Source organism: Mobula birostris, chromosome 21, assembly GCF_030028105.1.
Source record: "Mobula birostris isolate sMobBir1 chromosome 21, sMobBir1.hap1, whole genome shotgun sequence".
In the NCBI taxonomy this organism is placed as follows: domain Eukaryota; kingdom Metazoa; phylum Chordata; class Chondrichthyes; order Myliobatiformes; family Myliobatidae; genus Mobula; species Mobula birostris.
The window spans coordinates 17,369,735-17,441,823 of record NC_092390.1 but is presented as its reverse complement, the minus strand read 5'-3'; the positions used below and the strand labels follow the sequence as shown (position 1 = coordinate 17,441,823).

General features: G+C 47.5%; 1 protein-coding gene and 1 pseudogene across 1 annotated transcript; both read right to left on the bottom strand.

The window, feature by feature from the left end:
- Positions 1–12,495: 12,495 nt before the first annotated feature.
- LOC140185999 (RISC-loading complex subunit tarbp2-like) lies at positions 12,496–48,043 on the bottom strand (annotated as a pseudogene).
- Positions 48,044–65,982: 17,939 nt separating this feature from the next.
- Positions 65,983–67,418, bottom strand: LOC140185998 (transcription factor LBX1-like). Its single transcript, XM_072239823.1, has 2 exons — positions 67,073–67,418; positions 65,983–66,455 (listed from the first exon to the last, which is right to left on the bottom strand). The coding sequence occupies exons 1-2, from the start codon at positions 67,416–67,418 to the stop codon at positions 65,983–65,985; spliced, it is 819 nt and encodes a 272-aa protein (XP_072095924.1).
- Positions 67,419–72,089: the final 4,671 nt, after the last annotated feature.

Sequence of the window (72,089 nt, the reverse complement as noted above, 5' to 3'; positions counted from 1 at the left end):
GTACAGTCGACATTTCAGGCCAAGATCCTTCAGCCCGAAACATCAACTGTACCTCTTCTTAGAGATGCTGCCTGGCCTGCTGCATTTACCAGCAACTTTGATGTGTGTTGCTTGAATTTCCAGCATCTGCAGAATTCCTCATGTTTATGTGAAAAAAAGACTTCTCACTGCATCATTACAGAGAGTGTTTCCAATAGTGAGAGAGTCCAGGACCAGAGAGACCAACCTCAAAGTAGAAGGACCAAGATGAGGAGGAATTTCTTTAGCCAGATCATGGTGAATCTGTTGAATTAATTGCCACAGAGGGCTATTGAGGCCAAGTCATTGGGTATATTAAAAGTGTAGGTTGATGGGTATTTAATTAACCAGGGTGTCAAATGTTACGTGAAGAAGGCAGGAGAATGGGATTGAGAGAGAAAAACAAATTAGCTGTGATCAATGGGCTGAATGGCCTAAATCTGCTCCTATGTCTTATGGTCGAATGGTCTTACACGTGACAATAATAAAGCAATTCTAATTCCCATGGGGAAATAAAAATCAAGGATGGGAAGTTGGAATATGGACTTTAAAGTCTTTCAATAAAATGATATTTAAATGATTGTTAATGGCTTTATTAAAACTATTAATTGGAAATTGAATCTTGGCAGAATAATAAATCCCTAACTAGCTTTATAAATTTATCTGATCAAGGGGCCTGTCTCTTGGGTCCTTTTTTGGTACTCAGGTCAGTCATTCAGTAGGTTCACAATATTGAACAATACTGGGAAAACTGGCTTATCTTGGTCTAGTCATTTTAACCTTTTGTGATTAGCTTCTCCTATATTTAACTATTGTTTAGCAGTTCAGAAATGTCCTCATGGCATTGCTATTGTTTGCTATATTCAGCTGATGAAAAGAAATCTGGAAGATGTTTAAGTTGCCTTAAAAGTCATAAAGGATCTCTGATGTATTTCCAAGGTTACTGGTGTTTTTAAACTAGATGCTGTGTTAGATGTAATCATTTTACCTTAAAGGGATTTATGAGATTTATTAAAACTTCAGAGCCACAAGTGTTTACACATTCTTATACAACTCTTGAAAGATTTTCCAATTTTTACTTGCAAGATTTTCGTTCACGATAACGGATTATTTTGGACTCCAGGAAATGACTCTGGGGACAGGTCTTTTGGTTATAACCATTGCATTCTGTATACTTACTGCCCCTTACGCCTGCTAATGAAGGTCCTCCATCTGTTTTCAGAGCATCCTTCATGGGGCCAATAGCTTCCTCTCGGTTTTCACTGCTGTCCACCATGCAAGTCCTGTTTGGAGACTCGGGAATACCGTCGCACACAGATTAGGATTCTTCACTGCTATTTCCGTAACAATTTTGTTTGACCAATCAGGGTTGTTAGCCCTGAGCTGAACCCCGAACTTGGAGGACCAGTGGACCACTCTTAGTCTGGCCTCTACCCTTTGACCTGTTTGGCATGGGTGACCCCACCAAGAGCCAAAGCACAAGGTCCTGTCTCCAGCCAACATAGCTCTCCGGGTCATTGAAGCACGCAAGCCTCCAAGCCACAAGGTTGTGGTCCTCTTGGAAGACTGCATCCTGTATAATGACATGAATAAACGCCCGTCTGTTGTTGGACCTCTTACTGTTTGCTGTTCACCATAGTTTCTCCCGCTCACACTCTGACCCAATGCTGCTGAGTACTTTGTCGCGTATTGGTGCCGATGTTAAAACATTTGATTTAATCTTTATCATCTTGCTTCTTTGGCAAGTTCAGTTGCATATTGTCATTGCTCACTGGGCTGCAGCTTAAATGTCAGCTGCAACCCCTCCTTAGCTCTGTATTAGCACAGGCAGATTCAACGTACTTGCGTCCCAATCTACCCGCCTGCTTCCCACATCAGCCTTTCCAATCTGTCGCTTCCCGTTCAGTCAGCGCATTTTTATCATCCGCGGCAGTTGCTTTTGCCATTTGATTTAACAAAACATCAGACCCTCATTCATACTTTGTGTTTGTTTTGATGACTTTTGAGTTGATTTTTATCCTAACAACACCGTTACATTCGGGTTTCCTAAGGGTGTTATACCCGGGGCTGGTTGTGGGGATAAACTCCCATTAATTGCTGAATGCCCCCAATGACGTGCGTCTCAAATAGCCTTTGACAACCCAGTTCAGCTCCTGGCCCTCACGTGTGGCTTAGCTACCAAGCCCGTCGGAACATTTACTCCTGACCGGGCGAAAGGGCAAAGGCGGGTTATTGGCGCTTTAAAACCAGTCGTTTCGCGCAGATCGGGATCGTCAGCCGTGGTCGGCAGCTCATTAACGAGAAAGAAAATTCTGACCTCAAACCTCGGCTGCCTTTGAGCTATACCCCCTAATGGTGAAGGCTTCGGGAGTAAACCCCGAGGAGGCGACCGTAAGGCGACACTTTGAGTGTAGCGCTGTCTGGGCAACTCCTGCGATGCCGCTGGCGCCAAACTGGATCCGTCTCTGCCGTTCCTTTGGACCCCTCAGATGCGTGGAGATGGGGAGCTTGTTACATGGGCAACAGCTTGTTCTCCATGTCCAACTGCCCTGGCTTGCGTATCATGTGAACAGCTGGGTCGCAACATTCATAGACGACCCCGAGCAAACGGAGGACGTTAGGACTGCTGTCCTTGGTCTTGCTTGTTATATGTACCACGGCACAGCTGGGTTTAGACCGTCGTGAGGGTTAAATTCTCCCTGCTGATAATGTGTAACCTTGTTCAGTACGAGAAGAATCGCAGGTTCGGACACTGGTTGTACGTGCTTGGTTGAGGAGCTGTAGGACGGTGCGAATCTATGATCCGCGGGATATTTTAGCGCCAGCGATCACTGGTTGGTGTGCTTCATCAACAGGAAGAGTCGACATCGAAGGATCAAAAAGCAACGTCACTATGAGCACTTGGCCGCCGCAAGTCAGTTATCCTCATGATAACTTCTGATGCCTCCTGGTTAAAACCCAAAAGGTGTGAAGGGTCGTGTTCGTACTAAGAATCCAGATCAAGCGAGCTTTTTCTCTTCTGCTCTACGGGAGGTTTCTGGCCTCCCTGACCTCGCCGTACGACACCTGCATTACGGAGTGACAGGAGTACCGCTTACCGCTACAGTGGCATGTAAAAGGTCTGGGCACCCCGATCAAAATTTCTGTTACTGTGAATAGCTTAGCGAGTAAAAGATGAACTGGTTTCCAAAAGGCATAAAGTTAAAGATGACACATTATTTCTTTAATATTTTAAGCAAGAAAACTTTGTTTATTTCCATCGTTTACAGTTTCAAAATAACAAAAAAGGAAAAGGGTCCTAAGCAAAAGTTTGGGCACCCTGCACGGCAGTGCTTAGTAACACCCCCTTTGGCAGGTATCACAGTTTGTAAACGCTTTCTGTAGCCAGCTAAGAGTCTTTCAATACTTGTTTGGGAGATTTTCGCCCATTCTTCGTCGCAAAAGGCTTCTAGTTCTGTGAGATTCTTGGGCTGTCTTGCATGCACTGCTCTTTTGAGGTCTATCCACAGATTTTCAATGATGTTTAGGTCAGGGGACTGTGAGGGCCATAGCAAAACCTTCAGCTTGCGCCTCTTGAGGTAGTCCATTGTGGATTTTGACGTGTGTTTAGGATCATTATCCTGTTGTAGAAGCCATTCTCTTTTCATCTTCAGCTTTTTTACAGAGGGTGTGATGTTCGCTTCCAGAATTTTCTGGTATTTAATTGAGTTCATTCTTCCCTCTACCAGTGAAATGTTCCCCGTGCCACTGGCTGCAACACAAGCCCAAAGCATGATTGATCCACCCCCGTGCTTCACAGTTGGAGAGGTGTTCTTTTGATGAAATTCTGCACCCTTTTTTCTCCAAACATACCTTTGCCCATTGCGGCCAAGAAGTTCTATTTTAACTTCATCAGTGCTCAGGACTTGTTTCCAAAATGCATCAGGCTTGTTTAGATGTTTCTTCGAACTTTTTGAATAGAACTTAGTAATCCGTTCCATCCTGTCAAATACCTTCTGCTGTTTGAGGGAGAGAGGCGACTGCCAGACCAACCTCTCAGGACAGATGAATCAGATCCCGGACGAGATCCACGTTGTCACAAACGGACCGGCTCGGGATGGACCACTTGAGCCGGCACAGCATTTCATGCGGGGAAGTATCTCGTACTCCGCATTCAGGAGAGATTCCCCCTTCAGCAGCAGGGCGACGAACGCCCTGCGTCAAGAGAAGTGCATGTCACCCGTCTACAGTATTTCCCCAAGGACCATGGAGTAGTGTGCTCCCGGCACGGCCCAGAGGGCCCGAATTCCACCATTAGCGCTTACAGCTCCGGAACTTGCCTCTCTGGGGCTGGTCTAGGGCACCTGTCAGTTCTCCCAGCGATAGGGGATCGTCCAGTCATTCGACACTTTCAGGTCTAATGCTGCAAGTCTGTCTGCGCTTTCTTCCATCTGGTTCGCTCCGCAGTGGCCGCCCCCAACCGTACAGTGTTAACCCTTGACAGGATAGTCCGATACGAGCTTTTCCTACATCCCACAAAAGCTTCAGGAAGGGTGAACTCTACTGTTCCCCCCCCCCCCCCACTTTTCCAAGTCTCCCGGAGCAGAGGGAACGAATCCGGAATCGGCCGCCGTCCAACAGCCGGTTGTTGCAATGGCAGTACGCGGACCCGACCCGTATAAGACTCTGCCCGCACCAGCTGGTCGTCCGAGCATGCTACCGGCGCGATGGTGGCTGCCGACACGCGGGAGATGCATCCATGAAAACATACAGTAAACCGATCCGCGAACCTCTCCCGCCTCCAGACTTCCTTGAAAGATCACAGGAGTCACGATGAAGGTCCCGTCAGATGTCCAACCAGACAAAGGATCCGACGAGCACCTTCAGTTTCCACGCTGCCGCTCGCCCTGACAGGGGACCGAAGCCATACTTCTCCTTGAGGGTGCAAGATTGTTTTCGACAATTGTCGATTTATTTCGACAATTTATTTTTTAGAAAACTACATGTTTATTCACTCACGACATCACATACAATAACCAGGTGTTCATAATATTAGCGATTTCAAATAAAATACGATTACTATTATCTACAAAGTATTCAGTTTCCCGGGGGAACCACCGTACTCGGCACTCCCCTACTGTGCCCAGAGAGACTGCATACCGCTTGTCCAAGAACGCAACCCCGGAAGGAGGACAGACCGTCAGCTGGCGCAGAGCCCTCTGTCTGAAAATGTAGAGGAGGTTTGACCCAAAAGCAGTGCGGCGAGGACAATGCAGCGGTAAACGATAACTTTAATAATAAACTGCGAAATAGCAAGCCAAGAGAAAACAGAAACTAAACACAGCAGGCAACAAGGCGAGGACAGTGAGAGCTTGGAAGCAACGGGCTGACGCTGGCTAATTCCTGAGTGAACAAGGACTGTGGGTGACAACTGGGGTCAATAAGTCTGGATCTGTGTTGGGCGCGTGGCCAAGTGGTTGAGGCGCTCGTCTAGCGATCTGAAGGTCGCTAGTTCGAGCCTTGGCTGAGGCAGCGTGTTGTGTCCTTGAGCAAGGCACTTAACCACACATGGCTCTGCGACGACACCGATGCCAAGCTGTATGGGTCCTAGTGCCCTTCCCTTGGACAGCATCGGTGTCCTGGAGAGGGGAGACTTGCAGCATGGGCAACTGCCGGTCTTTCATACAACCTTGCCCAGGCCTGCGCCTCTGAGACCTTCCAAGGCGCAAATCCATGGTCTCATGAGACTAACAGATGCCTATAAAGTCTGGATCGAGAAGCAAGTGAATCCCGTTAGCTATGTGGAGACTGGGAGGTGCCCGCATGAGCCGGCTGGGAGGTGTCAGCGTAAACAGCCCTGACAGGAGCCCCCGCCTTCCCCACGGCCCGGCCCCGACGGCTCAGGACGACTCGGGTGGGTCCGATGGAACTACACCAATGAGGTGTCGGTCGTCGTCCAACAGCCGGTTGTCGCAATGGCAGTACGCGGACCCCACCGTATAAGACTCCGACCACACCAGCTGGTCGTCCGTGCATGCTACCGGCGCTATGGTGGCTGCCGACACGCGGAAGACCTTTCGCGAGGTACTGCACACCCCGTCCACTGCGCCGTGAATCTGGCAACCGGCGAGCCGTATACACCGGAGGTGCAAGCTCAGCTGAGATGAGTGATTCGCGACAGCAGACCGGGTTATTCGCGGGACAGGTGACTTGGTGAGGGACGTGAGGGGAGCGGCGACTTGGCTATAGTTCCCGACGAAACGGTGGTTGAAGCTGTTCGAGGCAGCGTGGGCCGAGTCATTCAACACGGACGCGCACTTTCTCTGGCTCCATGTTTATGTCTTGCGGCGAAAGCGCGTAACCTGGAAGGGGATGACTCGGAAGTGAAACAGGAGTTTTGTTCTAATTTGCAGTCGAGTTGGGTTTCAAGGAAAAGCTGAAAGGCTAAACGCATGTGAATGACGTGGTCCTGAGGGTCCTTGGAGAAGATGAGAATACACTCGAAGTAGCCGAACACATATATGTGTAGCACGTCTCGGAGGGTCCTGTTGGTGAAGGCTGGGAAAGCGGCTAGACTTGGAAAGTGTGAAAGGAATCACCAAATATTGCTCGAGGCCAGCGGGTGTTATGAACGCCGTTTCGCACTCCATGCCGTTCAGGTTGTAAGCACTCCGTGTATCCAGTTTGGTGAAGATCTGGGCGCGCCCGGGTGGGGGGTTTCCAATACGCCATCTATCAAAGGGAGTGGGTAGCGGTTCTTAATGGTGATTTTGCTGAGGCTACAGTACCCAACGCAGCAACGAAGAACCCCAACCTAGCTTTCCCTTTAACAAATTAGACCCCTGCACCGGTTGGGGATTGCGATGGGCGAATGACAGCATGCCAATACACTGCGGCGGTATAGTCACACATGACTTGGGTCTCGGGAGGTACAGGTAGACCGGGGAGGGGTGGAGACAGGGAGGAGGTCGATCGCGCAGTCGTGTGGTCTGCGAGGCGGTGGGGTGCTGGCTTCCACTTTACTGAAGCCGAGGGCTAAGTTATTGCATTTCGGTGGGTATCTGGTGAGGTCGCAGGTTTCCTCCGTCTCCACGCGGCGAAGCCAACTGGAGTTTCAGGCGGGTGGTCCCCAGGTGGGTCCCCAACTAAGCAGTCCACTGGGATGACCAGGTGAAATACGGGTCGTGAGTGGAAAGCCAGGAGTAACCCAGGATATTGGGTGGGTCGATCAGGAGGAATTGGACGGACTGGCGGTGCTCTCCGCCGCTCAGGTGCATAGGCCGTGTGCGCGCTCTGACTATGCCAAAATCCGGAGGGACGTCCGACCGAAAGTTTTCCGATTCAGACTGTTGTCTGCTGTGCTGGAATTCACTAGACAGAGCCTCCTCCTGTACGCGTAGAGCCCAGGAGGAGGACAGAGAGAGTGAGTCAGCCTATGGCGCTGGAGCGAGGAGGCTGGGAGAGCTTACCAGTTAGAAGGCCGCTCCTCTCTACCTGGTGGCGTCGTTTCCCAGGCAGTGGACAGTTGATGCGTTGGTGATCGGCTGCTCCGTATGTGCGCGCAAGTTGTTTCTTCACCGACCCTCGCGCTCTTGGGGGTTCAGGGAGCTCCCGGTAACTGCGTGGGTTCTGGCGGCTTCCGCTGATGAGGGTCCTGCAGTTTGAAGTGGACCTGCGAACGGAACTCGGGGACTGGCTGACGATGTGGACGGTCGTTCCGTAAGACGCTTGCCAATACGGGGAGCCAAAATGATAAAGCTTTCGAGGCCGATGGGCATCTGCCGGGTAGACAGGTCGTCTATCAAGCGCTTCGAGAGGTCGTGATGGTAGTGGGTCCAGCAGCGTTTCTGTATTCCAGCCGTACTACTCCGCGAGGGTCCTGAAGTTAACGGTGCCACCCAGCACAGAGCGTGAGACGTTTCGAGGGCGAAGTATCAGATCCATTGCCCCCCTTCCGGTGAAATCCTCATATCTGTCGCAAATTGTGGCTTTATTGTCCCAGTTAGCAGCGGCCCAGGCAGGAGCTCGTTCGCACCGTCAAGAGAATGATAAAGAAGGCAATCTTGGCCCGGTCGGTAAAATATAACGACGCCTGGAGCTCGAAGTGACAGGAAAATGCGCCATTGGTTTGGGGATCCGACGAAGCGTCCGGACACCGAAATTTGGAGCTCAGAGGGAGGAGGTTGATTGGCGCGAAGTAGGCGTACTGTGGAGGAAATTGCGTGAGAGTGGTAGTGGTTTCCTGATGCTTCTTGATCGAGTGATCGTGTCGGCGGGCGACTTCTTTTAGATTACAAACCAGAGAACATCTGCACACGCTGGAAGTCCAAGCAACACACACAAAGTGCTGGAAGAACTCAGCAGGTCAGGCAGCATCTTTGGCAAAGAGTACAGTCGACGTTTCCGCTGAGATCCTTCAGCAGGACTGGAGAAAAAAAAAAAGAGGAGTCACAGCGGGTGGGGGAGGGGAGGGAGAAACACAAGGTGGTATTTGAAACGGGGGGGGTGTAGGGTAAAGTAAAGAGTTGGGAAGTTGACTGGTGAAGGAGATACAGGGCTGGAGAAGGGGGATTCTAATCGGAGTGGACAGAAGGCCATGGAAGAAAGAAACGGGGGAGGAGCACCAAAGGGAGGGGATGGGCAGTTAAGGAGATAAAATGAGAGAGGGGAAGGGGGATGGGGAATAGAGAAAGAGGGCGGGGGGGGGGATTACCGAAAGTTTGAGAAATCGATGTTCATGCCATCAGGTTGAAGACTACCCAAACGGAATATAAGTTGTTATTCCTCCAACCTGAATGGGGCACCATTGCGATAGTAGAGAAGGCCATGGATGGACATGTTGGAATGGGAATGGGAAGTAGAGTTGAAATAAGTTGCCACTGGGAGATCCCGCTTTTCCTGGCGGACGGAACGTAAGTGCTCAGTGAAGCGGTCTTCCAATCTACACTGGGTCACACCGATGTACAAGAGGCCACACTGGGAGCACTGGACACAATAGATGACCCCAACAGACTCACAGGTAAAGTGTCGCATTTGATTACGGCAGCGGCTCCCGACTTGAAAAGAGCGGTGCCGAGCTCAATGGGACCGGCAGATGGGCGCCTGTAAATGCAGCTATTTGGTGCTGGAAGGGTTGGAGTATTTAGAAGAAGGCTCGTAGCCAGGTAGGGAAATTGGGAGTGGGGGATTTAAGATGATCCGTAAGGAAATGTTTTTGTCGTTGTTCAGAGCCGAAGTTCTGAAGATCAGTGGGGTTCCCACTCCCATCCTCATGCCATGTGGTCGGAGCACTGTCAGGGGGAAAAGGGTCAAAAAGCCGTTAAGGGGCAAGGTGAATCTTCTCGCCCTCTCCCGATTAGGGATCCTTCAGCCCTCTGCTGGATTCCTCGCCTTCCATTCGGGGTTCCCTAGATCCCCTGCTGGGCGCACGGCAAAAGGCACTGGCAGACCTTCTTTGGCAGCAGGGCTCCGGAGTCGGATGCCGCCTTCCTGCTCCAACCCCGTAGGGAGATGGGCTATTCGTCCTGCAGCCCCTCCCACAATAATGAAGTATGAATGGTATGAAAGGCATGCAGGAGCAGCCCCAACAAGAACTGCCTCGGCGCGGCGCAAAATGGCATGGTGGGCACCTCCGCAAAAAGGCTATGTGAGGTCATCTCCCAAGAGAAATGTCGGGGTCTCGGGTCCTATGGGAACTTACAACTGAGCAGGAACGTCATCACGCTCCTGAGCCTCCCTGAAACCCACCGCGACGGGATGGGGCCATTACTCTCTGAGCCAGAGTACCGGCCCCCGCTGACGCAGTAGCTCTGACTGAAGGAACCAAAACCGTAAACTCACAGTAACTCTCGATAAAACCGAGACAGACCGTCAGAGGGGCGCATCTGATATTCGCCGCTGGGAACCACGTACCCTCCTGAAGGTAATGCCTCCGGCGGAGAAAATGTGTCCCCAGCGTATGCCATCGCGGAGGGTGCTCGATGGACGGGCATCTGTGCAGGGTCCTGAGGCAGGGAGCCATCAGCTGGGTACTTGAGCACACCGGTGACTGACGCGCTCCGCAATCGGAAGACGCAGGGCCGCAGAAGAGATCCCGTTTCCTGTTGCCGTAGAAGTCCACCAACGTCCTCTGCATCCTGGTGACCAAGGCAGTAGGTAGGACCAAAATGACCAACCGGTACCAGAGCAGGAATTTATGACCAGCTCCCTACCCGGTATGGGATTGCACGTAGTAGCACTGGCCAGTGCCGGGTTTCCTCAGTGTACAGCTGTGTTCCAGGCCTGCAGGGACGTCCGTCGATTACTGTCATCCCTCTGATCACTGGAACATCATGGTTCCTTGGTAACATCTTGGCAGAAGCATTCTGTCTTGCCTGATCTTTTGACGTCCCACTTCCTACCCCCAAGAACCTCTCCACTGTACAAGTTATGGTGTAATCTTGCCTGTAGGCAGGACCCGATTCTTGAGTCAATATGTATCTGGAGTCTCCATACTTTCTGGTGCACTATCTCCTGTAGGGCCCCCACAGGGTTACGTTGTGCACAGCTGGAAGTTTGAGATTGGTCGCCAGAGATTTTGACTCCATTCAACGAATGTTTCCTCCCTTTACTAGTTCCACGGCAACCTCTACTGCCTTCTGTTGTGCTGCCTTCCTGCTAGCCCCTGACCTGTGCAGTGAACATCTCCGACTGCGACTCGGAAATTGAAATAAGGTTGGTGAGCTTGTCCCTCTGCTTTGAGCCGGTCATACACCGGCGGCTTTCCAGTCCGTTCCAAAACCTGTAGTAAACTAATAGGTATCTTTCCAGGGTTTGAGTCCAGCACTTAATCAATGCTGGGACAGCTAGAACAATTCCTCGCTGTAGCAGTGGCCCCATTTTGAACTGAGTGCAGTTCATTTATCAACAGTGTGAACAGCAGCAGGCTGAGAATGCAGTCCTGGGGGACACTTGTGGTCAGTGTGATGGAGCGCGACGGAGCTAGAGCATTTTATGAAACCACGGACTGACTAGGCCTTAAGACCATCAGATATAGGAGCAGAATTAGGCCATTTGGCCCATCGAGTGTACCGCCATTTCATCACGGCTGGTCCATTTCCCTCTCAGACCCAACGTCCGGCCTACTCCCTGTAACCCTTCCAATCAAGGATATATCCAACTCTGGCTTAAATATACCCAGTGACTTGGCCTTCACAGACACATGTGGCAACGAAGTTTTTAGATTCACCACCCTCTAGCTCAACAAATTCCTCCTCATCTCCGTTCTAAATGGACGCCCCTCTATTCTGAAGCTGTGCCTTATGGTTCAAGACTCCTTCACCATAGGAAACTGTCTCTCTGCATCCTCTCTATCGAGGCCTTTCAACATCCAGTGGGTTTCAATGAGATCACCCCTCATTTTTCCAAATTCCAGTGGGTACAGGTTCAGAATTATTGAACGCTCCTCATATGATGAATCGTTGAATCTCAGAATCATTTTCGTGGATGTCCTTTGAACTTTCTCCAATGCCAGCACATCTTTTCTTATATAAGCGGGGGCGGGGGGTGGGGGGGACTGCTCACAATACTCCAAAGGAGGCCTCACCATTGTCTTGATTTTATATTCTAGTCTTCTCGAAATAAATGCTAACATTGCAATTGCCTTCCTAATCACTGACAATCTGTAAAGTAACCTTTAAGGAATCCTGCACGAGGACTCCCAAGTCCCTTTGCAACTCAGATTTTTAAAAAGAAATATTCTCTCCATTTGGAAAGTAGTCTCAGCTTTTGCGTCTTCTACCAAAATGCATGACCATACACTTCTCGACACTGCATTCCATCTCCCACTTCTTTGCGCGTTCTCCTAATCAGTCTCCCTGCTTCCTCAGCTCTAACTGCCCCTCCACCTACCTTGTATTGTCCACAAACATGGACACGACGGCAAGGAATTGAAAACATCTAATCTAATCTAAACTCACCTCTGGTCGCTTGGCCTCCCCTCTCAATGTTCTGTATACACTCAGACAGCCTTCTTGCTGACACCTGGGAGACAAGACGCCATCCAGGAGTCTCGGCGGTTTACTCTCTCCTCCATTAAAGACGAACGTTAACGTCTGTCTGCCCTGACTTCCCTGCGGCGCCATAGAGCTGTCCACGGTGCTGAATATGTTGCTGCTGCGCACCAACTCCCCTCCCTGCCCCAAACAGTATCCAAAGAGGTATTCTTGAGGGGAATGACCTCAAGGTTCATGCATTGCCTCTCCACGCTGCCTTTCTTGGTGGTCACCCAACTGGCTGCAGCCTGCATCTGAAGTACGGCCACCTCAATAAAATTCTGATCTGTGAATCTCAGAGCCCAGTTCCTTAACACAGGCAGCCAGGAGCCTGTGGTTAGAATGAGGCGAGGCCTCTCTTGCCTCAATTACCCCATGAAATGTAGACGCTGTTGTGCTGTCGTGACTAAAGAGGTGGTGTTTTAGGAACCAGGTGAAACTGTCAGTATATGAACTCCTAGAAACATTAAAAACATTTAAACTTAAAAATAATATTCCTGTAAGTGTAAATTATTCCTGTAAGTAACTCAGTTTCATTCCCATCTGTCTGATACACTGGAACATCATGGATCTTGATAGCAGTATTGTAGTGTGCCAGCTTTTTGATGCCCAGCTTCCGATCTCCAAGAATCTCTCCTCTCTGCAGGTCATAGTGAACTCTTCCCAGTGGACAGGACCCAATTCCTGAATCACTATGTATTCTGGAATCTCCATTCTTTCTGGACTGCTCTCTTATGTAGAGCTCTCACGGGGTTACATCTGTCAGTTGCATAGAGCTGCAGCTTTGAGATTGGTTGCCAGAGATTTTGACTTCATCCAAAATGTTTCCTTCCTTTAGTAATTACATGCTAACATTTGTTGACTTGTGCTATGCTGTCTTTTTGCTAGGCATCTGACCTGTGCAGTTAATATCTCCAATTGTGACTCAGAAAATGAAATTATTTTGGTGGGCTTGGCCTTCTGCTTTCTGGAGGTCGTACATGGTGTCTTTCCTATCCTTGTTCTATAATCCTATAGTAATCTAATAGGCGTCCTTCCGAGATTTGAGGCCAGCAATATCAATAGTCTGACATAAATGCCTTTTCTGCCCAGCTGCTCCAGAGATGAGTGTACATTCAGGGAGATGACTCTGCCATAGACCTGATATTTTTCTTACCAAAAGTTCACTAACAAAAACACTATTCAATAATCAAGGAATTATAACTACTTACAGTTTCAAATTAAAATGTGATTATTAGTGTCTACAAGGCACTCAAGCCCCTGAGGGTCCCAGCTCACAGAACTCTTCAACTGTGTGCAGAGAGACCACTTGTTCCTTCTCCAGGAACACCTGGGCATGGATGTAACCCCGGAAGCGTGGCAGGCAGTCTGCTTAGCTTCTGCCCTCGACTGCTCACGAAGGGCTGGCTTGGTAAACTTGGCCAGGCTCAGGAGGAAAATGACCAGGTGAGTCCCCGCAACCCATTCACATTCGTACACCGTAACTGTAGGTAAGGAGCATGGGGCTGAAGTGTAGCCAGAACGTGGTCAGATTTTCAAATATAAGCTGCAAACTCTCACATTCTGTATACACATGGTACACTGACACCTTCCAATCATAAAAAGGAAAGGTGGCCAGTCATTCAGTGAACCAGCTCAGAAATGTAATGCACGGCACTGCCTTGTGTAACACCTAGGCACAGTGCTCAGGGGAAGGTCCCCTGCATAAAGAGCTCTTGAACAGGGACTTCCCTTACTGATGGGTGGTAAAACTATGTGTGCGGCATGTCTGGATGACAGATGAGGGCAAGGAATTGAAAAGAATCTAACCTAAACTCACCTCTGGTCGCTTGACCTTCTCTTTCAATGTCCTGTAGTCATTCAGGCAGCCTTCTTCCTGGTACTAGGGAGACAACACACCATTCACGAGTCTCACCGGTTTACTCACTCCTCCATTAAGTTTCTGTTATTGGTCTGCCTGTGCTGACTTCCCTACGGAGCCTCAGGGCTGACCGTAATTCTGAATATGCCACTGAGTCCCACCTACTCCCTCTCCCTCCCCAAACATTATCCAAGGATTTACTGGACTAAAGGGAAATGGCCTCAGGTTACATGCATTGCCTGCCCACACTGCCTTTCTTTGTAGTTGCCCAACTGTCTGCAGCCTGCACCTTAAGTAAGACCATCTCAATAAAATCCTGATCTATGTAGCTCTCGATGCCCTGGATGACAAGTGAGCCCAGTTCCTTAACACAGGTAGCCAGGAGTCTGTCGGTTAGAATGGGGCAGGGTAGGACCTCATTTGTCCCAGTCACTCCTGGAAATGTAGAAGCTGCTATGCTTCTGTGACCAATATTGAGGAATCAGGTGAGATGTTCAGTTACATATACTCTAAGGAACATGGTGCTCCAAACATAATATCTCCAAGAATCTCTCCATTCTGTGGGTCATAGTAAACTCTTTCCTGTGGACAGGGCCCGATTCCTGAGTCACTGTGTACCTGGAGTCTCCATCATTTCTGAACCACCATCTCCTGTAGGGCTCCCATGGGGTTATATTCTGCCAGTTGTGCACAGCTGGGAGGTTGAGATTAGTTGCCAGAGATTTTGACTCAGTTGAACAAGGACTCCAACACGTTTCCCCCTTTCCATAATTTCGGGGCAACCCCTGCTCCCTTTATGTTAGGCCCCCAACCTGTTGTTGGTGAGGTCAACCATTGTTGCATCATCATCTAACTTGGTGATTCAACTTGAACACGATTTGACAGTACAAGTCATGTATCATCAGTGTGAACAGTGGCTGCAAAGATGCAGCCCGGGGGTGGGGGGCACTATTGTTCAGTGTGACAGAGCTAGAGATGTTTCTGCCAACACAGACTGACTGATGTCTTTCTGTTAAAAAGTCCAAGATCCAGTTAAAGAGAGGTATAGAGACCCAATGAAGACAGTTTATCTATTAACTTCTGAGGGACCCTGTCTCTTAAGAATTCTCTCCAGTAATTTGTCCAGCGCTGGTGTAAGACTTGCTGGTCCATTTTTAACATGATTATTTCTATTACCTTTCTTGAACAAAGGAATAATGTTTCCCATCCTCCAATCTTCTGGTTCTACCACTGTGGCTAGTAAGGATGCAAAGGTCATTGCCAAGGGCACATCAATCCCTTCCCTTGATTTCCATAATACCCTGAAGGAGTGGGAGTGGGTGGTCTATCCCATCTGGTTCCGAGTACTTATCTACTTAGATATTGTATTGCCTGGAAGGACTGTCTGGGGCCCTGAATGGTGGTGAGGGAAGAGATGTAGGAGCAGGTGTAGTTTTTGTCATACTTGCAGGGATAATTGTCAGAAGGGAGAGACATATGGACGAGGGAGTCACATAGAGAGTAAATCTCAATGGAGGGTGTGGGAGGGGTGAAATGTGTTTAGCAGTAGGATCCCGTTGAAGTTGGCAAAAGTTATGGTGAATGATGTGTTAGATACTGAGGCATAAGTAAAGACAAAGGGAATCCTCTCCCTGTTACAATAGGGTGAGGGCAGATGGCTGGGAAATAGAGGAGGTGTGGATACATGCAGCATGGATGGTGGAATGGAAATACTGTTGCATGAAAAGAGGGCATCTCAGTGATCTAGAGTGGAAAGCCCTATCCTGAGAAAAGATGTGGCAGAGATGGAGAAACAGAAGAGAACAACATTTTTACAAGTGACAGGTGGCAAGTATAGTCAAGATAACTTTGAGCCAGTATGTTTGTAACAGATGTCAGTTAGAAATGGAGACAGATAAACTGAGGAAGTGGAGAGATGACAGAGGTGGACCAAATGAATTTAAAGGTAGAGTGGAATTGCAGCAAAGTTGATGAAATTGATGAGCTTAGCGTGGGTGCAGGAAGCAGCATCAATGCAGTGTCAATGTAGTGCAGAAAGAGTTGTGGAGCATCACCAGTGTAGGATTGGAACATGGGCTGTTCCATGTAATTGGTAAAAAGTCTGGCATAACTGGGGTCCATGCATGCACCCATGGTTATACCTTGGGTTTGGTGAAAGTGGACAAACCTTGCCGACAGTTTTTAAAGTAATGTAGGATTGGTGGATGAAAGCAATCCTCTCACCCTCCTTGACTGTCACTCTCCTGGTTTTCCTATTCATTTCCGGATGTTGATGTTGTCAAGCCCAACATTCTTTGCCCTTCCTGTTCTTGAACATGGTGAACCACAGCAGCCTTTTGGTGAAAATCCTCCCACAGTACCCTGGGAGGTGGAGTTCCTGGATAAAACCCAGTGACAATGAAAGACCAGTAATATGTCAGGATGGTGTGTGACGAGGAGGGAACCTATGGTGTTACCGTGCCATTAACTTTCCCTTACTTTATTGGCAGTCCTGAAATGTGATCAGCTGGGCTTTGTCATATATGGAGTTGCCCGACAACAACTGTTCCCAATTAACTCTTCCCAGCTCCTGCTTGGCATTGTAATTTGTCCTCTCCCCAAATATCGTACTGTCCCATAAGGTCTCAAAATGCTGGAGGAATGCAGCAGGTCAGGCAGCATCTGTAGAGAGGAATAGAGCCGATGTTTCAGGCCAGGACTTTTCATCAGCCCTGGAAAGGAAGTGGGAAGAAACCAGAATAAGAAGGTATGGGGAGGGGAAAATGTACAAATTAGGATGTGGAAGATGAAGCCAGGTGAGGGTGAAGGTAGGTGTGTGGAGGAGCAGGAATGAAGTTGGAAGCTGCAAGGTGATAGGTGGCAGAGGCAAAGGGCTGAAGGTGCAGGAATTTGATGGGAAAGGAGAATGGACCACAGGAGAAAGGGAAAGGGGATGAACTGCAGAGGATAGTGATTGGCAGGTGAGATGGAGGATTATTGGCTCTGTAGGAAGGAAGGGTTAGATTGATCATGGAGTATGTTTTTACAGGTCAGCATGACATTGTGGGCTGAAGGGTCTGCACTCTGCTATACTGCTTTACGTTGTTGCTGAGAACATCCATCATACTTATTTTCAGGAAACCATGTACTTCTGCTGATTATAAAACTATAGAACTCAACCTTAGCAAAATTAAAATTGCCCTTCAAGGTGTTTATATCATTGATCTTTTCCATGAAAGTGGTGCCCAGGGGATTGGAGTAATTTTTAAATATAACAGAAACATCCTCAACAGCTGCTCCTCTATCCTTCGAAACAATGCCTGAATCCAAGAACAGTCATCTTGATTGAGAAACCTATGGTCATTGGTAACGGTAAAATCAGCACGGCACCTTTAGACACACTCAGTGGCCACTTTATTAGGTACACCTATACACTGTTCATAAATGCAAATATCTAATTGCCAATTGTGTGACAGCAACTCAATGCATAAGAGCATGCCGATGTGGTCAAGAAGTTCATTTGCTGCTCAGCCCAAACATCAGAATGGGGAAAAATATGATCTAAGTGACTTTGACATGGAATGATTGTTGGTGCCGGACAGAGTGATTTGAGTATCTCAGAAACTACTGATCTCCTGTGATTTTCACACGCAAGTCTCTAGAGTTTACGGAGAATGGTGTGAAAAACAAAAAATCCAGTGAACAGCGGTTCTGTGGGTGAAAATGCCGTTAATGAGAGAGGTCAGGGGAGAATGGGCAGACTGGTTCAAGCTGACGGGAAGGTGGCAGTTACTCAAACCGCCAAGTGTTTCGAAAGTGATGTGCGGAAGAGCGTCTCTGAATGCACAACACACTGAAGTTTAAGGTGGATGGATCACACCGGGTTCCAATCCTGTGCCTGATGAGGTGGCCACTGAGTGTAAACCCAAGCTCCTGTTATGTTGGTGAGTTCATGGCTGCTTCACTGTGAGGCACAGGCCAGATCAATGACTTAGCCTCTCCCTGACTGACCCACACCTTCTGCACTTCTTTATCTCATTAGATTATCTCATCAGCTGGGAGAAAGATGCTTTGGATAGAAGAAGTTGGCACTGCATTGTCAAGAGGTCAGTCCCAGCTATCGAGGAGAAAAGGCAGAAGAGATGTGAAGCAGGTCGTGAACGGAGACATTTGGTGCTAGACCAGTCAACTCACAAATGCAACCGATGTGGGAGACAGTGCCGATCCAATGCTGGTCTTGTGGCCCATAAACGTGCCTGCAGAGACTAAACTCCCAGCACAGTCAACATCGAAATCGATGGATAGTCGAAGAAGAAGATCTCATTAGGTGTAGCTAACAGGTAAATTCCTAGCAGGATACAAGTTTGACTGGAATATCTAATCTGTGATATCATTGAGTCACGGAATACTACAGCACAGAAACAGGCTCATTGGCTCAACTAGTCCATTACCACACAATGAATTTGCCTAGTCCTTTCGAACTGTAACCAGACCATAGCCCTCCATACGCCTTCCATCCATGTACCTATCCAAATTTCTCTGAAACACTGAAATCGAACCCAGATCCACCACTTCCACTGGCAGCTCATTCCACATTCTAACCACCCTTAGAATGAAGAAGTTCCCCTTAGATTCCCTTTACACAATTCACCTTTCATGCTTATCCAATGACCTCTAGTTCTAGTGTTACCCAACCTCAGTGGAAAAGCCTCCTTGCCATTCCCCTATCTATATCCCTCATAGTCCTGCTCTCTGACCAGATGGAGGAAGCACAGCAGCTACTGACAAAGGTGGAAATTGAGTTCAATAAAGTTGGACTTCACCTAAACACTAAAAAGACAGAGTACATGGCGTTTAACTGCGATAAAAGTACTCTGAGGACCGTAAAGAATGATACCATTAAGAAAGTCTTCGACTACAAGTACCCCGGGTCAAGAATGTTGAGTTCGGAGAAGGACATAAAGATACGGAAGGCACTGGCATGGAGGGCTATGAACGACATGAAGGAAATCTGGAAGTCAAACCTGACCAGAGGGCTTAAAAAGAGGATTTTCATAGCAGTCATAGAGTCCATTCTCACATACGGATGCGAGGCGTGGACACTCACCAAAACTATGCGAAAGTCTCTAGATGGTTGCTATACATGAATGCTCCGGATGGCTCTTGATGAGAGTTGACAACAGCACATGACGAACATCGAGCTCTATAACAACCTACCGATGCTCACCACTAAAATCGAGGTGAGAAGACTGCAACTAGCAGGGCACTGTCTACGCCACCCCGAGCTACCTGCCAGCCTAGTCATCATATGGGAGCCCAGACTTGGGAGGATGAACCCTGGGTGCCCTCCCAAGACTATGGTCAACACGCTCCTAGAAGACAGCAGCACGGCTAATGTAGATGAACTGAACACACTGATCAGGGAGAGGGAGAAGTGGAGAGTCTGTCATCGTGCCCGACGCCGGCCCCCTAGGCCTGAGTTGATGTAGTAGTAGTAGTAGTATCCCTCATAATTTTGTACACCTCTATGAAATCAACCTCCATTGTCCCATGCTCTAGGGCAGGAGTTCCCAATCTGGGGTCTGCAGACCCTTTGCTTAATAGTATTGGTCCATGGCATAAAAAAAGCTGGGAATCCCTGTTCTAGGGAATAAATTCATAATCTATTCAACCTTTCCCTATAACTCAGGTCCTCGGTCTTGGGAACATCCTTGTACATTTCCTCTGCACTCTTTCAATCTTATTGATATCTTTCCTCCATGTAGGTGACAAAAACTGCACACAGTACTCCAAATTAGGCCTTACTAATTTCTTATACAACTTCAACATAAAAACCCAACTCCTGTACTCAGTATTTCAACTTGCGAAGGCCAATGCGCCAAAAGCTTTCTTTACAAACCTATCTACATGTGACACTACTGTGCAGGGTTTTTGGATCTGTATTTCCAGATCCCTTTGTTCCACGGCACTCCTCAGTGCCCCACTGCTCATCATGTCAAACCCTGCTTTATGCCCTCAACGCGCAACACCTCACACTTGTTTGCATTAAATTCCACCTCCCTTTCTCAGCCCATTTTTTTCCAGCTGGTCCAGGTCCTGCTGCAAGTTTTGACAGTCTTCCTCGCTGTCCACCACACCCCAAACCTAGGTGTTATTCACGAATGTGCTGATCCAGCTTACTACATTATCATCCAGATCATTGATGTAGACGACATACAACAACTTGCCCAGCATGGATTCCTGCCGCTCATCATTTGTCACAGGCAGGGGGCAACCATCTACTACCACTCTTGGACTTCCTCCATCAAAGCCAATGTCTAATCCAATTTACTACCTCATCCTGACTACCAAAGTATCTGAACGCCTTGACCAGCCTCCTATGTGGGACATCTCAAAGTCCTTGCCAAAGTTCCACTGCCTTGCCTTCATCAACTTTCACAGTAAATTCCTCAAAAACTCTATTTTGGTTAGACATTGACCTACCTTCTTCTTCTTAACCAAAGCCTCAATATCTCTTGAAAACCAAGGTTCCCAAAACCTTTTATCCTTGCTTTTTATTCTGACAGGACTATTTGACTGTCTCAGAGTTGTAAAACCTCTCATTCGGCCATTGGACTGGGGGTCATTTTTGTAGTGAACAACAATCCTCTGTGGCTTGGCCCCCTCCACCATTCAAACACAACATCCTCCTGTGTTTCCCGTGCACTGTTATCCTATCTATAACACCTCTAATAACATCAATAATATTGGTGGCATTGAGACAATCTAACGTATAATGTCTATTAATAATATCTGATATCATCCCAACAAAATTGGAAACTCCGATCAATCATTGTCTTTTGATTTCATAAAATCGTTATATATCTTAATGTTTGATAGGGAAATGGAGTTTCCAATTTGGGAATCGATAATTCCCCCATCCCTAATCTTGGAGTATAAAAATGCATCATTTGTACACTTAAGAAGGTGTAAAAGTTTCATTAATAAAGCTCCTTTTCATCCTGACAAGTTTGACTGAGACGTTCTGGAGAGCCTCATTTTAAATGAATGAATAACAGAGTTGGTGAGATGTTGTAGGTCTTAAATACTTCTACCTTTTTGGATAGGCTTCAGCCCATTACCCTCTCCCTTGAATCTATCATTCCAGTAATCACTAGAGGGGAAATCTGATGGAAGTTTATAAGATTATGCATGGCAATATATTTTTCGTAGGGTTGAGATATCTAATAGCAGAGGGCATGCATTTAAGATGAGAAGGGTTTATTTCAAAGGAGATGTGAGGGGCAAGTTTTTACACAGAGGGAGGTGGGTTCCTGGAATGCACAGGCTGGGGTGATGGTAGAGGCAGAAACATTAGGGACTTTTAAGAGGTGGTTAGGTAGGCAGATGAATGTGAGGAAAATGGAAGGATATGGACATTGTGTAGGCAGAGGAGATTAGTTTAGTTAGCTATTTGATTACTAATTTAATTTGTTCTGTCCAACACTGTGCCCAAAGAGCCTGTCCTATGCTGTACTGGTCTATGTTCTATGTTCAAACATTTTATCCAGGGGTCAATCCTATCTCCAGGGTATTTTCCCTACTCATCCAGGCAGTAAAATGTAACTTTCCATTGTTAAGTAGTTAACTAAAGATGAAGTTAAACAGGAATATTTTATTCTTGCATATCCTATGCAATCTTCCCTCTAATTTGTAATGACCAGCGTGCTCAAAAATCTTGCGCTGTCCAATTTTTTGCCCAGTGACAACAACCTATGCACACTGAATTTTATATATGGAGGTATTCATTTTAACAGCTAGCAAACTACTGTGGACAAGAATTTTGATCTGCTCTGGGTTTGATCAGTTTTACTCTCGTTCATCAGAACTCTTATAAAACATATGTAGTAGGCCTGTAGCAGGTAATGGAGGACTTCCTCGTTGGAGCTTTTGCACACCTTCCATATGTGATTTGCTTGCTAAATGACGCTTTAAAAAAGTCGAGTTCCCAAATATCACTCAACTTCTTCCCGCCTGTAAATTCTCCAGCAACTTCGGCATCGCAACAATACACGCAGGTAATACCAGTTTCTGTAATGTACAGTACATAAATATTTCTCTTAGCTGCACGTTCCTGACCTCATGAGATTTTGGTATAGGAGTTTCATTAAGCCATTCCACTTTAAGTGAACTAGCAGCTCTTTAACGCTTCATACCCTTTGCTTCTTTGGAATTCAATACAGTGAATCAATATTTTCTTCAATAGAAACAGTATAAATAAGCCAGTTCTAAAATCTGTAGTGACAGCTTTTTGTGTGCAACTTAAATTCCTTCGTGCACCAGTGGCAAAAGATGTGTGCAGGCACACACACACACACACACACACACGGACACCTTAGAGGGAATATTACTGGAATCCTTAAGTCTTGTCAAGATCCACCTTTTTACTAAAGATTAAGGATCTTGAGGTTTTTAGAGATGCTGTTTTGAGAGTCAGCCAAAGGCCATGCCCTCTAAGGCCAAAGAGAGCAGGATATACAATATATATTGCATCTAGAAGTAAACAAGACTGTCCCTATCTGATGAACATAAAATAATACTGAGTGATGTGGGGGAGAAAGTGGATTTCCCTGTTTAATCCATTTGCCTCCCCCTTCCCCCAAATTAGGCATGGGTCTGGTATTGGTCTTTCCAATCTCAATGAGTGCAGGAGCCTGTGATGGGCTCTCAGAACATTTATCCAGCCCAAAGCTTTAACAATAAGCTTACTGCGGTAATGCTCTAGTTAAGATTTTTACTGCTAATGCTATAGAGTATTTCATTTAGTAGCTTTCTGTAGAAGCAGTGTGTCCCGTTGATAGCATGTTTGGGGTTTTGGCTAAAGGTAAGAGGCTATGATGTTCAACTGAGAATCTTGTGTCTGCCAATCAGGATGGTGGAATTGGGAGAAGGTTCTGTTGAAAGCTGGGTGGAGAGAGATTTGCGACGGAGAGCGGTGGGGGCTTGTGGCCTTTTTGGCAGGAGTTGCGAAGGGGACAGCAGGGAAGATGGCTGAGGATGCCAAGGGAAGGAGCATCCCTGTTGCACAAGGTGCTTTGTGCAGGTGAATGGCTCCGAGGAGGAAAGGCCAGTAATCTGATAGAGAGAGCCCGTTTGTTCAAGATGGATGTGGAGTGAAGCTCAGAATGTGGCGTGTGCTTTCACGCAGACTGTCCGTTGGTCCAAATTGTGAGTAAAAATACAACTTCAAGATGAGATCCAACGATATGCACATTTGGACTGGGTTAATTGTAATGGGTGCTTTTATTTTTCCTACTCAATGTTCGATAAAGCTGAAGTTTGTACAAACGTAATTATACCTTCTTTATAATTTTATGCAGTGTACTAGCTGTTATTTCTTGCTGACTGACAATTGTGTATGGGCAGTATTTACCCAGCATTCACTTAAATCGAGGTTTCTTTAATTGGAACATCAGAACGTTCCTGTTTGGTTGAACCCCAAGTCGTACTGACCCTAGACGCCTATTGTTTATGAAAGGTGGCCTTCTTACTGCTGAGTCCTGTGGCTGTTAGCAGGGCCGGCTAACGAGGCAAGTTTCAATGTGAGCCCAGTGTGGGGGGCTGTATAGCCAACAGAATCAAAGGCCTTAGACAAATCAACTGATACAAATGCCAGGTCTGATTCTGCTTGGCCCCATTTATTAGATAATTTAGTATAATAATAGAATACTACAGCACAGAAGCAGGTCCTTCAGCCCATTTAGTCAATGCTATCCTGGTCAAATCCATCTACACCCAGATCATAGCCCTCCCTATCCTGTCTACTATTCTTCAGCCCATTTTCCCAGCTGGCCCAGATCATGTTGGAAACTTTGATAGTCTTCCTCACTGTCCACTATGCCCCCAGTCTTGGTGTCATCTGTAAATCTGCTGATCCAGTTTACCTCATCATCATCCAGATCATTGATATAGATAACAAACAACGGACTCAGCAGTGATCACTGTGGCACAGCACTGATTACAGGCCTCAAATCAGAGAGGCAACCATCTACTACCACTCTCTGGCTTCTCCCATGAAGCCAATGTTGAATCCAAATTACTACTTCATCTTGAATGCCAAGCAACTGAACATTCTGGACCAATCTTCCATATAGGACCTTGTCAAAGGCCTTGCTAAAGTCCACGTAGACAATGTACTCTGCCTTAATTAGCTTTCCTGGTAATATAGAATATAGAACATAGAACAGTACACCATAGGTACAAACCCTTTGGCTCACAACATTGTGCCATGGCCAACTAATCTCTTCTGCCTACACAATGTCCACATCCTTCCATTTCCCTCCCATTCATGTATCAATCTAAACATCTCTTAAAAGACATCAACCGCCCCACACACATGCATGCTTGTTCTCCCTAAATAGGCCATGGTTTTCCAAATGTTCATTAATCCAATTCCTAAAGTAACTTCCGTGCTACTGACGTGAGACCCTCTAGTCTATAGTTTCCAGGATGATCCCTGGTTTCCTTGAGTAATGGAACAACATTAGCTACTCACCAGACTGCTGTGACCTCGCCTGTGGCTAGAGAACATGGCGATATTGGTCAAGGCCCCAGCAATCTCTTCTTGCCTCTCTCAATATCCTGGGTATATCCCATCAGGCGCTGGGGATTTATGCATCCTAATGCTTAAGACCCAGCATTATCTCCTCCTTTACCTCAGTGTCCTAATTGGTACATTCAGCACTGTTCTCTTTATCCTCCACATCCTTCTCCTTATCAAATACTGATGTAAAGCACTCATTAAGGACCTCAAACATGAGGAAATCTGCAGATGCTGGAAATTCAAGCAACACACACAAAATGCTGGTGGAACACAGCAGGCCAGACAGCATCCATTGGAAGAAGCACAGTCGAGGTTTCGGGCTGAGACCCTTCGTCAGGACGTCAGTGCCCTGACGTAGGGTCTTGGCCTGAAACATCGCTTCTTCCTATGGATGCTGTCTGGCCTGCTGCGTTCCACCAGTATTAAGGACCTCACCCACATCCTGTGCATTCAAGAAAGTGTTCTGTCCTTTATCCCTGAGTGATCCTGCCCTCCCCATCATTACCCTCTTGCTCTTGACATATGTATAGAATGCCTTGGGATTCTCTTCAATCCAATTTTCCAAGAACTTTTCAATGTCTATCCACGGCCTCCTCTACTGTAAAAATGAAGCCACACTCAGGTTGGAGGAACAACACCTTATATTCCGTCTGGGTAGCCTCCAACCTGATGGCATGAACATCGACTTCTCTAACTTCCGCTAATGCCCCACCTCCCTCTCATACCCCATCTGTTACTTATTTTTATACACACATTCTTTCTCTCACTCTCCATTTTCTCCCTCTGTCCCTCTGAATATACCCCTTGCCCATCCTCTGGGTCCCCCCCCCCGTCTTTCTCCCCGGACCTCCTGTCCCATGATCCTCTCGTATCCTTTTTGCCTATCACCTGTCCAGCTCTTGGCTCCATCGCTCCCCCTCCTGTCTTCTCCTATCATTTCGGATCTCCCCCTCCCCATCCCACTTTCAAATCTCTTACTATCTCTTCCTTCAGTTAGTCTTGACGAAGGGTCTCGGCCTGAAACGTCGACTGTACCTCTTCCTAGAGATGCTGCCTGGCCTGCTGCGTTCACCAGCAACTTTGATGTGTGTTCCTTAAATTTCCAGTATCTGCAGTATTCCTGTTGTTTTCATGGTCCCTCCTGGTTTTCCTAACTCTCTTCTTGAGTTCATTTCTGGCTTCCTTATAATCCTCAAGGGCTCTGTTTGATTCTAGCTTCCTAAGTTTTACAAACTTTTCCTTTTTCTTCTTGTCTAAGTTCATCGGCTCTCTCGACGCCCAAGGTTCCCTTACCTTGCCATCCTTGTCCTTCCTGCTGACTGGAACATACCTGTCCTGTGCTCTGAGCAGTTGATCTTCAAACACCCACCATATGTTGGATGAAGGGTATATGGGGTATATAGGGAGGGGTAGCACCTCTGGTCAAGGGGTTTTGTCACTCCCATTCTGGGGTGGTGCAGTCACCTTTGGTCCCCACTGGACACTCAGCTCTCACCTGTGGCCACAAGTAGCTGTTTGCATGCGACAGGTACTCTGCTCCAACAGGCAGGCCAAGCCAGGTGAGAGTAGCCAGGGGGCTGATACCTCATACCTCAGAGAGGTAGGGACCTGCCTGCCCTAGAATGCAAACTCAGCTCTGGCAGACTGGGCGGGTGAGATCAATGTGAGAGGTAGGTGGTTCTGCAACGCTTTGCGGAGAGCAAAGGGCATGATGAGGACCAGAAGAAGTCACGATCGTCTACTACAACCAAGGAAACCCCCCATTGTCTCAACTACTCGCATCACTAGACCCAGTCATCTGAGGTCAAGACAATGGATCTCCCCTAGTGCAACAGCTTTTCCACTTAAAAACTCCCCCGCAGGGATACAACAGGCAACCACCACATATCGGATGTGGATATCAAAAACCAGCTGTTCCCAATGAACACTCTCTAGTTTCTGCCTAATCCTGTCGTAATTTGACCTGCTTCAATTTCATACTCCCCTGCAAGGTCCGTAATTATCCTTATCTATAGCTAGCTTAAAACCTAAGGAGTTATGCTCACTATTCCCTAACTGCTCGGCCACTGATAGGTCAGTCATCCAGCCGGGCTCATTGCTCAACACCAGATCCAGTACAGCCCCTCATCTTGTGGGATTATCCGCACGTCAATTTAAGAGACTCTTCCACATGCACCTAACAATCCTGATCCATCTAAACTTTTTGTACTAAGGAGGTCTCACTTTACTGTATATTAGGGAAGTTGAAGCCTCCCTATGATAACAACCCTTTTGTTTTAACACCTTTTCTTAAATTGCCAGATAGCTGCTCCACAATGTCCCAGTGGTATTTGAGGGGGTGGGCTTGAGGCACACTCTTATCAGAGTGATCCCACCCTTCCTATTTTTGACTTCTGCCCATATCGTCTCAGTAGACAAGCCCTCCATTAAAATGTCCCTCCTAAAAGCAGCTGTGATATGGTCCCTGATTAGTAAACCTCACCCCCCCCCCCCACCTTTTACTGTCCTCACTTTGTTCTAAAACATCAAAATCCTGGGACATTAAGCACCCATTCCTGCCCCTCTCTCAACCAAGTCTCTGTAATGGCCACAACATCATAGTTTCATGTACTGATCTATGCTCATCACCTTTACCCCTTAAACTTCATTATCTTTAACCGTTAATACTCCTAGTATAAACATACACACATTTCAAGCTACCCATCCTATTGTATCTATTACTTTGCTCCATCCTGTTTTTTACTGGCCCTGACATCTACACCCACACCCCTCCACTTTTTGACCCAGTGCTCTGGTTCCCATCCCCCTACCAAACTAGTTTAAACCATCCCAAGAAGCACCAGTGAAGCTCCCGGCCACGATAGTGGTTCCCCTTCAGTTTAGGTGCAAGCTGTCCCTCCAATACAGGTCAACCCTGCCCATGAAAAGGTTCCAATCATCCAAGAACCTGCCATCCTACCCTCCTGTCTGAGTTGCTCATGTCACAGTGGGGGCAGACCCAAATGCAAGACACAGACACTGAAGTACAAGGAACAGGACTAGACTAGAGTAGGGACATGACAGGATACAAACAAGGAGCAGGGACAAGAACACAGACTTGGGCTTGGACCCCGAGCCAGAGACTGGACAAAGACCCAGAACCTGGGTCTTGCCGTGGGCTCAGGCCCCAGAACCAGGTATGGACCATAACATGACTGCAGGACTGGAGGCTGGGGTCTTGAGGCTTGAGGCTTGGAGACAGGCTTGGGGTCTTGAGGCTTGAGGCTTGGAGACAGGCTTGGGGTCTTGAGGCTTGAGGCTTGGAGACAGGCTTGGGGTCTTGAGGCTTGAGGCTTGGAGACAGGCTTGGGGTCTTGAGGCTCGGAATGCAGAGGCTGGAGCTCGGAGACAGACTGGGAACTGTACATCAATCTGGAGCCGGGACTTATCCTTCAAAAAGCCGGGACTCATCTTTGACACGATTCCAACATGAGACAAGACAGTACATAGACATAGAGCCGGGACTTATACTTAGACAAGCCGGGACTCAACTTCATCCCCACACCAAGGTGGGACAGGACCATCCGTCGGGTAACGGCAGAACAGCCGGACTTACCCCACAGAGGCAAAGACAAGACAAGATAGGTCCCCCTCAGGGCAACGGCAGAACGGCCTGACTTACCCCACGGAGGCGAGGACAAGAAGAGACAAACACCGAAGAACAGCAGACAATTCCACCTCTGCACTGGCGATTGAACTCAACGGTGGCACAGGTGAGGTATCCAAGCAGAGAGTCAGGCAAGTGGGGAAAAGACAAGGAGGGGAACAGGACAGTCCAGCAGGGAATCCCTGGTTTGCAGAGGTATTTATGTCTCAGCCCCAAAACGAGAATCATGTGCTCACAACAGAAACTGGGGGAAACCAGAAACCCCGGAACAACGAACCATGGACGGGCCATGAACCGGAACACGGACTTCACGGACCGGACCATGACAGCTCAAACATTTGTACTCTCGTTTGTACAATCATTTGTACACTCGTTCATTTTGTACAATCATCCTATTCCTGCCTGATGAGCATGTGGTACTCGGAGTCCTGTTCTTCAGCCTCTTTCATAACTCCCTATACTCACTGCGCAGGACCTCTTCCTCCTTTCTACCTATGCCATTGGTCCCAATGTGCACCCCAGTCTCTGTCTGATCACTCTCCCCCTTAAGAATATCCTGCAGCCACTCCGATACATCATGGGCCCCGGCACCTGGCAGGCTACACACCATCCTGGTGTCTCTTTTGAGGCCACAGAATCCTCTGTCCGTTCCCCGAACTATTGAATGTCCAATGACTATCACTCTATCTGACTTGGAAAGGCGAAGTGTGAGCCTCAGATCTGGCCACAGTGCCACTTGCCTGATAGGTCATTTGCCCTCCAATCACTCCCCCCAGCAGTATGGTGAGGGGTGTGCTTGTTGCTGAGGGGAATGGCCACAGGGGGATCCAGCACTGACTGTTTACTCCCCTTATCTCTCCTGGTGGTCACCCATCTAGTGTCTGAAGCCAGTACTCTGGGTGTGATCACCTCAGTAAAAGTCGCATCTATGAGGTTTTCATCCTCCTGAATGGTCCTGAGTACATCCGGCTCCAGCTCCAGTTCCCTGACCTTGTCAGTCAAGAGCTGAAGTCGGGTGCACTTCCTGCAAATCTAATCATCAGGGAGATCCCACGTCTTGCAAGAGAAGCATTTCAGCACCTTAACTAACATCCTGGCTGAACTGCATTAAGGACCAAGAATTTACAGACAATAAAAAAGTATCTTTTCCAACAGTGCCTTCCCTCTTGAGTTTCGCATTCACCGTTGTCACTGACTCAGCCTCTTCTTGCCGAACTTGTTAAACTTAAGTTCTATAAACAAATAAATGATTGCAAATGACACAGTAGCCTCAGCCTCTGCCTGCTGAGCCAATGCCTCCTATTCGAACCCCAGCCCTCTCCAACAATGGCTGCTCCGTTTAAACCGAACTTCTCTTTCTTGGCCCTTAATATGTTAATAATAATCAAGAAGCTTCCTGCTCCGCAGACAAGTCCCGATATGCCCCACTCACAGTTTATAATCTTCTCGAAAAACTCTAAAAGTGGTTGGACCGAGCTACCACAAACTGTCATGTTTACGATCGATACGCTGTCTGTACAAGTAAATAGTTAATTGGGACACATCAAGATGAGTATGTTTTGATCCAAATAAGCAGCTGCCCCAGTTTGCTGGTTTCATGGAAATAGTTGAAAAGGTATAAAAAAAGATAAGCTGTTTAACTGAGTAGCAAATGTATTTAAATGAAATTCAGGACAAGTTAGAACATTGCTATAGCACTATAAAAGTGTGTATAAATTCCAATAGTTATCAAAAGAGGAATTCATCCAGTGTACGCTGCCATGTTCTTTTGATTGACTGTAAATGAACAAAGTCAGCGCAGACACTTAGTGCAGATAATGGACTGCCTTCATACAATGCTATGGGCGATTGCATCCTCCACATTTTCATTTTCATTGTAACATTCAAAATGATTTTCAACGCCTTCAAATTCTTTGCAGTTTCTAACTTGTTGAAGAAGTGAAATCATTTGTTTTTCACTCCCGTCTGTTTCTGGCATCTCCAAGCCTGAATGCTTGAAGCGGCAGTGAGCAAAAGAATTTTGAATTGTCTTACTGCTTATTCCTCGCCAACTATCAGTGGCAAAAATCACTGCTTTTTAAACGGAGGTGCACGCAACTGACACTATTTCAAAAACTGATCACTCTGAGCACAGTGTGGTATCTATCAGCAACGCAAGTACACGCGATTAACACTGGTGAGAAACACTAGTTCAGCAACAGCTTCCTGTCCCAATTAAGTTGCATAGTGTCCCAAATAAATGAAGAGAATCCTAGCTACTTTCATAATTAGTTTTTGTTCTTTAAGAGTTGTCCCAAATAAGCAGCTGCCCCGATTAAATGATGTCCCAATGAACCGAAATCCACTGTATATCAGGTCTCTTAGAATACCTTCCAGTAACTTACTACTAACGCCAGGCTGACCTGCCTATAATTTCCTGGCTTGATCTTTGCAGTTTTTCCTAAATAACAGAGAAAATTAGCTGTCCTCCAATCCTCTGGCAACTCACCAGTGGCTAATGGGGTTTTAAATATCTCTGCAGAACCTCTACAATTTACTGTATGCACTAACCCCCCCCCCCACCCACCACCACCACCACCATGACCAAGGGTACACCTTGTCTGGTCTTGGGGATTTATGCACCCTAACTTGTCTCAAGGCTCCCAGTAGCTCCTCTTCCATAATCCGGATATGGTCCATGACCTCAGTGCTGTTTTACCTCCCTTCTTTTTGTGTCCTGAGTAAATATGCAAAAATAATTCAAGATAAATTAAGTGAGGCATAGATAGCGTAGACAGACAATATCTTTTTCCAAGACACAAAATACTCTGCAGATGCTGGGGTCAAAGCAACGCTCACAACACGCTGGAGGAACTCAGCAGGTCAGGCAGCATCTGTGGAAATGATGAGTCGATGTTTCGGGCTGGAACCCTTCGTCAGGACTGTAGAGGGAAGGGGCAGAGGCCCTATAAAGAAGGTGGGGGGAGGCTGGGCAGGAGAAGGCTGGTAGGCTCCAGGTGAAAAACCAGTCAGGGGAAAGATCAAGGGGTGGGGGAGGGGAGGCAGGGAGGGGATAGGCAGGAAAGGTGAAGAAGGAATAGGGGAAAACACAATGGGTAGTAGAAGGAGGCAGGACCATGAGGGAGGTGATAGGCAGCTGGGGGAGGGGGCAGAGTGACATAGGGATAGAGGAAGGGAGGGGGAGGGAACTACCGGAAGTTGGAGAATTCAGTGTTCATACCAAGGGGCTGGAGACTACCCAGACGGTATATGAGGTGTTGCTCCTCCAGCCTGAGTTTAGCCTCATCATGGCAACAGAGGCGGCCATTTTTTCCCAAAGGTTGAACTGGCCAGTACCAGAGGGCATGTATTTAAGGTGAGAGGGAGTAATTTCAAAGGAGAAGTGAGGGGCACGGTTTTTTTTTGCACAGGGTGCTGGAATGCACAGCCTGGGGTGGTAGAGGCAGAAACATCAGAGATTTTTAACAGCCGTTTAGATAGGCACATGAATGTAAGGGAAATGGAAGGATACAGGCGTTGTGTAGGCAAAAGAGCTCAGTTGACGATTTGATTGTTAACTTAATTAGTTATCACAACATTGTGGGCCAAGGGGCCTATTCCTGTGCTGTACCATTCTCTGTTCTCAGATGTCCCTTATCTCTCATGGCTGACCTCCTAGAGAACCCCCTTTGTCCCTTGCTCTCCCTTTGCTCTTAACATAGCTACAGAAGTCCTTGGGGTTCTTTTCCACTTTGTCTGCCAGAGCAACCTCATGTTGCCCTTAGCCCTCCTGATTTCTCTCAACTGCTTACTTGCATTTCTTATACTTAAGTTCCTCATGTGATCCTTTCTCCCTGTACACAGTATGAGTTTTCATTTTAACGAGGGCCTCGGTCCCTCAGAAAAGAAGGTTTCCTAAACCTGTTCACCTTGCCTTTCATATAGGAATATACAAACTCTGTACAGTACTCTCAATATTTCACTTCAGAAGGTCTCCCACTTACCAACCATCCCATTGCCGGAACACAAGCCATCCCAATCCACGTTCGGCAGATCCCCTCTGGTGCCATCAGAATTGGCCTTTCTCCAATTTAGAATCTTAACCTGAGAACCACAGCATGCCCTTAACTTACAAACCTTCCCGGCAGGTCTTTGCAATGTGAGAAGAAACCCACATGGTTGCGGATCATGTACATGCTTGTGGGAATTGAACCTGGGTTTCTGCACTGTAACAGTCTTAGACTAACCACCATACAACCGTGTTGCCCTTAAAACCACCTCCTTCTTCTCCTTCATGTGCGTTGCGCGTTACTCTTGGGCGATCATGGCTCTCCACATTGAACGATCCCTCGCAGCGTCAATGATATCTCGCACACTTAGATCTGTTAGTTCTTTCACAGTGTCCATATATTTTCCTCTTTGCCTTCCCATTCCGCGTTTCCCAGGCATACGGCCTTGTAACGTAAGGCATTCTATTTCTCTCTTTCCGATGACATGGCCCAGGAATTTAAGTTTCCTCTCATTTAATGTTCTCATTACAGATCTTTTTGTATGGGTACGTTGGAGTACTGTCTCATTAGTTACCCTATCTCTATATGATATTTTCAACATTCTTCTAAGAAACCACATTTCTGTTGCTTCTAAGTTTCTTTGGAGTTCTGGTGTTATAGTCCGTGTTTCAGAAGCATTAAAACCACCACCTCTATTGAAAAGGGAGCTAAAAGAATCTAAATACATAAAAACTCCAGAAAATGGCAAATTTTTACCTATAACAACGCTAATGCATTGGGGGGGGCAAGCATTCAAATCAGTAAATGTGAATTAATAATTATCACAGCTCTACCAGAGAATCCTAAACTATCTTCACGGTCATCCTCGATGTCAATTAAGAAGCTGGGGCTATCTCTTACTGGAGAATGAAAATTCCGCCGGGGAGCTCGAAGACGAGAATATAAGATGCCACCCCGGTGGTTTGTGTTCCTGAGGTTCTGGCCGAGAAGGCCCAAACACCAGGCCCGCATTTGTAGAGGGGACGTCTTGCAAGCAACCCAGCAGGAGGGTTTTCCCCCAGTTTGTCTCCCACCCGGGGCCGAGAAAATTGGGTGAGACCTCCCTGGCACCATTTTCTTCACTAGCTGGGAACCATCTCACTTACCCAAGGTTCCGATAGCTGACGAAGAGTGGTTTCCCAGGGTGCACCAGCAGGGAGGGGATCTTCACCCACTGGGACAGATGACAACTATCCAACCGGTGAAGCCACCTCACCTTCACTTAGCAGCCAAGCAGCTGAATCTACACTCACTCTTTTCAGCTTCCTAGCCGGTTGCCTACGTTCACTCTATAGGACCGAATCCCTTTCCTAGTAATGTCATTGGCATCAATGTGCACCACAACTTCTAGATGCCCACCCTCTCCCTGAGGACCTGATCTGGAATGCCCCTGACCCTGCCACCTGGCAGAAAACATACCATCTGGGAGTCTCGTTCATGCCCACAGGATCTGCTATCCGAATATATCTCCTTAACTACTGAGCCTCTTTCATGCGCACAGAATCTCCTGTCTGTTCCCATAACTACCCAATCCCCTGTCAGCACTGCACCGCACTTCTCCCCAGTCCTGAGCCACAGAACCAGACAATGCCAGAGACCTGCTTGTTGTGACTTCTCCTCATAGATCATCCCCCCCTTCACAACAGTATCCAAAGTAGTGTATGTATCCAGGGCAACGGCCACAGGAATACCCTGCATTGTCTGTCTATTCCCTTCCCCTCTCCTGACAGTCTCCTTCCTACATCTTAGGGGTGACTACCTCCTTGTAGCTCCTATCGATCATCTCCGTATCAGCTGGAGGTCAAAGGTCACCCAGCTCCAGCTCTATTTCCTTAATGTGTCTGTAACGAGTTGCAACTCCCACAACTGCAGTCATCAGGGACCCTGCAACAGGAGCACACCACTGCCCTGACTACCATTCCCACTGCTTGGAACAAGAGAGCAGAGAAATTTTCCAGGGATTTTGCCAGGACTTGAGGACCTGAGTTATATGCAAAGGTTGAAAAGGTTTAGGATGTTATTCCCTAGAGCACAGGAGAATGAGAGGAGATTTGTTAGAGGTGTACAAGTTTATGAGGGGTATAGATAGGATAAATGAAAGCAAGCTTTTCCCACTGAAGTCGGGTGGGACTACAACTAGTGGTTGTGGTTTAAGGGTGAAAGGTGGAATGATTAAGGGAGACATGAGGGAGACCTTGACTTGGGGGTAAGAATGTGGAATGTGCTACCAGCAGAAGTGGTGAATGTGGGTTTGATGTTAACATTTAAGAGAAATCTGGATAGGTACGTGGATGGGATGGGTAAGGAAGGCTGTGGTCCAAGGTGCAGGTCGATGGGGCTGTGGAGATTAATAATCTGGTATGGACTAGATGGGCTGAATGGCCTGTTTATGTGCTGTAGTGTTCTATGACTCACCATCACCTCCGCTCACTGTAACCTGAACCAACATCCCGACAATTCTTGCACAGCACTCCCTCTCAGCATAGCCACGTCCCAAACCTTACCTGTTCTGACCTCTGCCTTCTCCATGAACCCATTTTGCTCTTCCCCCTCACACCTGGTCCACTTGCTCCACCTCTTCATGCTGAAGCCCGTTGAGCCAAAGCCTCAGCTCCCCACTCTAATGCTGGCCCACTCCAAGAATGGCTACTCTGCTTAACCTTAACTTTGTATTGGCTGCTGCTAATCAGTCTAACAATCCGCAAAGTATGGGTTTTAGAATCCTGTTCAGTGAAACTCACCAGCAAGTCCTGAGGCTTACCTTCTTTATACTCTCACACAGTCCCATTTCCAGGTCAGTAAAACTTTGTCACTTGTACCAATGTATACTGTGACCTCTGACTGCTCATCTTTCACCTCAATATCCTGCAGCTGCTCAGGGACACCTTCATCTGCATGCAGGGAGGCAATGTATGGTACCTTCCTGCTGTCTTCTGCGATCACAGAATCTCCTATCTCTGCAGTCCAGTCTGAGTCTCAGACCCAAGTCCAGTGTGGGAATCCTGCCTACGACTGATAGTCCCTGAGAGACCATCCAGCCCTCCTCACGCACTCCACATAACAGCATTTCCTGTCAGAGGTGTGGGACAGGGTACCCTGACTCATAGGCTGCTCCCCCTACTCTCTCTGGTGGTCACCCACCTCTCTGAAACCTAAACCTTAGGGTGGGATAACTTCCAGTAAAAGTCCTGTCTACGATGCTCTGAGATTCAGAATACCTCCACATCCAGCTCTGGTTCCTTGACTTCGTTTGTCAGGAGCTGACGCTGGACGCACTTCCCACAGATGTAGTCGACAGGGAAGCTGTGAGGTTTACTAATTTCTCACAACTTGCACGAGGAGCATTTCACTGTCCTGATAGCCATCCTACCTAAACTGATGGCCATCTTACCTGCTTTGACACCCATCCTACCTGTCCTGACACCCATCATACCTGTCCTGACACCCATCCTACCTGTCCTGACACCCATCATACCTGTCCTGACACCCATCCTACCTGCACTGTCAGGTGCTCAAGATGAACAACAAAATAAACTTTTACCTGTGCCTCCTCTCTGCCTCTCGAGTCAAAACCTCAGCTCCCCAATCCTACTCTGGCCCACTCTCCCAATCTCTGCTCTCCTATATCCCACCTCTCTAACTGGCAGCTTGGTCTCCCCATTGGTTCATGTGGCTGAACACAGAACATGCCATTTGGCCCATGAGGTCTATGCAAAATCACACTAAATTTCTCTTTCCTACATGATCCACGTCACTCCATTCTCCTACACATTCATGGATCAGTCTAAACAGCCTGGTATGCACCATATCAGTTTCTGCTGTACCTGGCTGCCGTTCAAGGCACCTGCCGCTCTCTGTGGTTTACAAGCTCCCGCCGCCCACATCCCCCTTGAAGTGGGGTTGATCGGAGGTAAGGTCAGATGGGGTTGGGGAAGGTGGGTAGGTGTGTGTGGGAGGAGAGCCTGAACTTGGGGAAATTGAACGTTTCTACCATTGGGTTACAGGCTACCCTCAGAATGTGAGGTGTCCTTCCAGTCTGTGTTTGGCCTCTCCATAGCAACGGATGCAGCAAAGGATGGGCTGGTGTGGCGATGGGAAGGAGAATTAAAATTTACAACCAGGTTTAGCAGGCTGTTGACTGGAGCAGAGGGCATGTCTTAGCCGCGATAAGACTGAGCGAGCTAGTGCTTTTCCCTTTGGAGCAAAGGAGGATGAGAGGTGACTTGAGAGCGTACAAGATGATAAGTGGACAGCCAGAGACTTTTTCCCAGAAAATTAATGGCTAATACAAGGGGCCATAATTTTAAGGTGATTGGAGGAAAGTATAAGGGGATGTCAGATGTACGTTTTTTTTTAGAGTGGTAGGTGCGTGAAATGCTCTGCCGAGGTGGTGATAGAGCACACGAGGACACGGGCACATGGATGGTAGAGAACTGGAGGACTATGGAGGAGGGAAGGGTTAGTTTGATCTTTGGAGCAGGTTAAAAGGTCTGCACATCATGGGCCAAAAGGTCTGTACTATGCTGTTTAATCAAATGTATTGAAAGAAACCACAGGAGTGTTGAAGCCCCCGAATGGCCAATCTTGGAGCACAGGAAAATTTACTTGGACGTCTTCACTCACTCCCTCACTCCCTGAGGTCAGCAAGACTCTGGCCGCTGCGCCCCTTCCCGTTCGAGAGCTGCTGGCGAATCCACTCGGCCTGCAGAGTGTGCACGTCCCACAATGTGCTGTAGATACCTCACCCTCTGGTCCTGGTTTCCCCTCTGAGATTGTTACGACTCCCGTAGTGAGACGCTAGACCAAACTAAAACTGAAGCAGGCGGCAGAACCAGGGTTAGTTATAATGCAAACCATCTGTGAGAGACTGTCTTGTTTTAGACAATCTACACTTCTGGCACCTGGGCCAGAGGTTCCACGGATTTGTCTCAAAGCTTAAAACAAAAATAACTATGATTTAATACAATTAAAACTCTGCATAATAAACTGAAATGACAATATTAAAACAATCATAAAGCCAAGACCATATTAAAATCCATAAAAAGTAAAAATGCTGCAGTCCCTGTAAGTGCTGATTTGATGAGTTGCCCAGTAAAAGATTTGTATATCCTGACCCTGAGAAAGTCCATTCCCATTCTCTGAGAAACAGATCCCTCTCGTGCCAATAATTAAATTTCCATTGCCAACTCTAGTTCCTGGTGACATCACTTGTGTCCAACGTATGTGGCACCCAATGACCCAGTGTTAATTTTAGTCAGATGGAGACATTGGCAGTCCCGTTGTATCCACAGCCTCCCACGACTAAAAGTCCAACTCCTTCAATATCCTCAAACCAGCCCTGGAACCCCTGGCTCAGGTATCTGGAGAACCATCTCCATGAATACCATTCCATGTTTAAGAACCCACAAGGAGATCCCCCCAGAGAGGGAGCACTGGGGAGCAGCACAGTAGTGTAGCGGTTAGCACGACGCTATTACAGCTCGGGGCGTTGGTGTTCGGGGTTCAGTCCCAGCGTCTTCTGCAAGGGGTTCGTAAATTCTCCAGGAGCTCCAGATTCCTCCCCCTTCCCACCGACATAGCCCCCCATTTTTCTATCATCTCCCTTCCAACATAGCCCCCATTTCTATCTCCCCCTTCCCCCCCACATAGACCCCCCCCCCCATTTTTCTATCATCCATGTGACCATCTAAGACCTTGTTAACTGTTTATTTCATTTAGCGATAGGGCCTTTCCGGCTCGTCGGCTGCCCAGCAACTCTGGATTTAACCCCAGCCTAACCACAGGACAATTTGCAATGATCAACTAACCTACCCGGTCGTTGGACTGTGGGGGGACCCGGAGAAAACTCACACATTCCACGGGGAGGATGGACAGGGACTCGCTCCGTGACAGAGGACCCAGGATTGAAGGCCGAACTCTGGCGCCCCCAGGCGGTAATAGTGTTGCGCTGACCACTGCCACTACCATGGTGCCCAATGTTCCGAACTTATTTGCCTCTCTCATCACTCCTGGCAGCGTGATCACGCACCCACCACTATCTGTGTGAAAAAAAACGTGCCTCTGACGTCCACTCCTATACGTTCATGGCCTCTGGTATTAACCATTTCCACCCTGGGAAGAAGTCTCCGGCTGTCCACTCTAATGGACTTAGTCCTTTGACAAAATGAGAGCTTGTGGGATGTGGGGCAAGTCGGAAAACTCGGATCATAACAGATCTCTGAAAGAGTCGCTGGAGTCACTAGCCACAATACTGGCCGCGTCCTGGCCTGTTTGTCCAGCACCATCCCCGCGACCTACAGTACCATTCAGCTACCCCTATACCCGGCTCTGAGGCGCAGGAAGTTAACGTGGTGACTTGATCTGAGAACAGCTGGATCCCAGCCACATCTGTCGGACTCGATATTCCCATCACTGCCCTCCTGTCTGCTGGCTTGAGTCACCGTGTTGGAGACCCCGTGTCTGTTTGTTGTGACTCTTGTTTGCCGTCTCTGCCTCCACTGAAGAGCCCAGAACCTCGCCCCGTGTGGAGTTCACAGGAGAGGCTGATCTCATCACTGTTGGATCTCAGGGTCAGTGCTGGACCCAGCGTAATCATTGCCTATTGCGATCTCCCCCCCCTAGCCCTACAAGGCAGCGTAGAGCCCCTGGGATCTGAGAGTTGGTCAGAGCAGAGTGATGTCTCCAGACAACTACTGAACTGTAGCGGAAGTCGCATCAGGCTCGGCAGCAGCAGAGAAAAGCAGTACCAGCAGAGGGCAGTCGCAGTCCACAGAACACTCCCACAAAGCAAAACTCTTTATGCCCCCCCCCGCTTCTCTCCTCCTTTTCCCCTCCCTTATTCTCTTCCACTTTCCCTCTCTCCCTCTCTTTAGAACATTGAACATAAAACAGCACAATACGTCAGCCCTTAATGTTGTACCGACCTTTTAACTTACTCCAACATCAATCTAACTCTTCTCTCCCTCATAGCCCTCCAGAATCAGGACTAAAATCATTGGCATATGTTGTGACATTTGTTAATCATACTTTTATCATCTGTGTTTCTTCTTTCACTTTCTTTCTCTCCCTCTACCTTTCTCTGTCGTTCTTCACGGAGCAAAGGCCTCAAACATTTCAAAGTCAATTCTTGGTCCAAGAGTCTAGTTTTGCGGAGAGAAACTCAGAGCTGGGGGGTTGTTGGTGAGGGACAAATTCGAGTGTGATGTCCAGCCGATGTCTGACAAAACTGATGCTCCTCATCTTAAAGATGGTGAGGTTGCGGGAGTGAATTCTGGAGTTTGAAGTCCAGGCGGACCATCAGGAGGGAATTCTGGAGTCTGAAGCCCAGGCAGACCATCAGGAGGGAATTCTGGAGTTTGAAGCCCAGGCAGACCATTGGGAGGGAATTTGGGAGTTTGAACCCCAGGCGGACCATCAGGAGGGAATTTGGGAGTTTGAAGTCCAGGCGGACCAGCGGGAGAGAATTTGGGAGTTTGAAGCCCAGGCAGACCAGCTCACCTGCCCTCCTTGCCCCAGTACAGTGACCAAACCTGCACCACTCCAGAAAAGCTTCATCTGAAGGTTTCACAAGCTCATAAATCTGATGACATGGGAGCGGCTTGCTGGTTAAGGCCCTGGCCAGTGGATGTGGGGAAAGGCCTGTACTGTGGTGGGGGCCCAGAATGGGCTGTCAGGGGTGGTGCTTAAAGCAGGTGTTTAAGATTAGCTTTATTTGAAACAATAAAACCTACTGTGAAATATGCTGTTTGCGTCAACGATCAACACCATCCGAGGATGAGCTGGGGGCAGCCGCAAGTGTCACCATGCTCCCAACACCAACATATATGTTCACAGTTTACCCGTACAACTTCGGAATGTGGGAGAAAACTGGAGCGTCCGGGGAAATCCAAACACAGTCACAGGGAGAACGTACTAACAGTCAGCGGTGGGAATTGAACTCCTGTGATAACTCTACAGCCATTGTACAGCGTTATACCAACCTCTGGGCTCCTGATTCACCTGCGCCAGGCAACAAGGTGTGAGAAAAATGTGTGTGTTCATGCGTTTATCTTTCAGACACGTGTAGTCAGCTGTACAGCTGGCCCAGGAGCGAGGTCGATCCCTCTGAGCACTGTAAGGAGAAGTTGGGGCCGAGGCAGAGGAGATTTGATTTCCATGCTCCTACAACTGGCCCGGGTGTGATGTTGGACCGCTTTGGGTGCCGAGCGGATTTAAAGAGCTTGAGAGTGGCTTTGGAGTGGACGACGAAATCTGGGCCCAGACCATGTCGCTCGGCAGCGTGGTCTAGGCCCGGGGCCTTCTCGCAGCAGCAGTACCTGAGTCCTAGTGCGAGGTGCAAAGCGCTGGCCCAGATCGGAGGGCACAAGCCGATCTTGCTCGCTCTCCACGATCTTCACTCCTCTCCCCAGGGCGCTGGTGTCTTTCGCTGTTCCGTCATTGGATCAATTTAAACACCAGCCCAGATTAGGGTTGCCAACTGTCCCGTATTAGCCGGGGCATCCCGGCAATTGGGCTAAATTGATTTGTCCCATTCGGGACCGCCCTTGTCCTGTATTTCCCCCCGCTAAGTAGAGCGTTCCTATGAAACCTTTCGTGCTGAAATGGCGTAAAGCGAAGAAGCAATCACCATTAATTTATATGGGGAAAATTTTTGAGCGTTCTCAGACCCAAAAAATAATCTACCAAATCATACCAAATAACACATAAAACCTAAAATAACACTAACATATAGTAAAAGCAGGAATAATATGATAAATACACAGCCTATATGAAGTAGAGATAATGTATGTACAGTGTATCAGAATCGGGAAGATTATGCCAAATCCGATTTGTAGAAAAAAAATCAGCAAGTACACGTATGTGCACGTCACGTATGCGCACACAGGTGCCCGTGCAAGGCTTCATGGTCATGGTAGTCTTTCTCGGGGTAAACACAAGTGTCCCGTATTTGACTGCTCCTTTTCTCCTTTATCTGGGAGTGGGAAAGTTGGCAATCCTAGCCCGGATAGAATGAAAAGACGGTGTTGGTCAGGACGAGAACCGATTTTGCTCGTTCTCTGCGACGGTCACTTTCTCCATGGCACTGTGACTATGAAAATGGCCCTGGCTTTTGTGCTTCGTGCCCACTAATATGATGAACTGACGCCGAGGCTGTGGGCCTACTCTGGGCTGCTCCGGGGTTCGGATCTGAGCACTCAGTTTGGTTCAGAGTGTTGGTGTTCATTTCAATTGTTTGCGTGATTTGTGTTTCTTTTTCTCTTGTGCATTGGGTTTTTATTTTAATTCTTTTTTAATTAGGATCTTGCGGGTTTCCTGCTTTGTGGCTGCCTGTGAACAAACAAATCTCAAGGTTGTATAATTTATACGTTCTTTGATAATAAATGAACTTGAATCTTGAATATGGAGCAGTACAGATCATGTACAGGCAGGAGAGATATAGGTTAATTTGGCATTGTGTTCTGCACAGGTACGATGGGCTGAAGGGCCTGGCCTGTCCTGTACTGCACTGCTTTGTGTCCTACACTGTGGAAGTACCCTGTGGCTGTGGTGCAGTGGCCCAGAGGCTGAACCACTGAGGAAATGAGTCCGGACGGAAGAGTTGGATGAATTTTATTGGCCCAGACGCTGGGAAGAGTGACCAACAGGACGGTTGCTGCTGACAGCCCTCCCTGAGCCGCTTCCAAACGCAGTTCTGATCGATCCCAGCCTGCTGAGTCTAAGTCAGGACAGACTATCTCCAGTCCTTGGCCCGGACTCTCAGACTCACAAACATCGGGCTACATTCAGACTACTCTGACATCTGGGTATTGACCCCAGGACCCGCCGATCACGGGTTTGACCATCGGACTTCGAGTCCCAGAATTGCACAGACCTCCAACCCTGTTGAACTGGTGTGGTGACCGGTCCTCTTGACTCCTGACTGTATGGATCTTTAACCCAGGACTTGCTGACCGGGGGTTTGATGGTTTTCTCAGCCTGAGCTCCGGATCGCTGACCTTCGTCTGCAGCACACTCTGACCAGGCCTTCAATCACCGGCTCCTGCCCCTGACCTCTAACTCCCCTCATCACTATCCCCAAACCCTAACCTGTCCCCTAACTCTCCACAAAACCATCGCTATGAACCTAAAAAAAACTAACTTTCCGAGCCACGACATTGGACATCAGAACATAGCGCCATCTTGTCTGGAATTTTTTAAAACTCCCTCAGCTGCCGGGTCATTGGGGGTGGTCTGTATCCTTTCCTCCTTCGGGGTAAATCCCAGGGTCGGAACACCTGGTTTTAGAGTCATAGAGCATTACAGCACAGAAACAGGCCCTTCAGCCCATCTAGTCTGTGCCAGACTTATTCTGTGTAGTCCCATCAACTGTACCCGGACCATCGCCTTCCCTCCCTCTCTCATCCTTTTGCCTGTCCTAGCTCCTGTTAAATTTTCCAATCAAACCCACATCCACTACATCCGCTGGCAGCTCGTTCCACAATCTCTCCACCCTCTGAGCGAAGAAGATGCCCTCAGGTTCCCCTTTCATCCTTACTCATGACCTCTATTTCCAGATTCACCCAGCCCCAGCGGAAAAAGCCTGCTTCCATTTAGCTTATCTATACCCAGCAATCAAATGCCTGCAGGGAAGATGAGCATAGACTCGGGCTGGCTGCAGTTCCCCCGAAGCGCCACAGGGTGGTGATCAAACTCCACTCCCAGCCTCGGCTGTCACCGGGAGGGTTTGGGGCACAGACTGGGAGAGGGAGGGGATGCCTGAGCTGGGCCTGGAGGCAAGACCAGACCAGCAGGACTGATAAAACCTGCCCTTTCTAATGGGCCTGGAGGCAAAGTTTATCCCTCCACCTGTGTCCCATGTCTTGGAGGATTCATGGTAAAGGAGTGACAGTTATGGACCGGCCACCTCCTTGGTCTTGTAGCCCAGAACTGGGTTATTGTCACTGACATACGTCCTGATATTTGTTGTTTTGTGGCAGCAGAACAGTGAAGATAAATCCTATCAGAAACAAAACAAAAAGTAGTGAGCCGCTGGTGCATATGGCAAATCCTGAATATACAACCACTGACAGACTCTGAAGTTACTTGTCTTATAAAGAGACTACCCAGTAGAAAATAATGGCAAACCACTTCTGCGTAAGGATTTGCCGAGAACAATCATAGACAAAGACCAAGATCGCCCACATCATAATGTTGATGAGGAGAGCAAAAAGTGAGGTGGAGTTCATGAGTTTATGGGCCGTACAGAAATCTGATGGCGGAGGAGAAGAAGCTGTTCCTAAGAAAGTTGAGTCAGAGTTTCCAGGCTCCTGTACCCCCTCTCCGGTGTTGGTAATGAGAAGGGGGCATGTCCTGGATGGTGAGGGTCCTTCATGATGGACTCTGCCTTCTGAGGCATTGCCTTTCGAAGATGTCACCTCATTTCCATCCCCTGCATGGCCCTGGTACAGTGGCGGGATCCCGTGTATGGGCGTGGGAGTGGGGAGGGGAGGAAGAAGGACAGGCGGTAGGTGATGGGTGAAACTGGGAGCGGGGTGAAGTAAAGAGCTGGGAAGTTGATTGTCGAAGCCACTGACTGTCCCATGAGGACACAATGCATGTTGATAAGGCTGAGAAATATGATGAGATCATCTACACACCAGGAAAATACATGTTTGCTGCTGATACATTGTCTTAATGTCACAATAGGGGGCTGGGAACGGACCCAAATGCAAGACACAGACACTGAAGTACAAGGAACAGGACTTGACTAGAGGAGGAACATGATGGGATTCAGGCAAGGAGCAGGGACAAGAACGCAGAGTTGGGCTAGGGAAAGCGGGACCAGGACTAGGAACCATGGACTAGGAGAAAAGGCTTGGACTCCGAGCCAGAGACTGGATAAGAACCCAGAACCTGGGTCTTGCCTCGGGCTCAGACCCCGGAACCAGGCAAGGACATGACATGGCTTGAGGCTAGGGTCTTGGGTCTTGAGCTTGGCTGCAGGCTGGGGTCTTGGGTCTTGAGCTTGGCTTGGGATCCTCAAGGCTTGGGTTCTTGGAGCTTGGCTTGGGATCCTCAAGGCTTGGGGTCTTGGGTCTTGAGCTTGGTTTGGGATCCTCGAGACTTGGGGTCTTGGGTCTTGAAATGCGGAGGCTGATAACTCGGAGACTGGAGCTGAGAGACAGACTGGGAACTGAACATCAACATAGAGCCGGGTCTTATCCTACGACAAGCCGGGACTCAACTTCATCTCCACACCAAGGTGGGACAGGTCTCTCCGTCAGGTAACGGCAGAACGGCCGGACTTACCCAACAGAGACAAGGACAAGGCAAGACAGATACCCCCGCAGGGCAACGGCTAAACAGCCTGGCTGACCCCACAGAGGCAAAGACAAGAAGAGACAAACACCAAAGAACAACAGACAGTTCCATCTCTGCTCCGGGGAAGCTTCAAGTCTCAGTTCAGCCAGCAACCTCAGCTGGCTACGGAAACATCCAGATCCCTACCTAGCTCAGAGTGGCTGGCAACAACTCAGCTGGCCCAGGAAACAACCGAATCCATACCGCAAAGACAGCTCTGACTACCGACAGCAAGACTCCATGAGGGGATGGTTCCTCAATGCAGCCTAAAGATGGCAATTAGCTGCTCTAGCCTTCCACCGGCAGGTTGCTCCAAGGGGGACTGACAAAACAAACCAGCAGCCCACACACAACCACAAGGCTACTTATATTCCAAGCCCAAAGATGGGAATCAGGTGCCTATGTTTAACTCAAACAAGGGACAGCTGGAAGACCCGGAGTCCTGAGTCCACGGACTGGACCGTGAACCGGAATGCAGACTTCATGGACCGGACCATGACACTTAAGCAGTCAACAAGAAAGAAAAGAGTGACCAAGAGGTTAATGCAGATATACAGGCCTACGTTGACATGATTGTCACCTCCCTTCCAGTAACTCCTGATAGAACAGAGCAGATTAGGAAAATAGCAGGGACAGATGAAACAATGAAAGGACTCAAAGAGACAATACAGAATGGATGACCATCAGCACAGAATGACTGTTCAATGTGTATTTGGGATTATTGGGCGTGCAGAGCTGAACTGTCAGTAGTGGAAGATATGGTCTTCAAAGGGAACAGGATTGTGATTCAGTGTGGCTATGCAGAGGAATGATCCAGAAGAAGGGTATATTGGTGAGGAAAAATGTAAACATAGAACTCAGGAAGTGATGTACTGGCCAAGAATGAACCAAGACATCAGCCAGACCACTGCTTCATGTGAAATATGCCTTAACTACAGAGCAAAGCAGCAGGCAGTACCACTTACACAACACCCTGTACCAGGTGGCCATACTTCAAAGATGGAAGGGGTTTATTTGATTGTAATAGGAACAGTCATATTACAGACTACTTTTGCAATTACCCACAAGCTGCAATGCTGGAATCAACATCCATCAAAGCAGTCATCACTTTCCTGAAAGCTGTGTCTGTGAGGCATGGAGTTCCATGTGAAGTGGTGTCCGACAACGGTCCACTATTTTCAAGCAGTGAAATTGAGACCTTTGCTAATGATTGGAGGTTTCGACATACAACGTCAAGCCCACATTACCTAAAATCTAATGGAGCAGCAGAGAGCTTGGTCAAGGTTCATGAAGAAAATGCAAGATAGACGAGAAGATTTCCACAAAAGTCTAATGATTTACAGAAGTTTCCCACTGCAGAATGGGCTTTCATCAACCCAAATACTGATGGGTCGATGCATACGCTTACACGCTAACCTTCCAGTGCACAAAAACCTGTTGACACCTAAAGGTAGCACTCAAGGTCAAAGGCTAAAGAGAAAGGGAAGCAAAAACAGAAACAGTGTCATGACAAGAGTGCGAAAAGCCTACCAGTCCTGAAACCTGAAGATCAAGTGTGAACACAAGATTCTGATTCTGACATATGGTCCATGCAAGGATATACACGAGAGGAGGTAGATCCACATTCTTACCAAATCCAGGCGGCGCGGGGAACACCTCTGAGAAGGAACCACATGGATCTACAACCACAAGCTCCAACCCATAGCTGTGATATGTCTACTGTCGGTACACCAAAGGGGCCAGCAGATGTAAAAAATAAACATGCTGATCAGAGTTCTCAGAAAGTCTCTAATATTAATGCAGCAAATGAAAGCAATACATCTGTGGAAACAAATAGCAGACCAAAAAGGATCATCAAACCACCTGAGACTGATTGAAAGTTACTGAGTGAATAAGGGACTGTATTTGCTCATTAGAATTATATTAAAAAAAATATTGTTCCTTGCAGGTTTATGAGGAGATAGTATTGTGCTTGTTTTTCTTTAAAGGGGGAAGATGTGTTATTATGTGTGTACATAATAAAGAACTTCAGTTCCCAGTGGTAATGCCGGTGTTTCACCCTGTAACCAAAAGCTTTGATGGTGACCTGATCCCGTGCACTTAGTGTTGAACTGAAGCTGTTCTGTAAATAAAAAGGTCCTAGCATTTAGCCATGCCAAGTTTGTCTTTACTAAGAGAAAAACATACACTAGCCCATGCAAGTGAATTCCTAATGGGATACAAGTTTGACAGGAGGATCAAATCTGTGATGTATCTGACTGTCTCAAGCTGTAAAACCTCTTGTACCCTTCATGGCCACCAGAGGGAGATATAGCTTCATGGCTCCTGTGATAATTTTCCATTGTAATTACCACCAAGTCTTACAATCCAATTAAAAACAGAATTGGCTTTTGCCATGGGAGATTACCATACAAACTGTGTCAATTTAAATAGCACATTTTTTCCAGATTCCATTGAAGCACTGAGCACTAATTGGAAATACTCAGAAGTTTTTTGATGAGTTTCCCCTGCTGGTCTCCAGCTTTGACCAGAATACAGCTCCAATATACTGTTTTGGATGCATTCCACACCAGGAGGCGTGCGCACAATCCAGCAAAGAGTATGCTGACCAGAGACCTGATAAACCTTGTCCAATCCGCAGAGACTAAAATTCTCAAAGTGGAGTGTATTGTCATATGCACAAGTATATATGTGGACAGGTGCAATGAAAAACTAACTCGCAGCAGCATTGCAGGATGTAAGAAGCATTCACACAAAAAAAAACATAAATTGTACGCTTTCTACAGGAAAACACAATTGGAAAAAAAATCCACTTTTGTGATCACAGTGATGCTGAAAATTAGTGATTAAGGATTTGGTGATTGATTCTGGAAGCACATATATTTTTCAGGTTTAATGTCACCGGCATATGTCGTGAAATTTGTTAACTTTGCAGCAACAGTACAACCCAATGATTACATTGACATGATAACTATAGAAAAAATACTGAACTACAGTAATTATATATAAATATGTATATTAAATAATTAAGTTAAAGTAAGTAATGCAAAACAGAAATTTTAAAAAAGTAGTGAGGTTCGATGTCCATTCAGAAATCGGATGGCAGAGGGGAAGAAGCTGTTGCGGAATCGCTGAGTGCGTGCCTTCAGGCTTCCTGATGGTAACAATGAGAAGAGGGCATGTCCTGCGTGGTGGGTGTCCTTAATGATGGATGCCAGCTTCCTACGGCACTGCATTGAAGATGTCTTGGATACTACTGAGGCTAGCACACATGATAAAGCTGACTAATTTTACAACTTTCTGCAACTTACTTCGACCTTGTGCAGCAGGCCCCCCCTCCCCCATACCAGACAGTAACACAGCCAGTCAGAATGCTGTCCCTGATACACCTGAAGAAGTTCAAGTGTTTTAGGTGACAAAACCAAATCTCCCCAAACTCCTAATGGAATATTGCCGCCATCTTGCCTTCTTTATACCTGCATTACTCTCTGGTGTGGAGGCACCACTGCACAGGACCGGGAAAAGCTGCAGAAAGTTAAGCTCAGCCAGCTGCGTCATGGCCACCAGCCCCTCTACCATCGAGGACAGCTTCTAAAGGCAGAACCTCAAAAGGGCCGCATCCATCATTAAGGACCCTCAGTACCCAGGTCATGCCCTCTTCTCAATACTGCCATCAGTGAGGAGGTATAGGAAACTGAAGATGCACATTCAGTGGTAATAAACTTGATTCAGGTTCTGACTCATCAGGTGGTCCCAAGGAACATGAACGCCAGGGACTGGAGCTGGGGTGTACATCATCGGTAACGTGCTGGAAGCTGCTGGCAAGGCTGTAAGAGCCCGTAGACACTCGGCGGGCTGAAGGGATGTGATCCATTCTGTTCAATTGGTCGTGTTCTTTCCGAATACCGGCCAGTACCTGACCTGCGTATCCGTCAGTCCTGACCCTAAAGACTCTGCTGGTGGATTGGGTCATCTACTGAACACAATCCTGCAGTTAGACCCCAAAAGATTCTACATTCCTCTTCAGTGAGACTCCTGCCTGCTATGTACATATTGTGGGTGACAACCACTGTCGCATTCTTAAAAAACATTCCTGAAAGGCCTGGACGGAGTGGGCGTGGAGAGGATGTTTCCATCAGTATGAGTGTCTAGGATCTGAGCCACAACCTCAGAACCAAGGGAATGTCCCTTTAGAACTGACGCGAGGAGGAATTTCTACGGGCAGATGATGGTTAATCTGTGGAATTCTTTGCCACAGAGAGCTGTGAAGACCAGGCCATTGGCTGCATTTAAAGCTGAGGGTGACTGGTTCTTGATTGGTGAGGTTATGGGGAGAAGACTAGAGGATGGGCTTGGGGAAAACAAAATAACTCTCTTGATTTCTTCATGAAGTTGTGGAGTAGATTTAATGGGCCGAATTGCCTAATTCTGCTCCTATTGTCACTTGTGAGAAGCTTGTGTTGCAGAATGCTGACACAGATCGGATCATTACACAGTGCATTGACGTCGAACAGGATAAAACACTAACAATGTAGCATAAAGTTTAAAAGCAACCAAAAAGTGCTAAACGATAAGAAGCAGGGCCAAAACGAGTTAGGTGGTGAGGTCTTACTGTACAAGAGGCCAGTTTGAGAGTCTGATAACAGTGGGATGGAAGCTGTTCGTGAGCCCAGTGGTACATGCTTTAGGGCTTTTCTATCTTCTGCCCGATGGGAGAAGGGAAGAAGAGAGAATGTCCGGGGTGGGTGGGGGTCTTTGGTTATTCTGGCTGCTTTGCCGAGGCAGCGAGGGAGGTGGACAGAGTCCATGGAGGGGAGGCTGGTCCCTGTGACGTGTTGAGCTGTGTCCACAGCTCTCTGCAGTTTATTATGATCACATCCAGAGCAGCCACCAGACCAAGCTGAGATGCATCCAGACAGAAGCTTTCTACCGTGTATCAATAAAATTGGTAAAAGTTTTCCTTTATGGTCTAAGACATCAATGGTTGGAAAGTGAGAAGAACAGAAGAACATGCAAGTGCCAGAGACTGCAGGGGGGGGGGGGTGTTTCACACATCCAAGTGGTGAATGCAGGTTCAAGTTCAATATTTAAAATAAATTTGTTGATGGATAGGAGAGATATGGGGGACTATGGTCCAGATGCAGATTGACAGAACCAATCAGAATAACAGTTTGGCATGGACAAGATGGGCTGAAGGGCCTGTTCCTGAGCTCCAGAACTCTTTGATAAAATAGACAGGCTGAGTGGCATTGTCCAGAGGGACTGGGGTCTATTCATTATTTCCCCATTCCAAACGTCTGTAAATACAATCCAAAGTGAATTCTGAGAGAGAGAGAGAGAGGGAAAGGGAGAGAGGGAAAGGGAAAGGGAGAGGGTGGTGAGGGAAAGGGGGAGGGGAAAGAGGTAGAGAGGGGAAGGAGGGTGAGGGAGAGGGAGAGGGAGAGGGAGAGGGAGAGGGAGAGGGGGAAGAAGAGGGTGAGAGAGAGAGAGAGAGATGGAGGAAGAGGGAGAGGGGAGGGGGAGGGGAGGGATGCAGGAGAGAGGGGAGGGGGAGGGGGGAGTGAGGGGGAGGGAGGAAGTGGGAGGGAGGGGGAGGGAGAGGGAGAGGGAGAGGGGAGGGATAGGAGAGGGATGAGGAGGGATGGGGAGGGATGGGGTAGGGATGGGAGAGAGAGCGGGAGGGATGGGGTAGGGAGGGGGAGAGAGGAGGAGGGAGAGGGGAGGGAGAGGGGGAGGGAGAGGTCATGATGATAGAGCATACAGTATAATCCTGGATCTGGAGACATAGTTTAAATCTCTCAGCAGCAGAGAGAAAATTAGAATTCAGGTAATTATTTTTACAAGTATCAGTCATGGTGATTGTGAAACTATGAAGGAAATCATTTGTCCTTCCTGGCGTGGTCTGTACATGCTCCAGAGCCATCCTAAAGACCACCTCTCTCAGAGAGGCATGGCCGGCAAATACCAGCACTCCCAGTCACATCCACGTCCTGTGTGTGGGCAACAAAGTAAAACACCAGAGATTTAATCCACAAGCAGATATGAACCTACACTTATGAAAATAAAATCATGTTAAAGAAACAGGAACATTGAAGTGCCCCAGTTCATCAATACTGCTCTGGACGATGGCGTAAAGGAAAGATGTCAGGTGTACTGGGCAAAGTGACCACATTGTCCTTCAAACTTATTATCAAAGTCACCATATACTATTCTGAGTTTCATTTTCTTATAGACATCTACAGGAAAATAAAGAAATACAAAATAGTTTATGAAAAGCTACACATAGCAAAGACTGTCAAACATCCAATGTGCAGAAGAGGATATATTGTGTAAATATTAAGTTATAACCAAGTAAGTAATACGGAGAACATGAGTTGTACTGTCCTTGAAAGTGAGTCTGTAAGTTGTAGAATCAGTTCAGAGTTGCAGTGAGTGAGGTTATTCACGTGGGTTCAGGCACCTGATGGTTGAAGGGTGATAACTGTTCCTGAACCTCAGGCTCCTGTACCTCCTGCCCGATGACAGTAATTAGAAGAGAGCATGGCCTGGACGATACGGGTCCTTGACGATGGAAGCTGCTTTCTTGTGCTAGTAACACACTTCAAAGTTGCTGGTGAACGCAGCAGGCCAGGCAGCATCTCTAGGAAGAGGTACAGTCAACGTATCAGGCTGAGACCCTTTGTCAGGATGATTGTACCTCTTCCTAGAGATGCTGCCTGGCCTGCTGCGTTCACCAACAACTTTGATGTGTGTTGCTTGAATTTCCAGCATCTGCAGATCTCCTGGTGTTTGCGTTCTTGTGCTAGTGCTCCTTGGAAATGTGATCAATGGTGGAGAGGGCTCTGCTTGTGGTGAGCTGGGCTCTATCCAACACTTCTTGTAGACTTCTCTGTTCCGGGGTATTGGTGTTTCCATGCCAGGCTGTGATGCAACTAGACAGTCCTTGGTGCTGGTGGACCACTGCCCAGGTTTCATATCCCCTCATGTGAGAAATTCCACCAATACCAGGGTTTAGTGGTGTGATCACTTGAGTTGAGAATGAAGTTCTCCCAAGAGGTTAATCCCTTAATGGAGAACACGTGTGTGACTTGTTTAATGTGGGGAGGTTGATGCGCAGACAGCCACCACATAGTCCTCGACAGATTGGGGCCAGGGGGCAGTGGAACGGCACGCTAGAATACTAGTGTCCATTCTCTGCCTTCGCTGCCATTATGAGGTGTCATCATCTTCTGTCAGCTCAGTCACTGTGGCCTCTATACCAGGGTTTGACACATCTCAGCTACAGAAGGGCTTCAACTAAAGAAGCCTGCTACAGCTGTTTGCAAGTGGGAACTGGGAATGACCTGAGGAGGAGAGATGTTGAAAACTTTGGCTCGGTTGACCATTTTGTAGCCCATTTGATAACAGGCTTGAACCAGAGCTCATGAGGTTTGGGCTTTCCTTGGAGTATGTACCAGTGGGCAGTGAGAGTGGTGGGTGCTGGTTCACTGAATTTTTCCAGCCCTGTTCTATTCCCCCCCCCCCCCCACCCGGTAGAACCTGTCTTCCAATGCTGGATTCTTGTATATGCTTAGAATTCCACATAAACCCCTTGTGTGGAGAACCTACACAGAGACTCTACTCAAGGGCAAGTCCAGTTACAAGGAAGGGTCGAGTAGGTTCGGACATTATTCCCTAGAGTGGAGGAGAATGAGGGAAGATTTGATGGAGGGATACAAAATTATGAGGGAGAAAAACAGGTAAATGGAAAACAGCTTTTTCCACTGAGCTCCCTACGCGACTCCCTTGTCCATCCGTCCCCTATCCCTCCCCACTGATCTCCCTCCTGGAACTTATCCTTGTAAGCGGAACAAGTGCTACACATGCCCTTACACTTCCTCCCTTACCACCATTCAGGGCCCCAAACAGTCCTTCCAGGTGAGGCAACACTTCACCTGTGAGTCGGCTGGTGTGATATATTGCGTCCGGTGCTCCCAATGTGGCCTTTTATATATTGGCGAGACCCGACGCAGACTGGGAGACCGCTCTGCTGAACATCTACGCTCTGTCCGCCAGAGAAAGCAGGATCTCCCAGTGGCCACACATTTTAATTCCACATCCCATTCCCATTCTGACATGTCTCTCCACGGCCTCCTCTACTGTAAAGATGAAGCCACACTCAGGTTGGAGGAACAACACCTTATATTCCGTCTGGGTAGCCTCCAACCTGATGGCATGAACATCGACTTCTCTAACTTCCGCTAAGGCCCCACCTCCCCCTCGTACCCCATCTGTTACTTATTTTTATACACACATTCTTTCTCTCACTCTCCTTTTTCTCCCTCTGTCCCTCTGAATATACCCCTTGCCCATTCTCTGGGTCCCCTCCCCACTCCTTGTCTTTCTTCCCGGACCTCCTGTCCCATGATCCTCTCGTATCCCTTTTGCCTATCACCTGTCCAGCTCTTGGCTCCATCCCTCCCCCTCTTGTCTTCTCCTATCATTTTGGATCTCCCCCTCCCCCTCCAACTTTCAAATCCCTTACTCACTCTTCCTTCAGTTAGTCCTGACGAAGGGTCTCGGCCTGAAACGTCGACTGCACCTCTTCCTACAGATGCTGCCTGGCCTGCTGAGTTCACCAGCAACTTTGATGTGTGTTGCTTGAATTTCCAGCATCTGCAGAATTCCTGTTGTTTGCGTTTTTCCACTGAGGTTAGGTGAGACTAGAATTAAAGGTCATGGGTTAAAAGTGAAAGTTGAGATGTTTAAGGGGAACCTCTTCACTCAGAGGTGGCCGGCTGGTGGTGCAGCGGCATCAGCGCTGGACTCCAGAGGGAGTGGTCCCAGGTTCGAATCCAGCCGGCTCCCTTGCACGCTTTACATCTGTGCTGGGTTGAGCGTCGAGCTAGCAACTTGGCCTTGTAAAAAAAACACTGGAGAATGCTACAGAAACGTCACATGATGAGCCATCACCAAAAAGATCGGTGCAAAAAGCTTGTCATGACGGCACCCCGATGACTCCACCAGGAGTTAAAGACATTCTTCCTCATCTTCTTTCTTCACTCAGAGGGTGGTGAGTGAGTGGAATGAGATGCCAATGGAAGTGATGGATGTGCAATTGAATTAAGAGAAGTAGATTTTTGGAGGGATGTGATACCAGTGCAGGACAATGGGATGAGGCAGATCAAAATTTTGGAACATGACTGGTGGTCCAAAAGGCCTATTTTATGTCCCTATGACCTCTGATGTTGCAGTTGGGGGGCAGGACACATGGTGGAATCTAAACTGGAGCCCTTGCTGTGCGAGACACAGGCAAGTTCCATTGGCCAGAATCCTGTAGAACTGGAGTGAAAAATTACCTTTGGATAGAAGCAGAACAGAGAGTTCATACGTGTCACAGGAATTCCACAGTGGGGGAAACCCCATCCAATTAATTCAGTTGTGACCAGAAATCTATTGGAGTAAGGTGCCCACTCTGCTACAAGGTCAAATATTTCTCCTCGTTAGAAAGCTAGAATGTAATAACTCTATATCTTCATATCTGTCAAGATTGAAGCTTCTTTAAAGTAATTTCCTGTGTAAAGGAGAAATAAATAATTGATACTCTGGTTAAAAAACACAATAGGATAAAGAACACAATAAATATGAATACATAAGCTAGTTTATATATATATAGATAGATAGATGATAGATAGATAGATTGATTGATTGATTGTATGTCCATAAGGTGACACTAGGTCCACAAGTGTCTGTATACAAGGTGACCGACAGGAAATGATAAAGAGTGATCGACTCCTGCTGGTTGGGGATGTGGTGGGTTGGTGGGTGGAGGTGTTGATCGGTCTTACTGCTTGGGGAAAGTAACTGTTTTTTTTAAGTCTGGTGGTCCTGGTGTGGATGCTACATAGCCTCCTCCCTGTTGGGCGTGGTTCAAACAGTCCATGAGGAAGGTGGGTGGATGTTACCGGCCCTTTTCCAGCACCTTTCTGCACATACGGTATGCCCTTGGTGTCCTGAATCTTGAATCTGCGCGTCTTGTTGCCTGTCTGTCTGTCTCACAGTCTCCCTTTCCTCTGCTGCCTCCCCTCCCCTTCTTGGTCTCTCACCCTCTTTCCCCATCCCTCACTTCTGACTGTCCTTCAGACGCGGGATTTGGAACACCTTCCAGCGTACCTGCTCTCGCTCCGCCCGCCCTTTATCTCCACACCGACACGTTCACCGGAATCCAGCCCAGCGGGAGACGCCGCGAACGCTTCCCCGGGGCCGGCTCCGGGCGGTGGGGGGTGGGGAGGTGCGGCTATAGGAGGGCGAACCATCGCAGTTTGAGTTTGGAGAACCACGCCATCCCCCGAAATTCAAACTCCGTCTGAATTACCAACGAGGATTTGATTAATATGCAAATTTAAGCCAAACAGCTCCATATAATTCTTTCAGTAGAAGGTAATTAATCACTCGTTAAGGCAAATTAATACATATATCAATCCTGTCAGAAACATGTTCTGTTCAATAGCCCGTAAAATTGAAGTTTGAAGAATTAAAGGCGGTTCAGGAACATTATGAGTAAGACTTTCAAATTGATCCTATTTAGCAATCAATCAACACCCTCCCCTAGGTTAATATGGACTAATTCTTTACACCAAATCACACTCTTTAATGACACACAGTCGATAAAAAGTTAACAAAAATGATAACGAAGCCAGGCTCAGGTGTCTGGTGATAAAGATGATGGAGTCCGCGGCTCCACTCGAGAGAAGGGTCGTAAGGAGGTCTCGGGACCCCCGCTCTGTCGGGTACCTTCCAACCGGCCCCGGGACCCCCGCTCTGTCCCACCCTGACTCAGAACTACAAACCCCACTCTCCCAACCCCCGACAACCGGACACGTAGGGGGTGGGGGCTGAGAAAAGTGGGAGGGAGGCACAGCTTCCTAAGGCGGTTCCACTCCCCGAGGTTGGGGGGCGGGGGTTGCGAGAGCCAACACCCCTCCTCCCGCACAAACCCTGCTTCCCACCTCCGTCACTTCTCCTTCCTCCAGATATTCCGCACCTCTCATGTCCGCCTCGTACAGTCACCCGTTTCGTCTAATTCGCCACATTCCCCATTGCCTTCCCATACTTCCCCCTCACCTCACCAACCCTCCCCTCCAATCACCAACTCTCCCCTTCCCTCCTTGCCCCTCACCTCACCATCACTCCCCAACTCTCCCATCCCTCCCCTCCCCATCCCTCCTCTTCCCACACCTCAACAACCCTCCCCATCCCTCCTCTTCTCACACCTCAACAACCCTCCCTATACCTCACCCACTCAGCCCACCTCACTAATCCTCTGCATGCCTCTGCTGCCTCCTTTCCTCCCACGACGCATCCTATCCCCACCTTTTTCTCAACTCCTCTTCTACCTCAACCTGGCCATCATTCCACACACACACACACACACACACACACACCCTTAGAACCTGGCACAGTGGACACAGGAATAAGCTCCTTGACCTTGAAACCATATTAAACTAAATCTCTTGTGCCTGCAAATATTCCTCCAACCCCCCTGCCTCCATCCCATGTGTATTCACCTGCTAGTCCACATGTACATTAAATAAAATGATCACATCAGTCTCCTCCGCTATTCCTGACAGAACAATCCAGGACCCACCACTATCTGTGTTAAGGAACTTGCCCATACTTCTCCTTTGAACTTAATCCCTCACCTTAAAGCTACACTCTGAAGCGTTTGACATTTCTACCTGGGAGAAAGCCCTATATATGTTTCTCATAATTTCAGCCCCCCAGAGAAAACTATCCAAGTTTGTTCATCCTCTGTTTATAGCTAAAGCTCTCTTGTCTGGGTAACATCCAGTTGAACCACTTATGTATTCTACTCCAACAACTCTGTGTTCTTCCTGTAATCTCCTGAATCAGTGTGGATAACTTCATCACCTCAACTCCTGAGTTCAAGAGCTGTGAGGTAACGTTACAACTATAGTTAGACCCCACTTGGAGTACTGTGTTCAGTTCTGGTCAGCTCACTACAGGAAGGATGTGGATACTATAGAGAGAGTGCAGGGGAGATTTACAAGGATGTTGCCTGGATTAGAGAGCATGCCTTATGAGAATAGGTTGAATGAATTTGGAGTGACGGAGGATGAGAGGTGACCTGATAGAGGTGTACAAGATAATGAGAGGCATTGATCGTGTGGATAGCCAGAGGTTCTTCCCAGGGCTGAAACGACTAACATGAGGGGGCATGGTTTTAAGGTGCTTGGAAGTAGGTACAAGGGGGATGTCAGGGGCAAGTTTTTTACACAGAGAGTGGTGGATGCATGGAAGGCACTGCCAGCGACGGTGATGGAAGCGGATACAATAGGGCCTTTTAAGGAACTCTTAGGTAGGAACATGGAGCTTAGAAAAATAGAGGGCTATGCGGTAGGGAAATTCTAGGAGTTTCTGGAGCAGGTTACATGGTCAGCAGAACATTGTGGGCCAAAGGGCCTGTAATGTGCTGTAGATTTCTATGTTCTATGTTCAACACACGGGGACTCTACTACTCATGCTCTCAGAGTTAGTTAGTTAGTTAGTCAGTCTATCTATCTGTTGTTTTTTTTGTATTTGCAGTTTGTCTTCTTTTTGCTTGTCAACCTTTGTTTGTGTGTAGTTTCATTGATTCTATTGTATTTCTTTGTATGTCTGTTGATGCCTCAAGGAAATGAATCTCAGGCTAGTACATATATGGTTATATAAGCACTTTGATAATAAATTTACTTTGAACTTTGTATTGTAGTGACCAGAACTGCACACAATACTCTAAATGAAGCCTAACCAAAGTTTTATACAGCTGCAACATGACTCTTTGTACTCAATGGACTGACCAAATGCTTGCCATATGCTGCCTTTACAAGGCTATCTACTTGTGTGGCCACTTTCAGAGAGGGGTGAGCACCAACCCTATGATCCCTCTGTACATCAATGCTCCTGCCATTAACTATTTACCTCTCTCTGAGTGACTTCATAAAAATGCCACACCTCACACTTACCTGAATGAAACTCTGTGATTTATTTATTCTTTGACAACCTTCTCAGAATCAGAAACAGGTTTATAATAGTATCATAAGACACAGGAGCAGAATTAGACTGTTCAGCCCATTGAGCCTGCTCCACCATTCCATCCTGGCTAGTTTATTACCCCTCTCAACTTCATTCTCCTGCCTTCTCTCCTTACCTTTGACACCGCGACTAACCAAGAAGCTATCAACCGCTGCTTTAAATATACTCAGTGACTTGCCTCCACAGCATCTGTGGTAATAAATTCCATCCTCTAGCTAAATAAATTCCTCCTCATCTCTGTTATAATGGACATCCCTCTATATTGAGGTTGTGCCCTCTGGTCCTAGATTCTCCCACATCTGAGAACATCTCCTCCACATTCACCGTATCTAGGCCTTTCAATACACAATAGATTTCAATGAGATCTCCCCTCATTCTTCTAAACTCCACACAGGCCCAGAGCCATCAAATGGTCCTCATATGTCAACACTTTCATTCTCAGAATCATTCACGTGAACATCCTCTGGAACCTCTCCAATGCACATTCTTTCTAAGGGGCCCAAATCTGCTCACACTACCCTAAATGTGGTCTGACCAATGCCTTATAAAGCCTCAGCAATACATTCTTGCTCTTATATTCTGGTCCTGTCTGCTTTCCCAACACTATCTACCCCTCCACCTATCTTCATATCATCTGCAAACTTAGCCAGAAAGCCATCATTTCCATCATCCAAACCATTGACAAATAATGTGAAAAGAAGTAGTCCCAGTACCAACCCTTGTGGAACACCACTAGTCACCAGCAGCCAACCAGAAAAGGCTCCTATATTCCCACTCATTGCCTTCTGCCAGTCAATCTTCTATCCATGCTGGTATCTTTCCTGTAATACCATGGGCTCTTATCTTGTTAAGTAAACTCATGTATGGCACCTTGTCAAAGGCCTTTGAAAGATTGAAGTAAACAACACTCACTGACTCTCCTTTGTCTATCCTGCCTGTTATTTCCTCAAAGAATTCCAGCATCACTGATGTGAAAATTTTTGTTTAGTGACAACAGTACAAGACATACAAAATACTATTACAAAACTCAATAAATAGTGGAAAAGAAAAATAGCAAGGGTAGTGTTCAACGGTTCATGGTCTTTTCAGAGATCTGACGGCAGAAGGAAAGAAGCTGTTCCTAAAATTTTGGGTCTTCAGTTTCCATAACCTCCTCCCTGATGGTGGTAACAGGAAGATGACATGACTAGGATGGCGAGGTCCTTAAAGATCGATGTCATCTTCTTGATGCACTACCTCTTGAAGATGTACTCGAGGGTTTCCTCGACGTCCTTATCAGGAGTCCACTGTCAGTGTGGATCAGTAATAAACATCTCTTCGCTGACAATCAATGCAGACGTACCTCAAAGATGTAGAGCAGCTTAGCCCACTGTTCTATCCTCTCGACACTCATGATTCAGATCAAATGCCATGTATTTGCACATGACACCATTGGTGACAAGGAAGGATAGAGGAGTGATAGTCTTCTATGGATTTACCAAATCTGAAACCAATTTACCGGATGACCATGGATCTATGCAACTTAACCTTCTGGATCAGACTGTAAAGACGGACCTTGTTGAATGCCCCACAGAAGTCTATGTAGGCAGCAACTATAACCTGCCCTCATCAATCATTTTCATCTCCTCCCCCCAAAAAATCTCAGTCAAATGTGTAAACCAATACCTTTCCCACATAAAGCCACAGAAACTATCCCTAAAAAAACATAAAATACCAATCAATTCCATCCCTATGAATCCTTTCCAGTAGCTTGAAAACACAAGAGATTCTGCAGTTGCTGGAAATCTTGATCAACGCATATACAATACTAGAGGAACTCCTCTGGTCAGGCAGAGCCTTTGAGGGAAGTAAACAGTAGTTGTTTTGGGCTGAGACCACCAGGACCACCTGAAACGTTCATTGAACACTTCTCTCCATAGATGTTACCTGACCTGCTGAGTTCCTATAGCGTTGTGTGTCTTCTCCAGGACAGCTTCTTCTGTATCACTAATATGAGGCTCAGCAGTCTATGATTTCCAGGATTACCCCTATTTCTCTTCAACAAAGGAACAACAGTCCTACGGCTAGAGAAGATTCAGAGATTTTTGTCAAAACCCTATCAATCTCCCCTCTTGCACAGCTCCCTCAAAGTTGTTGTGAAAATTAAGGCACTATAGGAGTTCAGGCCTTCATTAGTTGGGGAACTGAGTTCATGAGCATCAGAGGTAATCTTGCAGCTCTATAAAACGCTGGTTAGACCTCACCTGGAGTATAGTGTTCAGTTCTAGTTGACTTATTGTCGGAAAGTTGTGAAAACTTTAGAAGAAGTGCAGAAGAGATTTACCAGGATGTTGTCTGATTTTAAGAGACCATGTCTGAGGCAGAGGGGCTTGAGAGGTCATTGATTTGAGAAAGTCCCTAGGTTGTTAGCTCCCTCGCTCTGCCAAGAAGGGTCTAGAACTAACCTTAATTCAGTTTCTCTCTCGACACATGTTACCAGAACTGCTGAGGTTATCCCCCCACCCCCACCCCACTTCAGCATTTTTCTTCTTCACGGCAACTCCTATCGGCAGCTGAAGGAGAGAATGATTTTCTGGAGGTGGGTTGACACAGTACTCGCGGCAGCAGATTGTAATTTACCGCAAAATTCGGGCAGGTTATTCACTGTACAAACTCCCGTCGCCATCACAGTGCAGAGTTTCCGGGGTGAGAGATGCCTGGGAATAATTAACTGCATTTGCATGGCCCCTGTGTTTGGCCGTGGCACAGCTGGCAAGGATTTACCCGTTCGAAGCGCAAGTTAATCACGGGATAAATCCAATATCCATTATAGTGTGGCTTTCCGAAACTGGGGTGTCTCCAAGAGCTGTAGGGAGGCCTGCGTACCCTCCTCGCGGCTTCAAAGTCTTGCGGCCCATCTGGGGGGAAATTAATTCCCACTTTTATCCCTCCCACCTGTCCGGGGAGAGTGTGAGTAAGGAGTTACACAGGTACTCTCTCCCTTTGCTCCGCATTCTGCGTAGGTCGAAGCCGTCACATTTTGTCGACCTGCCGGTTCAATGCGCTTACCAACGCACGTGCGAACACAAACCCCAATCTTGGGCGTTCAGCTAACGAACTTGGGTGCCTGCTACCTGCTCAGTATAGCGAAGGGCCGATATCGTAATCAGGTCCGGGCTGACACCCTGTATTAATTAGGATCCCGATAGTAATGATTAAGAATGAAGTTGTGTGAAGAATGTATTCAACTTGCGGGAGCTATGTTACAATCAGACTTGTTAATTAGTTTATGGTGGGTTTGCATCCCCGTTCAGGCAGCGAACAGCCAACAATTTATCGCGTTTCGCAGCCAATGAGAACGGCGGGGGTTGAAATATGATCATTGGCCGTCAGATTTTGGAGAATGTAGGATACAATCAGGGAAGTGTAGACAAGCGCAGAGAACGGCTCGATTCTGGTTGTAATGAGGGAGCTTTCACTTTCACAGGGAATAATGCATCAAACTTCAATTTTCCGCTCGATTGAATTAGTGATTTTTCTGCAGAAGTAAAATACACTTAAGTCTTCTGGATTAATTACCACGTTCAGGTCCCAGAGACTCCAGTATTAGTTATCGTTGCCGCGCCTGACATCCGACTGACACCTACTGAAATAAGGCGCTGGGATTCCGGAGCCGCTCACGCAGCCTACGGAGCTGTATCCTTGGCCGTGTTGTATCACAGCCCTGCTCGCGGATCATTCTCATCACCCCCCCCCCCCAACCCAACTCTACCACCCACCCCCGGAATAACTACAACAGCGGCGTCTGACAATTACTTACACAATATTGGAACATATTTCTCTCCTCTGTACCTGCACCGGGTCTGTTGCCGCCTCAGAACCTCAGCACTTCCTCTCCCCTCAGTGCCTCAAAACCTCTCCTCCTGTCAGTGCCTCAAAACCCCTCCTCCCCTCAGTGACTCCAATCCTCCCCCCACCCTCAGCGCCTCAAAAACTCCCCCCCCCCATCGAGCGCCTGAAAACCTCAGCACCTCTACACTCGCCGCATTCAAAGTTCCCCTATACACCCACCACCTCTCCGTGAAGCTGGGAGGGTTGCGATGTAAACTAACCCCTTAAACCGCAGCCTAAAGGCACACTGATATCTGCGTTTAGCTGCGGTTCCGAGTTACTAACAATTTACAATGCATCTGCCTGAATCAAAATATAATAAATGCCTCAAAACGACTGTGAAACTGTATATGGCGAGGGTTTATAGGTGTAAATATACAGAATGTCACACGATAAACTGAGCCACGCATTGACGTTGTATCACATATAGAGGTGGATATGACTGGTAATGCGGGGTATGGGATTTTATAAACGGATTAAAGTCTGTGGGATAACACTGGTATAATATTCTGTCAATACCCGCAGACATAAGACTATAATCTTACAGTAATAAAGATTTTAGCTATCGCATGTGTGGGTTTTCAGTCTGTTTGAAGTTTAAAATATCAGTGTGGTGCAAGGGAGCGAATGTTGTCATCGGAACCCACCGCTGTGTGTCTATTTCCCCAAGTTTAATATAACAGACCTTCCCCGACCTAATGTCTCGATTTCAAATAATTCGATAACAATATAAACTTGAGGGAAATGTCACTAATTTTCACACACACGCAGTCCTCCGTTTAAAATCCCGAAACAAGGCAAGGCGATGACAGATTTTGCCTGTTTCCAATTGTTCAATTTCGTTGAAAACTTATCTCACTTAACGCGTCTTGAATTTATTTTTAGACGCGGGTTTCAGCTGGTGGTGAGCTGTTGCCTTGGCAGATTGGCGAGATCGGCATATCGGAGTTTTACACATCTCCTTTTCTCTCCGCTCTTGATGTAAACTCGGGCAAATTTCCGGCTGCGCCCAAGTTCTTGTCTCGCTGGATGAAGGGAGATTTGAAATGTTTCTCCCGATCTCATTAAAAGACCGTTTAGTTTCGTTCGTTAGTTATTTCGTCGTCTGCCGTTCTTTTCTCAATCTGTTTCTTTCCCTTGCTCACACGCACGCACACATAACTGACAATAAACGAACCCTCGTCTCTACCTCGTTAACGTTAAACCTCCGCAGACATTTGTCAAAATGTCCCTCCGTTTGCTAACGCCGGGGCTCAGCAGCAAGGCCCGGCTCTTGGAGCGGGAGAGAGTTGTGCGTGAGCGACCTGCCCGGGGATGGAGAATTAAAATATTGTTATTGTTGTTGTTGGGCAAAATAGATATTTTGTTCTGCGACCGAGGGAGGGATGGAACCCAAGGGAGAGAGAGAGAGAGAGAGAGAGAGAGTCCCGGGACATGAGGCTATCGCCAGTCAGAACCCCGCGAAACGTGGCGATAGTTTCCGTTTCTGTAAACCCATCATTTATCCAACATATCTCCAAACCAGGGTATTAAATATATGTTGACTTAATATAAAATTTTCTGGATAGTAATTATCAATCTTCTTGGAGCATTTGAAATACTTTCGTCTGCTCTCTGTATGTGTTGTAACAGTACTTCCATATCAACAAACCATCTAAAATTTACAATTCCCTTCGTATTATTTTAAAAATAATACTTACCACGGGGACAAGGTGCTAAATTTAGATTGGCCTTAATTTCCACAGGGAACTTATGCCAAAGAATACATGGTATGTTTCAAAACCACGGTTTAATTTCATTCGGGAAATAAAATACAGACATTACCACGGAACAGGGGAATGATTTAAAATTAAAAATGGGAGGGCTTGGTTTAAATAAAGCGTTTATGCCGAAGGAGAGCCGGTGTCGGAGGCAGGCACTGAGTGAAAGAACGAGAGATGTCCCCTGAGCTGCGGGTAGAGTAGATTCGGATGGAGTGCACGTTTCAGCGAGGAAAATCCTCACTGATTTGAGGTGTATTTTTCTTTAATTGGCCCGTTTCCTAATTTCGCTACTGTCCGAACAAAAATTGCTTTGTTTACAGACGTGTACCGGATAAAACTCGATGTAAACCCCGCGTCAGCCCCCGCGCTCAACTCAAAAAGGTCTCGGCTCTGCCTCTAACTCTATACAAACCCCGGCCCTTAAATTCTATTGAAGACGCCGTGTTTTTAAATCCATCAAATACTTGGGGGGGGGGGCGCGGGGGAAGAAAACTGAACAGAAAATATTTTAAAGTCTGTAAAAGGGGCCGATCGAACGCAGACAAAAAAGGAGTCGGTGTTGTTTTAAAACGGGCCGATAAATGTCACAACGCTTTCAATGAAGCTGTCGCGTTATTTACAAGCTCTCTGTCCTTAATTCAACAGAGGCAACCCCAATTTAATTTTGTCCTTTTTTAAACAACAAAAAAAGAAATGCCAAATGGCCTTTTAACAAAGTGCATCTTCTTTCTTTTCGGATAAATAAAGAAGAGGCTCGTTCATTTTAATTCATTGCCCGCTCGCAAATGCCTGCTAGGAGCGGCATTACCATTGCAGATGCCCCTGGATACACCGATGTATATATTAGCCCTTTTGTAGATGGCGATAAACATTCAAGGGGCGGAATTGACCGATCCATCAAATTGTCTCGAAATTGTTTAGAAAATTCATAAACCATATGGTGTCCAAGCGGTTAGTTGCATTCTGTCAACCACAAACACTTGTTCTCTCCAAAGTCTGCTCGGCACGGGCGCAGCGGGAGATTTTGTATAGCGCATTGTTAATTGACAAATCAACACCCCGGCATCATTTGTCCGCAGTTCCCATGCGTTCCGCTAACATTAACCGGCTCATACATTCTCAATGACTTCACTGCCCGCAGAAAATGGCCCAAAAACGGGAAAAAATTGGCATCTTTTTTCTTTCCCTCTCTTAAAAAAAACAGATTTTGAGTTCTCACATAAATTTCACTTTTGTTCAGTATACAGAATCCAAATCGCCAGCTCCGTCTCTGTTTACAAGTCCCCTGGTTTGCCCTCCCCTGCTTGTTATTTATTGGGCTTGTTGGCAGGGCATCTGCCTGCAATATTGTCTGTTCGCTTTTCCATACGGGACCCACATTTTAACCGCACGTTACCTCTTGCCCCCACTTCCCGTCAAAATGCATTTGGGACAAAAAAGTATCGAAGCGCGGGGCCGAGGAAAAGAGAGAGGCCGATTTTAACCCACGCTCCAAAATCCTAGAATCAGCTTGCCAATCTTAAACTGTTCCTAACAACATCTCCTCTATACTTAAACATTCCGCTTTGGCTGTAGAAAATTGGTTAAATCCCACCTGAAAAAAAAGTGTCCACATCGAATTAAAATTGCAGACACATTGTATCAACATAGCAAAATAAATTCGGCTCGTTCAATCCGAGCAGAACCCATTGAAAAAAAAGTTGATTTTACTAGTGTGGGTCGTGCCTCTGTTTAAGAATTGGGAGTACGCGCGTGTGTCAATAAGTGGCTTTGAAAGGGACAACTATTGAGATGTAAATTACCCTCTCATTTTGGAGAGGAGAACATGATCAAGCAGTTCATTAAATCTCGCACACGTGGATCGGTAAATGAGTCGGATTCGGGCTGGTGTTACTCGGCTGGTGATGGAGCAGAACTCGGTCTCCGAGCCCACACAGTCGACGGATCTGAGCAACGTATTTAGGGGAAAATATCTGTACTCCCACCGCCGCTCATTAAAAGTTCGCATGTTTTTAAAAAAATACAACGTATTTACATTTACAGATGAAGACCTTCTAAAAATCTCCCCGCAATAAACAGGCTGGATGCTAAGATTTTTCCCCCTTAAAAAATAAATTCACAAACCAGGAGACGAAATCACAAAAATAGGTTTTAATGGGAGATACGAGGAGGCAGATTTCCTGATAGCGTTGTATAATAAATCGTCTTGATATTAGACAAAAAGGAGAGAGAGTTAGAAAGTTACAAGTGTGTCCAGTAATTTTGTTATTTTTTTAAAAAATAAATGTGTCGTGCAGACCCAACACATGCGGTGGATGCAGAATTAACCCTGACATATCCCTGCCGCTATACTGAAGAATTCAAGGAAGGCGGAACATTATCACATATCCGAGATCTTCTAACCGATGTAAAGCCACATGAATCCTCTCGCTCTAACCGAGAACCGCCTTCCAAACCAGATAATCAGCCACTCCTAATCCATAAAGGTTTTTTTTCTTTTATATATATACAATATATAGAAATCGAAATTATTAAATAGCTGGGCCAGATTCTCTGCGGCTCTGGCGAATCTTAAACACTGATTATTGCTTTTTTTTTCGTTTTCTTTTTGGGATATTTCTGCCTCGGGTTGAGCCCGTTTCTAACTACAGAATTAAAGAAAGAACTCGGATGATTTCTGTAACATGCTGGAAGCTGCATCGTAGAAAGGTCGGCGCGGAAGCTCTCGTTTTTTTTTTGCAATATATTTTGTGTTTTATATATAAAATGGAACAGGGACCGGGGGGAGAAAGGCAAAACACAAAAAGGGAATCAGTCATCGACTTCAATCTCCTCCTCCTCCTCTTCGTCCTCCTCTGAGTAGTCTTTGCGGGTCGGGTGACCCATTGCCAGTGCATGGGTATCCGCGCGGGCACTTTTCATCGGGCTGTGACTCTGAGATCTGGATTTACTGCCGATCTCCGCCGCGCTCTGATCCAATTCCGTCAGTTCTACTATTTTTTCCAGCTGCCTGGGCCCCAGTCTCTTGGCCGACTCCACGTCGGCCTTCATCTCCTCCAGATCCCGCTTGAGTTTGGCGCGGCGGTTCTGGAACCAAGTGATGACCTGGGCATTGGTCAGGCCGAGCTGCTGGGCAATCTGATCGCGGTCGGCCGGCGACAGGTACTTCTGGTACAGAAAACGCTTTTCCAGCTCGTAGATCTGGTGATTGGTGAAAGCGGTTCGCGACTTTCTGCGCTTCTTGGGGGTCGGTCTTTGGCCGAAGATGGTGAGGCCGTCCCTGCCTGTTAAAACAGACCCTTTTTAGAACGGAGAGAAACGAAGGGATTTCAATATCAGCCCGGTCCAGGAAGAAACATTTAATTACTGACATTTCCCCTCCGAACCCCCCCCCCCCCAGCTCTCCCACAGAAAACAGTAATGAATTCCCCATTTCTTTTAATTAATCCGAGGGATTTTCGTTATTTAAAACTCCCTTTCCTCGCAGACTTCGATTAAATTAAACTCCCCAAGTGTTCCCTACACCCTTACTGTTAACAAATTAAAATATACCAACCCAGGGGAATTGTTAAAAAGGAAACCCGCAATGTTAAGCGTATAATTCGGATACACCGCTGCTTTGTAACCGGGTGAAAATGCGAATTGATTCTTTAGTTGCTGGATGGAGCTGAGCTCAGTCCAGCTCAGGGAGAACCAGCGACCAATTCTGCTAAAAATCCATTGCAACGAACACCAAATTTAAATAACATTTATCCCCCGCCAACTAAAAAAAAATAAAGTTTTATTTCGATGTTTCTTTACATTTGCTAACGGGGGTTCTTTTATTTTTTTTTGCAAAAATTCCGCGAGCTTGTTTAACCGGGTAAAGTTTGAAAGGCGCGGAGGCTTTGGTTACACCTACCCTCCGCCGCTTGTAGGACGCTGACCTCCAGTCCTTTAAAAGTTTTGCTGGCGAGTTCCTCCAAGGCGCACAAAGGCGAGGTCTGCGACAGGACCCCGGGTCGGCTAGCCAGGGCAAGGGCCGAAGGCGTGTGCTTGTCGGCCGCTGACAGGAGGTGGTTAGTTCCGCACAGAGCGAACCCTCTCCGCACCGAGGGTTTGTTGAGAATGTCCTCGATGCTGAAAGGAGTGAGTGGTTTGTTAGAGTTGGCCGGGGGCGGCAGCTGGTCCAGCGGGCTTCTTCTCCGCTCGTCTAGTGAGGAGTGCAAGGTAGCCGAGGAAGACTTTGCCTCTTCTTTGGAACTCATCCTCGGGTCTAGTTGACTCCCTCCCTTCTCCTCTCTCTCTCTCTCTTCTCCTCTCTCTCTCTCCCCTCTCTCTCTCTCAGACACACACACACACACTCACTACAACTAGGAGAGCAAAAGTTCAAAATAACTTCGCAGCCGTTGCCTCCCACAATCAGTCTGATCAGGGAGAGGGTGAAGACCACCAGAAACAGAGAGAAACGATGATAGATCCACTGCGCGTTCCCAATCCAGCCTCTCCTCCCCCTTCTCTCTCTCCGTCTCTCTCTCCCTCCCTCTCTCTCTCTCTCTCTCTCCCCCTCTCTCTCTCTCTCTCTCACTCACTCCAGCACGCTCTGACCTGCTCTGTCACATCAAGTATGCAGGCAAGCGAATAATATTCTCTTTAGAGTGGGGAAGGAAGGAGAGAGGGGGGCAATTGACGATTGCTAACAAGTTATTGTTGATTGGGTGATAATCAATTATACGCAGAGGCACTTTGCTACCTCTCGCCCTCCGCTTCCCATCCAGCGCCGGCGTTGTGTTGGAAGCGCCATTAATTACCCCGTCGGCAGGAGGAGTGGTCACGCTGAATTATAACGCGTTAGACAGTCGTTTTATTTTAGTTTGTTTGTTGATATATTTATCTATATTAATTATATGTTTTTGCACCTGTTCCAACGGAGCCGCCACTGATTTAAGTCTCACCAAACGCGCCATTGCTAATATTTATTACTTCAAACTTGGTCTATTTTGTGCATATTTAAAAATTGTTTAATATTGTTTCTGCAGATCGAGCGAAGCGTTGCAAAACCAGGTAAGATTAATTTAATTGCAGGTTACATTTTGGTAATTCTACTGTTTTCGCGTCCGGGTTTTTGTTTTAACTTGAACCATTCTTTAAGGAAATATTTCTGAGATGAGGAGATTTGAGTATAGTGCTGCCTTCCCCTTGTCGCGGGCGGCTATGTGTCTGTGTAGTGCTGGCGAGAGCGGTTAAGATTAGAGGGGCGGGGGGACAGGAATCCAAACGCAGCACCCCGTACCCCGAGATAGTTTCACTCCAACCCTAGATTCCCAGGAGGTTAACCCCCAAACTCTCCCTAATATTAATACCAGTCATTTTTCGATGCACCGAGACCCCCGAACACCGAGGTGCATTCTCGGAGAACGAAAGGACGCTATAAATATCGAATAAAAGTCCGGGTCGGGTAGGTTTGGGGGTTAGACTTGCTGGGAGCGCCGAATCCGCAGCAACTGCCCGCTACCGAGTGCCGGGGATTTCTGGCGGAGGGTGGGAAATCTCTTGTGATCCGGGTGCAAATTTTGGCGTTGGTTAATCGAACAGCAGCGGAGGACGTTGTTGACCGTTGATTGAGATTTCAACACAAACCATTTAAATCGGAGCGGACCCGGGCGGTGTTGGGCGGGGCTGGAGACCGGGAAATTCGAGATCACAGCTTCTTTTAAGTTTATTTTCCCTCATCGAGTGCCGATGTTGGGGAGGCCTGTTCCCGAAATCCCAGCCCAAATTCACAGCTAGGAGGGCATCTCACGTCGAATTGTGAAAACTCTGGTTCGGGAAATTCGATACCGAGTTTGCACAATTTTTGCACCGGGAAGGATTAGAATTCGCCGCCGTCCTAAATCATATATATATAACGTCTTGTTGATATATTTTTGCCTTAAAATGACGAGCAGGGCCCGTGAAACCCCCGCATATTTGGAAAAAAAAGATCAGATCCTTGATTCGCGGGCCGTGAATTTCGGGGTTGTAGTTAATACTTGCTTGGTAACGCAACGAAATAACCCGGGGCGCAGAGCCGGGATGTTGAGCACAAACGGAGGGGTTTATGGTTCACCGCCAGGGACCGCTGACCGGGGTCAGGCGGAGGCAGCCTCGAGGTTTCAGCTAGCGAGAGGTTCCTGAAGTTAATGGGACCAGTCACCAAATAGTGAACGAATATTCCGCTCGCGAGCGAAGGGTCGGGATTTACACGCCTGGTTTCGTTATGGCTTTGATGTCGATGCACGGGAGAGTGTTAATTTATCTCCAAAATTCTCCCTTCATTCAAAAAGGAATGTGAATACCTTCCATACAGGGTTTTCCGCTCCCCCTCCCGAGTCGGGAAACGCTGAGTGTTCCCAAAACGGGAAATCCTCTCCCTACTCACTGTCCATATGTTCAGAGTGTGCTGGGTCGGATATGGAGAACATCCCCACTCCCTCAACCCCCCTACCCTCCCTTCCCTCCGCCAGACCCACATCCAACTCCTCTTTGGGCGTTAACTCTCTCACAGTGTGTTTTAGCCACCAGCAAGTTCAAAGCTACTGCTTACAACTTGGCCAGATGATCTAGTTGTCTGTCCCAGAGACGTTGGGGAGGGTGGTGGTGAGAAGAGCTGGTCTGCTGAGCCGAAGTCTCCATCATCTCCACATCAGCAGCGCTGCCATGCCTCTCATTCCCTGAGTTAACTCTCGAGTGCAGATCGGAATAATCCCTCCGCATCATTCCTGTATAAATCCACTCCCAACTTCCCGCCTCTCCTCCCCTGGAATAGGTCCCCTCCTTCCCTTTCCATCACTCCTGGAATCAGTCTGCCTCATCCCCCGTCACTCCTGTACGTGCTTTTCAGATTCAAAGTTATTTATCACACGGACAGAAACACACAGCGAAATGCATCGTTTGTATTAACAACCAGCACAACCTGAGGATGTGTTGGGGGCAGCCCGCAAGTGTCGGCACACATCCAGGCGCTGTTGACGCAGCCGACTATACCGTATTTGGGGATACTGTATCGCGGCCGACTATCCCGTATTTGGGGATATCGCAGGCGTCAACATAACCGGAGTGCAATAGGATAGTCTTGTCCTGGTAACTCGGTCTTCCTGGTCACCGATGATTCCCATTCCCGTTAGTCTGCTCCCCACATCATTCCTGATGCGTTGGACTGAGGGTCAACGCAAAATTTTATTGTAGATAACTTTATTTATCGAATAAGGACTCAGGGTCAACGAATGCTTTTTTTCTATGTAAATAACTTTATTTTGTAATACTTCTGAATAAAGTATATTTTTGAAAAAAAACACTCCCTCCACTTCATGTCCACTCCATCCCACCCCATCACTCCTGGAATCAGTCCCTCCTTCTCTTCCTTCCTCCCTTCATCACTCCCTCCCTCCCATACACTTCCTTCATCTCAAATCTTCCTTTAATTGTTAACTCCGGCCCTTTACATAAAATCATTTGCAGCCTGTTCAAACGCTCTGGGGTATCTGGGGGATGTAGAAATGACTATATCAAGACAGGGTTTTCCCTCTTTGGGACAGAGGAGACTGAAGGGGAATTTCATTTCCGGATGGAAATCAACCCTTTGGCTCAACATGTTCATGTCTAGCCACCAGCACCCACTTCCCAGCACCTCACCCACAGCCCCCTCTGCCTGGAGATTAAAGCTGCTCTAAATGTGAGTGTCTCTATCCCACTATCCCCCCAGGCACTGAATTGAAAACTTCAACAACACTTAGTGTGAATGTTTTTCCTTCGATCCCCTCTAAAGCTTTAACTCCTCACCTGGGCTTGGTAACTGTGGTGGGAGTATTCAGGCACAGTACAGCCTTCTGAAAACCATTAGTCCCATCCCCACAACCTTACAGACTCCCCCACTTCTAATTAAAGTGATGAGATAGTGTAGAGGGAGCCTCACTCTGTGTCTGACCCCAGGAGTGCATGATAGGTTGGGGAGGAGGAAATTCACTCTGTGTCTGACCCCGGGAGTGTGTGATGGGATGGTGTGGAGGGAGCCTCACTCTGTGTCTGACCCCGGGAGTGTGTGATGGGACAGTGTGGAGGGAGCCTCACTCTGTGTCTGACCCTGGGAGTGTGTGATGGGACGGTGTGGAGAGAGCCTCACTTTGTGTCTGACCCCAGGAGTGTGTGATGGGATGGTGTGAAGGAAGCCTCACTCTGTGTCTGACCCCGGGAGTGTGTGACGGGACAGTATGGAGGGAGCCTCACTCTGTGTCTGACCCCAGGAGTATGTGATGGGACGGTGTGGAGAGAGCCTCACTTTGTGTCTGACTCCAGGAGTGTGTGATGGGATGGTGTGGAGGGAGCCTCACTTTGTGTCTGACCCCAGGAGTGTGTGATGGGATTGTGTGGAGGGAGCCTCACTTTGTGTCTGACCCCAGGAGTGTGTGATGGGACAGTGTGAAGGGAGCCTCACTCTGTGACTGACCCCGGGAGTGTGTGACAGGACAGTATGGAAGGAGCCTCACTCTGTGTCTGACCCCGGGAGTATGCGATGGGACGGTGTGGAGAGAGCCTTACTTTGTGTCTGACCCCAGGAGTGTGTGATGGGACGGTGTGGAGGGAGCTTCACTTTATGTCTGACCCCAGGAGTGTGTGATGGGATGGTGTGGAGGGAGCCTCACTCTGTGACTGACCCCAGGAGTGCATGATGGGTTGGGGAGGAGGAAATTCACTCTGTATCTAACTTGTGAGGTGTGTGATGAGATGGTGTGGTGGAAACATTACTTTGTGTCTGACCCCAGGAGTGTGTGATGGAATGGCGCAAGTAAAGCCTACAAAGTGTTTTACACTGAGAAGTACTGGATTTGGGCTTAGTGCAGAGAAGTGGTGTTGAAGTGGAGGATCTTAAAGGGTGGAAAAGGAATAAGAGGCCAAATGGC

Excerpts from the sequence above, each read along its gene's own strand:
- LOC140185998 (XM_072239823.1), bottom strand. The coding sequence starts at position 67,418 with ATGAGTTCCAAAGAAGAGGCAAAGTCTTCCTCGGCTACCTTGCACTCC. Across the intron at positions 66,456-67,072 it reads CGTCCTACAAGCGGCGGAGG|GCAGGGACGGCCTCACCATC; the intron begins GTAGGTGTAACC and ends CTGTTTTAACAG.